This window comes from Macaca fascicularis, chromosome 6, assembly GCF_037993035.2.
Source record: "Macaca fascicularis isolate 582-1 chromosome 6, T2T-MFA8v1.1".
In the NCBI taxonomy this organism is placed as follows: domain Eukaryota; kingdom Metazoa; phylum Chordata; class Mammalia; order Primates; family Cercopithecidae; genus Macaca; species Macaca fascicularis.
In genome coordinates, this window is record NC_088380.1 from 178,212,943 (window position 1) to 178,282,781 (window position 69,839).

General features: G+C 53.0%; 1 protein-coding gene and 1 long non-coding RNA gene across 3 annotated transcripts in view; both read left to right on the forward strand.

Moving 5' to 3' along the window:
* The first annotated feature begins 528 nt into the window (after positions 1 to 528).
* FGF18 (fibroblast growth factor 18) lies at positions 529 to 38,658 on the forward strand. Of its 2 annotated transcripts, none has more exons than XM_005558515.5 (5): positions 529 to 1,113; positions 1,289 to 1,325; positions 16,844 to 17,024; positions 29,983 to 30,089; positions 38,014 to 38,658. In XM_005558515.5, exons 1-5 carry the CDS (start codon positions 1,082 to 1,084, stop codon positions 38,278 to 38,280), a joined length of 624 nt encoding a protein of 207 aa, XP_005558572.1. In that variant the 5' UTR covers positions 529 to 1,081; the 3' UTR covers positions 38,281 to 38,658. The 2 variants fall into 2 exon arrangements, with proteins under 2 accessions (XP_005558572.1, XP_073851309.1); XM_073995208.1 differs by having other exon boundaries at positions 29,988 to 30,089.
* A 27,924-nt stretch (positions 38,659 to 66,582) lies between these two features.
* The window catches only part of LOC135971162 (uncharacterized), a 6,041-nt gene continuing 2,784 nt past the window's right edge, over positions 66,583 to 69,839 (forward strand). The window contains exon 1 of the long non-coding RNA XR_010587241.2: positions 66,583 to 68,190. This is a non-coding gene — a long non-coding RNA (uncharacterized lncRNA). The remainder of the gene's footprint in view (positions 68,191 to 69,839) is intronic.

Here is a 69,839-nt window from a genome sequence, read left to right on the forward strand (position 1 = left end):
AGCCGCCCCGGGGCTGGGTCTGACCCGCCCCCTCTCGGCTCCCCACTCGAGCGCTGGTGAGTGCGACTAGCGAATGTGGGCAGGTGAGGACGCTCCGTACCTAACTGCTTTCTTGGGAAGCATCGCCTGCCCAGTTTGGGCAACGTTTGCGCGGAGGAGCGGGTCACTGCGTTCGGGCGCAGAGCTCCGACGGCTTCCAGCGCTCACCAGCTTCAGTTTCGTGGGTCCTGCCCCTTCGGAGCTGCCGGTTCCGTCGCCGAGAGTCTGAGCGCCTCCCCTCCAACCCCGAGCCGCCGGGAGAAGGAGGAGGAGGCAGCGAGAGGCCGCGGCAGGCAGGCGAGCAGGCAGGGCCGCCTTTGATGTGGGCTGGGCGCACCCAGGCGAGCTGAGCGCCCGTCCGGCCGCGCCCCGAGGGGGGAGCCCCCAGGCCCCGCATCCTCATTGTGCCGGCTCTGGCCCGGGCCCGCCCCCGGCCCCCCGCCCCCTCGCCGCCCGCGCGTAGAAAACGCCCCGGCCGCCGCCAGTGGTGGGAGGCGGCGATGCGCACGGCCGGAGAGACGCGGAGGAGGAGACATGAGCCGGCGGGCGCCCAGACGGAGCGGCCGTGACGCTTTCGTGCTGCAGCCGCGCGCCCCGACCCCGGAGCGCTGACCCCTGGCCTCACGCAGCTCCGCGCCCGGGCCGGAGAGTGCAACCCGGCTTCCAGCCCCGCCGCGCATGCTGTCCCCGAACTGAGCCGGGAAGCCAACCTCCCACGGACGCCCGGACGGCCGGCCGGCCAGCAGTAAGCAAGCTTCCCCGCACCAGCCAGGCGCCTCCTGCATAGCGGCTGCCGCCCCGCAGCCCCTGCGCCAGCCCGGAGGGCGCAGCGCTCGGGAGGAGCCGCGCGGGGCGCTGATGCCGCAGGGCGCGCCGCGGAGCGCCCCGGAGCAGCAGAGTCTGCAGCAGCAGCAGCCGGCGAGGAGGGAGCAGCAGCAGCGGCGGCGGCGGCGGCGGCGGCGGCGGAGGCGCCCGGTCCCGGCCGCGCGGAGCGGACATGTGCAGGCTGGGCTAGGAGCCGCCGCCTCCCTCCCGCCCAGCGATGTATTCAGCGCCCTCCGCCTGCACTTGCCTGTAAGCGCCCGCGCGCGGGGCTGCCCACCCTGCCTGGCCGTCTGTCCGTGTGCCTGTGCCCTGTGCCTCTGTCTACCCGCCCGTCCGTTCGCTTGACTGTTCAACCGAGTGTCTGTCTGTCCGTGCGCCCCCCTCCTCAGGTCCCACTGACCGCTTCTCCATCTGTTTCCCGCAGGTGTTTACACTTCCTGCTGCTGTGCTTCCAGGTACAGGTACGTGGGCTCCTGACTCTGACCTCCTCCCGCCCCTGCCTCGCGGTGCACGCCGACCCCCCTTCCCCGGCCGCGCCCCCTCCCTGTGCCCCACCCCTCCTGGGCGCCGAGCCCAGTGCACCTGTTCCCAGGGCGCGGAAGGGCGGCTCCGCGCGCGCCCTGCGCCGGCGGGGGACCGGCCAAGGGCAAGGGGCTCTGCCGCGGGGCCCGAGGCGGCGCTGGCTGTCGCGGCCCCTGTCGGCCTCGGCTGGAAGGAGATCCCGCAGACCCGGCGGGTTCAGCCGCAGCAATATACCCGGCTCTAAGACCCCTGCCCGCAGTCAGCGAGGGGTAGGACCTAGGGATTTTCTCTGCCAACCTTCCCTTAACATCACCGCTTCCAAACAAAAAGGCTTTCAGCCGAGTGGATTTCGAGTCCAGGGAGAAAGCTTCAGTTGTAAATTACTCTGTGGTTTTGAAGGCTCTTGCAGCACTGAGACACACATACAGACACACACACGCCCGGGACAAGGGGAACCTCGAGGGCGCCTAGGCCGAGTGGCCGTTGCCCGCGAGGCTGCTCCCGGACGGGCCACGCTCCGCACTCCCTCGCCTAAGGTGGTGCAGCCCTCGTTGGTTCCCCGCCTGCTCCCCGTTCGCTCGCTCTCCGTGAATCAGAAGAGGGCTTGGCGCTCAGCCTGGAAAGCACTTGCTAAAATCTGATCTGTTACTTCAGCAGCTTTCAGACTCGGGAAGGTCTTGGCACACAGACAGTTGGAACGCTCTGGCTTCCAAAGCCGTAGAAATGAAGGAAAAAGGGTTGGGGGGAGGGAGAGAGAAGAGCGAAAAAGGGAGCCGACTTCAGCCCCGATTAGAACCAGACCAGGGCTGCCTCTGCATGTTGGGGGTGGGGGGCGGCGGGCAAAGGGAATAGGAAGCGTCAGCTCCCCAAGCCCCCACCCACCTAGCGCTGCAAGGGGCCAGGCCAGGAGGAACTGGACACAGGCCAAAAGAAGGTTGTCTGACCCTTCCCCCTCGGTGGAAGGCAGGTGGCTTTCCGGGATTAGAGAAGAATCTTAGACCTTAGCCTTCTGGATTCAGGAGATCCCCAGAGCAAGTCTTAAGCACAGGAAATTGGTGGTTCTCCCGGTTTTCTGGCTCAAGGAGTGTTGTGTGCCTTGAGCACTGCTGGGACTCAGCAGCCTCTCGCCGTGTTTGGCGGTGGTGGGCCTGTTATCTTCCCTCCACACCCAGAAGAGGGTTGTTACCCTCCTGATAGGCACTGAGCTGGGGGCATCCAGTAGGGCTTGGGGACGGAAGGGTGGACGGACTGATGGGTTCTTTCCTCCTGTTGGCCAGGCTGGAGTCCCCAGTGACTCCTTGAATCAATATAACTGGAGTCAGTAACTTAAGACTGGCTGTTTGCCAAAGCAGATGTGACCCTGTGTGGTGATGGGGGCGGGGGTGGGGAACGGCTGGTGTCAAAGAGGGAGGCCAGTGCCAGGCATGGCCTGCCTGGTCTGCAGCTGAGTCCCCAAGCAGAGGGCAGGCCCCGGGGTCACTCCAGGGGGTCTGCTTGTCTGACCTGGGCAAGAGCTCTTTTCCAGAGTTCTGAGCCTGGGGGCAGGAGTGATGAAATGGGCATGGAGTAGCAGGGAGGCCTGCAGACGTGTGGCTCAAGCCTCTGGATGCCTGCTGCTCTTGGTTCTTCTTGAAGTGGGGCCCAGGAGGGGCTGCTGTGTGGTCTTTGTGTTCTCTGGGGGAGCTGGAGGGAGGGAGCGTGGACTCTGCATCCCACCTCCACCTCCTGGCCAGAGCTAGAGCCAGCATCTTGGGAAAGAGCTGGGTGGTCTGCCCTGGTTAGGTCAAACGGCAGCCTTAGAGCAGGTGAGGGAACCTCCTCTCCCCACCACCTCCACCTTCCCCCTTCCATCGCCCCTTTGTCCCCACCGGCCTTTCTGCATCCAAAGTGCCATAGGACTGATGTTTTTAACCCATGGTCCATGTACCCTTGGAGTGTCAAAGGATGGGATTGTGGGAGGGGGAGGCCCCTGAAACATTGCACAAAAATGGTGCTTAAATGTGCTGTGTCTGGAAGAGGGTTGTCTGCTCCCCACAGAGTTTCAAAACATCTATGACCCCTAAAGAGAAAGAAATGTTATCCTGGGAGTTATGGGCAAGGTTGTCAGGCTTATGTCCCCATTTACACTATAGGAACAAAAGTCGGGTGGCCTTAATGGTTGAAATGAGGGGTGGGAGCCACATGATGTTAACTGCCAGGAATCTGAGGCCTGTTCCCTGCTGAGGTTTGGGTAGGCTACACTTAGCGGGTAGCAGCTGAAGCTCCTTTAGGGTGAGCAGGGCCCAGGGAAGCCTCTCTGCGTGGAGGGAAGGGCTCAGGGCTTTGCGATCCAGTGGCCTAGGCCTGAACCCCAGCTCCAGCGCCATCTTTCCCTCTCTGTGGATCCCCAGAATCTTCGCCGCATCATTTGTGAAATGGTTGGTCATGGAGTTAAACTGGTATATGATAGGGGTGGGGAAGTTTTGCCAGTTCTCATCCTCCCAGGAAGGCACACTGTGGCTGCTGGGAAATGGATGTGCCTACACCCTTCCCTCCCCCACCTCAGTGTTTTCCAGGACAGGTCCAGTCTCAGCAGTGGAGTTTCTGGGCCCCTCCTTTCCTCCTGTCCATCGCTACCAGGCTCAGAATGGGTCCCTGCCCCCAGCTACGTTTCCATGAGCACATTCAATGCCAGACACCGTCCTGCCCACCCCCGAAGTGGTGAGCCCCGCCCTCACCCGCTGGCCACCCTAGGAAGTAGGAAGCTGGGAATTTAATAAAATCCCTTCATCCCTTCTCCACACGACTCGGGACACCGTAGATAGCTCAAATTGGAAGAATTTTAAAAATTTCCGTGGGGAGCAAGCGGCGTGACCAGTAAATTGCTTTTCTGCACTTGGCTGAGCTCTGACAATGACACCGGGCTGGGCCTTTCCCGCAGCTCGGCCGGCACCTGCCTGACATTGTTCCTGCCGCCAGGCTCAGCTAGGTCCTGGCCTTCCCCAGACAGACCAGGCATGACGCAGGCCAGGCCGGGCGGGGTGCGGGGGGGCATCCCCGGCCTCTTGTCCCTCCTGCCAGCCCCTTAGCCCCTTGTCCCTCCTGCAGCGCCACTTCCTCTCTCACCACAAGAAGTGTTCAAGTTTGGAAGTTTCCTTCCATGCCCCCTCTTGGCGTGACCACCCCCACACCCAGCCTCCTCAGTGAGGTTTAGACCCTTTCTTTAAGCTGGCTAGGATGGGGAAGCTGGAGACAGTGTCCTTTGGGACAAAAAGAGGATGCGATGCTCTGTTAGTGGATGGCACTTTTTTTTTTTTTTTTTTGAGCTCTGTCACCCAGGCTGGAGTGCAGTGGCGTGATCTCGGCTTACCACAACCTCTGTCTTCTGGGTTCAAGTGACTCTCCTCAGCCTCCCAAGTAGCTGGGATTATAGGTACACACCACCATGCTGGGCTAATTTTTGTATTTTTAGTAGAGACAGGGTTTCACCACGTTGGCCAGGCTGGTCTCAAACTCCTGACCTCAGGTGATCTGCCTGCCTTGGCCTCCCAAAGTGCTGAGATTACAGGTGTGAGCCACCCACCTGGCCTTTTAATTTCTTAAAGCAACATCGTCCATCCATCCACAGTCAGGTATTCATTCAGCACATGCTTGCTGGGAGCCTGCTTCTTGCTGCCTTGGGAATAAGGTCTGGTCAGTCCCTGGCCTCTAAGTTTAAAGGGAGAAAGTGCCAGATGAGCAGAGTCTTGTCTATTCTGCTCCCTCCTCTCCCAGCACTGTGGAGTGGAGTGAGGCAGGCACGTACATCTTCCTTCCGTTTAGCAGGGGAAGAAACTGAGTCCAAGGAGCAGTGATTTGCGTGAAGGAAAAAGAAGGTGCTTGTAGAAATTCTAAAGTGTCCCTTACATTGGGAAGCTGGTTCAGTTCTTTCAACCATTCTACAGGGAGGGCAAGGTAAGAGAGGGTAACAATTCTGTTTCACAGACGGAGAAACCGAGGCACAGAATGAGGAAGGGATTTGTTCAGGGTCATAGCTAAGACCCAACATGCTGGATTCAAGATCTTGTATTCTTTCTGCCATAGCAGATGGACTGTCTTCTCAAAGGATCCTGAAATTATTCAGAAATAACATTGGTGTGCCCGTGGAGTCCTTAGGGACATGCTAGGGCTCTGTAGTGAGATTCTCTTTGGATTCTGGTGTAGGGGGGGATGTTGAGAGCCCAGGTAGGCGTCTCTGGGCTTGAGGGTGTCTGACTTGGAGTCTGCAGGTCCTGATCCTCCTGGAATGTGTTGATCTGAGAGGGTCCCAGAGTTAGAGGGGGATACTTGGGGGCTGGGGCCTGGAGAATTCAGCAGTCCTCTTCCAGCCTTTCCCCAGCAGAGGAGGTGGGGGAGGGGGACGGGGCGGGGCTCCCCACCAGCATTCCTGAAGCTCGGGAGTGTCACCCGCTCTGAGATAAGGAGGTGGATTTTTAGAATTTCTTGTGATTGGCACGGCCAGTGTCAGCAGGCTTGGGGCAACCCATCAGGGTCACAGATGCAGCCTCTACTCTGCCCTGGGCAGCTCCAAGGACACACTGGACCCCCAAAGGGAGACTAGAGGGGGATCGGGAAGAGATTTCCATTTTCTGCAGGGCCTTTTGGTTCTGACCTAGTCCTCTAGCAGGAGACTTGTGGGTGTGGAAAATTGGGGTGCAGGCACATCAAGCCACCAAAAACAACAACAGTATTCATGGTGGCCACCAGGTATAGTGCGCTCACTACAGACCAAGTGCTTTTTTTGTTATTGTTGTTGAGATGGAGTCTTGCTCTATTGCCCAGGCTGGAGTGCAATGGTGCAATCTCGGCTTACTGCAACCTCTGCCTCCCAGGTTCAAGCAATCCTTCTGCCTCAGCCTGCATGCCACCACGTCTGGGTAATTTTTGTGTTTTTGGTGGAGATGGAGTTTAACCATGTTGGCCAGGCTGGTCTTGAACTCTTGACCTCAGGTGATCCACCTGCCTCGGCCTCCCAAAGTGCTGGGATTATAGGCGTGAGCCACCGCACCCGGCTGCCGTGTGCTTTTTTGTTTTGTTTTGTTTTGTTTTTTGAGACGGAGTCTCACTCTGTCGCCCAGGTTGGAGTGCAGTGGCGCGATCTCGGCTCACTGCAAACTCCGCCTCCTGGGTTCACATCATCTCTTGCTTCAGCCTCCCAAGTAGCTGGGACTATAGGCGCCCGCCACCACGCCCGGCTAATTTTTTGTATTTTTAGTAGAGACGGGGTTTCACTGTGTTAGCCAGGATGGTCTTGATCTCCTGACCTCGTGATCTGCCTGCTTCAGCCTCCCAAAGTGCTGGGATTACAGGCGTGAGCCACCACGCCCGGCCCGCCATGTGATTTTGCACATTATCCAGGTCAAGCCTCACAACCAGCCTGGAACTAGGGAGTTCTACAGAGGAAGAAAAAGAGAGGCACCGGGGCATGAAGTAACCTGCTTTTGGTCACATAGCAAGAGAGAGGCAGAGCTGGATTCAGCTCTGGGTCTGCCCGACTCTAGGACTCAAGCTTACTTGTCTGAGGGCTCTGGAGTGTGGCTTTGCCTTCTCTTTGCTGTGTGACCTTGGGCAAGTTACTTAACCTTCCTGGGTCTCAGCTTCTGCATGTGTACAATGGGAAAAAGCAACCAAGGAAACCGTCCCTACTGCCTCAGATAGTTGTGGAGGGACAGTGCATGATCCAAACTCTTGTTTGTAGTCCGGACCACGCTCCTATGCCTCTTACTCTAGGAGGGTTCCCTTGCCCCCTGCCCGCCCCCAGCAGGTATAGTGAGTCCTTCCCCAGGGCTGCTGTCTTGTCGTCACTGTGGGAGGGGAGGTGTTGATTTCTCCTTTCTGTGGGTGAGGGCTGCTCTGAGGAACCTCTGTATGCTCCTAGCTTTTGCTGTGTCAGCTCTTCTCTAATGCATAAGACCCCGTGGCAGTGCATGGAGGGGAGGGCTGGCCTTAGAAGGGGCTTGGGCCAGCCGGGCACGGTGGCTCAAGCCTGTAATCCCAGCACTTTGGGAGGCTGAGACGGGCGGATCATGAGGTCAGGAGATCGAGACCATCCTGGCTAACACAGTGAAACCCCGTCTCTACTAAAAAATACAAAAAACTAGCCGGGTGAGATGGCGGGCGCCTGTAGTCCCAGCTACCCGGGAGGCTGAGGCAGGAGAATGGTGTAAACCCAGGAGGCGGAGCTTGCAGTGAGCTGGGATCGGGCCACTGTACTCCAGCCTGGGTGACAGAGGGAGACTCTGTCTCAAAAAAAAAAAAAAAAAAAAGAAGGGGCTTGGGCCTGTCAGCACTTTGGGCCTGAGCATGGGGATTTGTTCTGAAACCCCAGCAGGTCAGTAGGCCCCTTGGGCTTCGGTCCGGCTTGCTAGCAGTGTGTTTGCTCTGACATCTCAGTGGCAAAAGGCCTCAGGCCATTCAAAATGCTGTTGTGCCAAGGATGGGGCCAAAGACAACCCCACGTGGGCCACAGAGAAGAATCCCTGAATACCTGGGTTCCAGTCCTGGCTCTGGCCTAGGCTCACTGACCTCTCTCTCTGAGCTTTGATTTACACACCTGGGTATCAGTGAGGTGAGGTCAGTGGCTTCTGTAATGCTTGAATGCATAGGCTTTGGCGTAGGGGAAACCTAGGTTGCATCCTGGCTGTGCTTCTTGGCAGCTGCTCAGCAAATATTCCTTAACCTTCAATTTTCTACACCTCAGTGTCCCCATCTGTAAAATAGGATCATGAGAAATACCTGTTTCTGGCCGGGTGCAGTAGCTCACGCCTATAATCCCAGCACTTTGGGAGGCCAAGATGGGCGGATCACTTGAGGTCAGGAGTTCGAGACCAGCCTGGCCAACATGGTGAAACCCCATGCCTACTAAAAATACCAAAAATTAGCCGGGCTTAATGGGTGCCTGTGATCCCAGCTACTCAGGAGGCTGAGACAGGAGAATCGCTTGAACTTGGGAGGCGGAGGTTGCAGTGAGCCAAGATCACGCCACTGCACTCCAGCCTGGACAACAAGAGCGAAACTCCATCTGAAAAAAAAAAAAACAGAGAGAAATACCTACTTCTTAAGGGTTATTGTGAGAACTAAGTGGGATATTGCACACAGAGTAGCTAGCACAATGGCAAAACACTCCATGAATAATTGAGTAAAAGTAGTTGTTCAATCAATGATATTGTCTGTGTTAGGTACATAACATGCTATGGGGTGCTAGAGAAAGCTAGAAAGGACGTGTTCCTTGGCTCAGTGGCATCAGGCCTCCTCCAGTCTGAGTTGGGAGCACAGGCTTTGGACTTAGTCTGGACTTAATTGCCACTCTACCACTCAAGACTGTGTGGCCTTGGGCAAGGCCCTTAACCTCTCTGAGTCTCCTCTTCCTCACCATGGGCAAATTAAGGATACTAATCCCACTCCCCTGGCCTGTTGGTAGGAGTAATTGATGACCAGACATGTAGTAGGCACTTAAATATAGTGCTGCTCATCATCAACAATCCACCAACATTTACGGGACACTTGCTGCATACCTGGGCCTGGACTGGTTTTGAGGGGAATGAAGAAGGTACCCAAGGCTCTTCTTCCATGAAGAGATGGCACATACTTTGGGCAGCTCTTGTTTCCCCCAATCCCCATCCCACCTTCTGCCTTGGAATCGCATAGCACTTGGCCACTGTCTTTGATCCAGGGCACTCTGCGGGGCTCACGGGGATGGATGGGTTCCAGGCCCAGCACGCTTCAGTTGGCCATGTGATTGAGTGATTGACTGGCCTCTCTGTGACTTATCATTCCTGTAGGCATTAGGACAGAACCTCCCTCCCGGGGTTGCTGGAAGGGTGAGTTCCCCCTGCCCGGGGGATGCACTTGGCATAGCGCCTGGCTCATGATAAGTGTTGAGTAAACGCGAGCTGTGTATCTGCATTCAACTCTGGGGTGTCTCAAGGCCAGCTTGTCCACCAGCCCACGGGTTCTTGGAAGTCAAAGGGAGGTCTGACCTGTGCTGCAGGCACCATGGCACCTGGCACAGACCTGGCATGCTGGAGGAATGTTGGGTCAGTGAGTGGAGGTTTGGCGGAGAGGTTCTCTGGGGGTGGGGACCCAGACTGACTCCCCCCACCCACTCATCTGTGCCAGGGGCTGGGGCACAGCAAGGGCCAGCACCTATCCTAGCCCTTAGAGACTTGAGAAGAACGGGGGTATGTGCTGGAGAGCAAGAGCTCAAGGGTGCAGTGGGGACTCTGATGACAGGCACGGAACCAGACTCTGGGGCAAGAGGGTCTGGCCTGGGTCGATGCTTCATGCAGATCTTCAAATAAGAGCAAACTGGGTGAAGAGGACACTGTGAGCCTCCGCGTGACTGGGGTGGCTGGCGCATCCATTCCCAGGAATGGGGGTGATGGAAAAGACTGTAGTGGGTTTTGAATGCTGGAATAAAGGGCTTGTTTGTTATCTCATGGGCATGGATGGCTACTCTCCCTACCCGGGGGCTTTAGAGAGCTGGAATTGAAACAGGGATCGGTGGGAAGAGGAAAGGGAGGGAGAGAACAGGGCATCGTCTTTATGGCTCCAGGGTTGACTGCCTGCAGCAGCGGGGCCCATATTGACGATCTGTACCATGAAGGCTGATGTATGGGGAGAGGAAGCCAACCCTCAGGCCCAGCCCCCTATCCTGCAGCGCCCCCTCCCCTGCTGATGGCTCAGCCCCGGCAATCAATACATTGATAGCCCTGGGAGCTTAATGGACAGGCTGGGGGGTGGGGAAGGGCCCTTTGCGGCATCACTGTCTGTCCTGGCTGAGTTGGTGTGCGGAGTGTGACAGGCAAGAGGCCAGAAGCCTGGGGTTGAGGACGTGGGGGCACCCATTGGAGCCACACTCAGATTCAGGGTGGGCCCAGCCTTCCTCCTCCCCTTTCCGTCCATGGGAAACTCATGGGCTTCAGATCCAGAGATGGGTTCAGATTGTGGCTCTGTCAGTTTCTGTTCAATTTGGGCCAGTCTCATGGCCTCTCTGTGTCTTCCTTTGTCACCTGGAACACAGAGATAGTAATAGTTTCGGCTGCTTAGGTTGTGTGAGGAGTGGACATGGGCCTGCCATGGGGGCAGGTGCCCAGCCAGTGGGAGCCAATGTGAGCTTCACTCTCAATTACAGTAATCCAGAGAGTGCCCCTTGGGCCAGAGTCCAGGAAGAGTTAGGGGAGCTGCATTTTCAGGTGGAGAGAGTGGATTTTCTCTCCAGAGTGGAGACTGCATTTTCGCTGGAGAGGAGTGAAGGTCTCCAGTTTGAATCCAGAGTTTGCAGAAGATCTGAAAGCCTTGGCTGGCCCGATGCTGCTGCTGCTGCTGCTGGAGGAGGCAGGTGGTGTGGAATGTGGCTGAAAGTCTGGGGGCTGCCCCTCCTGGGACCAGGGAAACCTTCCCTTTCTGGGCAGGTTGCCTGGAGACAGGAGCATGGGTTACATGAAGCCTCAAGGATCAGAGGATGGGGACCTGGGCGGGAGAGGCTGTGGGGCCCCATCCCTCTCTCTTGAGTGGCAGCAGAAGGCTTAAGGGCTTCAGCTTTTTTGTGGACAATATTCCAACCTCCTTGCCCCCAAACTGTGGCCTGTGGCCTGAACCAGTTGTCATCCTGGAAAAGTAGAAAGGAGGTGGGTGAGGAAGAGGAGGGAGAACAGTGGCAGGTGAGGGCAAAGCAGGAGAGAGCCTGGGCTGGATTTGAATCTTAGTTTCTCACCAATTCTGTGACATAAAAGTGTTGTAACCTCTCTGAGCCTCAGTTTCCCTCTCTGTAAAATGGGGATATAATCGTACCAGGTTGGACGCAGTGGCTCACGCCTGTAATCCCAGCACTTTGGGAGGCCGAGACGGGTGGATCATGAGGTCAGGAGTTCAAGACCAGCCTGGCCAAGATGGTGAAACCCCGTCTCTACTAAAAACTACAAAAATTCACCAGGCATGGTGGCAGGCGCCTGTAATCCCAGCTACTCCAGAGACTGAGGCGGGAGACTCGCTTGAACCTGGGTGGCAGAGATTGCAGCGAGCCGAGATCACACCATTGCACTCCAGCCTGGGCAACAGAGTAAGACTGTGTCTCAAAAAAAAATCGTAGCAAGTCATAGGGTTGTTCTGGGCATTACATACGAAGATGTCCCTCAAGAGATTCTTAGCACAGAGGAAGTGCTCAACACACAGTGGCTGTTTAAGAAACAAAACAAAACTAAAGGAAAAAGAGTCATGATTGTTACTAATATAATCTCTTTCTGAGATACGTATTGTAAACAGTTCCCATTTTGCTGATGGGAAAACTGAGAGCTAAAGAAGTCAAATAAGTTGCTTGACTGAGGGTGAAGCCAGGTGACAGCTAAGGTCAGTCAGTGCTGGTTGCCGTGTTAGTGTTGCCTGTGTGGTGTGTGTACATAGCTGATGTGTGATGTGATGCACATTTGTGGGAGGTGGAAAGGGGGGCCAGGAAGAAAGAGGAAAATCCCAAACATGCTTTTCAGCCACGAGTGGGCTGGAGAGGCTGAGGTCTTCAGGCCAGAGGGAGTGATGGAGGCTGTTGGATGCCCTGGTGTGAGATGGTACCTTGGTTGATCCCTGAAGCTGGCACTAGGCTGGGGGCTCACCTCAACCTCTTTTCACCCCGTGGAAGGTTCTTACCAAGGTGCCTAAGAGGGGAAGCTTGCAAGGTAGACGGGGCTTGATTGTAAGGATGACACTTGGCTGTTGTCCTGGGTAATAGGGAGCCCGGGCAGGGACATGGCATCACGTTTTGTGTTAAGACCTGCACTGGGAGAGGATGGAACCAAAGGCAGAAGGTGGGTGGGCTCTGTGCCACTGAGCCCCATGATTGTCCCCAGGGCCGGGGGACCTTGGCAGGCTTGGGGGAGGGATTTGAGCCTCTTGGGGCCTCCTTGCCTCTGTGCGTTTGCTGCATTGGAAGAGTGAAGATTTCTACCAGGACGGAAGCCCTCGAGGCAGGGGAAGCAGGGGCTGGGGACAACTGGAATCTTAGGCTGAAGAGGACCCTAGGCCCAAAAGATAATCCATGTGCATGGCGTGGCAGGCAAGGTAGAATGACAAAAGGCACCTTGTCTCCGTCGAAGACTTGCTTTATGCACCAACCCTTCTCTCCTTTTGAGAGTTGCAGCAGGCTGGGTATGGTGGCTCACACCTGTAATCCCAGCACTTTGGGAGGCCGAGGCGGGCAGATCACCTGAGGTCAGGAGTTCAAGACCAGCCTGGCCAATATGGTGAAACCCCATCTCTACCAAAAATACAAAAATTAGCCGGTGTGGTGGTGGGCACCTGTAATCCCAGCTACTTGGGGAGGCTGAGGCACGAGAATCAGGGAGGTGAGGTGAACCTGGGAGGTGGAGGTTGCAGTGAGCCGAGATTGTGCCACTTCATTCCAGTCTGGGCGACAGAGTGAGACTCAGTCTCAAAAAAGAAAAAAAGAGTTTCAACAATTTGATTTTGTTCAAACCGCAGCTTTTCAACACCCCTGATCATTGTATGCCTGGAGGGGTGTTAGCCAGGCCGACAGCAACACTGACTGTAGTGGGAAGACCTTGAAGATAGGTCCCCCTTGCAGGGCACCGAGCCAAGTGATCTGCCACCCGGCTAGTAGCACAGGAGAAGTGGATGTTCCCAAGGCAGCCCCACTATGCATGTACTCTGGCTGCAGACCTTGAAATGGGCTTTAACTGGTGCTCACCTCCACGGGTCATTGAGGTGCCATGTCTAGGGGTCATTTTCTTCTTCTTCTTATTTTTAAAATTTTATTTATTTATTTATTTATTTATTTATTTATATTTATTTCAGACAGATTCTCACTCTGTCACCCAGGCTGGAGTGCAGTGGTGTGATCTCTGCTCACAGCAACCTCTGCCTCCCGGGTTCAAGTGATTTTCCGGCCTCAGTCTCTTGGGTAGCTGGGATTACAGGCGTGCACCACCACACCTGGCTAATTTTTGTATTTTCAGTAGAGACAGGGTTTCAGTATGTTAAGATGGTGTTGAACTCCTCAAGCTGGTCTTGAACTCCTGGCCTCAAGCGATCCGCCCACCTCGGCCTCCCAAAGTGCTGAGCCACCGTGACTGGCCTAGGGGTCTTCTTAGCAGCGTGTCTGGAACAGAGGAATGCTGAGCAGTCAGTTGCCTTAACACATCCCTCTGTGGGGCACTCTGGCTGGTGAGTGGGAGGGCTGATGTTGGCCTCCAGGTTTCCCTCGCTTTTGGCCTCAGCCTTTTGGCATGCGTTTGCTGGTTGCCTTCTGAGGGCAGAACTGAGATTCAGGGATGAACCAGTCACACTGGACTTGGGACAATAAGCCATTGCAGTAGAGTGTTTGGGGGCCCTCACCCAGCCTGGGAGGTGGGGCTAGGAAAGGCTTTGGGGTGGGGGGTGTCACACCCTCCAGAGGTCTTGCCTGGGAAGCCTGGGGTGCCTCCTGCCTTTCCAGGAGAACGGACCTTGTTTCCAAACCAGAGGCCACCCCCCGCCGCCTCCCTGGGAGTTGATCTGGCCACAGAGTGGGGCTTCAATGGTGAGAGCTGGGCAAGATGGATTGTTCCCTCCCACATCCTGGGGAAGTGCCACCCGATAGCCCCTGCTGACCCTGGGTCACCCACGCTGCCTCTGTCCAGTGGGCCAGGGAGAAAATCATTAATGGGAGGCCGGCTTCTGGGGCAGGGCAGCTCCCCTCGGGGACCCGGGGGAAGGAGATTGGTTTGACCTCTGGTCGATAAGGTCTCCTGTGAGCAGGAGGAGAGTTGGAGGACAGGGAGGGGACGCCAGAGGCCTGCCCTTGGGGGAGGGGACAGGGCTAGCCACCTCTGGAAGTCATTCCAGGAAGGTCAAAGGCCACGGGTGGGGCATCTTCCGGACAAATGCCCACCAGGTGTGGGCCTCAGGGGCACTGGAGTTCTTCTGTCCCTGAGCAGCAGGATGTGGAAGGAGGTGGGCCCCAGGTATCAGACCCGGGCTGCCAGTGGTGGAGTGGTGATGTGTGTGGCCACTGAGGGGAGGGGGAAGTGAAGAGGGGGCACACTTGGTGGGCCAGCAGGCCAGGCCCTGCCTCACTGGGCTGTGTGGTTTGGAGCAATGGACTTAACTTTTCTGGGCCATAGTGTCTGCATCCGTTCAGTGCGGGTGAAAAGCGTTCTCATGGTGCATGGTTGTCAGGACTATGAAAAGCAATAGCATCTTCCCACATGCTAATCTGGTTTGCAGGGCTTCACCTAGAGCCCCGTGAAAAACTCCTTTGTGTTCTCCCACTAGTTACCCCTAGTGAGCCAGGCACGGCTCTGAGCGCTTAATATATGGCTTTATATATTTAATCTTTTCAGCCACTCACGAGGAGGGTGCTGTTATCATCACCCTATTTTATAGGCGAGGAAACAGGCACTAGAGTTTAATAACTTGCATAAGGTTCCTTAGCTGGAGAGTGGCACACCCTGGGTTTTGAACCCAGGGCCAGCTCCTGATGGCACTGGTGGGGCAGGCAGGGCCCTGCAAGGCAGTGGCCTGGGGCTGCCTGCAGGGGTGGGGCACAGGAAACACAGTCTTTGGGGTCACAAGGCCTGGGGTTAATTCTGCGTTACTGCTCAGTTTCCTCATCCGTAATGTGGGATGATGCTTCCGCCCTGAGGACGATCGTGAAGCTTCAACAATGTGGTCCTGCCGACATACCTGCGGGCCCAGTCCAGGATCAGGAGATACATGCAGGTCTGCTTGGGGACAGAGATCCTACTGTAGCAAATGAAGGAAACACAGGCCTGCCCTTGGCAGCTCACAGCTGAGAGGTGAGACAGATGTTTTGGCAGCCAGGGTCCTAAGAGCTCTGCCATGGGCTGAGTGGGGCTGTGCCAGCGTGGGAATGGGGGTCCCTTGTGCCTAGCATCGTGATAGACTTTGTGGGCACGCAGGGGACAAACCCAGCATGCTGTCTGGGCTTCAGGAATGGCTCAGCCTTATGGCTGACATGGGATAGGACATGCATACAACCAGAAGGGTACAGGGGACCCTGCCCCAATGCTAAATGGCACAACAGGACTCCAGGCCTTTTCAACATTTGTTCATGCATCCATTCGAGAAGGGTTTGAGTTTCTACCGTGTTAGGTGCTGCGGATATAGTGGCAAATGAGAGACACTGCTCCAGCTTTCTCTTTCTCTCTCTCTCTCTCTTTTTTTTTTTGATGGTGCTACCAGTCTACTGGGGCCAAAAGACAGAACCCAGATAAGTGCTGGAAAGAAGCACAAAGCATGGTGGGGGGAGGGAGAGTGTCAGAGCTGGAGGTGGCTTCAGAAAGGGGTCCAGGAAGGCCTGCATGAGGAGGTGACATTTGAGCAGAGACCCGAGTGAGCTCAAGGGGTTAGAATGTAAGGATCTGAGAAAGAGCATCAAAGCAGAGGGAAGAACAAGTACAAAGGCCCTGGGGCAGGAGTGTGCTTTGATTTTGGAATGCCCAGAGTCATGCCAAGGTGGCCAGTGGCCAGCGTGGCTGGTGGGGAGGGAGTGGTGGGAGAGGAAAGTGGAAAAGCATTCAGGGGCTCGCCTTGCAGGGCCTTGAGGCCTTGGAGGAGTCCTTCACCACAGTGTGATGGGAGGCCCCGGAGAGTATGAAGAGGGGATTGGGTTTGGTAAAGAGAGACTACCAGAAGGCGAGAGTGAAAGCAGAAGGCCAGTGAGGAGGCAGGTGCAAGTCGTCCCAATGAGAGGGGAAGGAAGATGAGCACGGTGTGTGTTGGTGTAACCAGAGAAGGCTTCCTGAAGGATGTGCACAGGCACAAGCTAAGCCTCAAGGGAGCTGGAATTTTGGTGGCAGACGCAAAACAAAGGCTTCACCAGAGGAGTTAAGGATGTGGGCAAATGGTGTGGGAGCGAGCATGAGGACCCTTAGGGTGTGGGGAGGAGACCCCAGCATCAGCTGCAGGGGGCGAAGTCACAGAGGACTTGGCCTGTTGGTTCCCTGGATGAGGCTCTCCAGGCCTTCCTCTTTCCCCATGGATGCAGCGTTCCGTCCCCTCTCGTTCCTCACCCGTCTCCATATGGATTTGAGTACTTTTCTTCCCATTTGCTCACTTAGTCCTCACAGCTACCCCGGGATGGAATCAGGGTAGGGGCTCTGCCCCACCACTTTACCGAGAATTGTTCTTGCTTTAACTGGGGGCTGTGGTGGAAAGAGAAGCTTTGTTGTCACATAGACCTAGGCCTGATTCTTAGCTTTGCCACTTTCTGGCTGGACCACCTTGGGCAACTTGCCTCACCTCTCAGAGCCCCCATTGCCTTGTCTTTGAATGGGGGTAGTGAGGGGGTGGTTATCAGTGTGTGCCACGGCCTGGCTCAGAGCCGGTGTAGACATGCCCTTGGTCTTTGTGGTGAGCGTGGCTGGCTCCTGCATGCAGTGGGTCTGGGACATCTGGGGTGGCTCATTATGTCCCTTTCCCTGCCCAGGTGCTGGTTGCCGAGGAGAACGTGGACTTCCGCATCCACGTGGAGAACCAGACGCGGGCTCGGGACGATGTGAGCCGTAAGCAGCTGCGGCTGTACCAGCTCTACAGCCGGACCAGTGGGAAACACATCCAGGTCCTGGGCCGCAGGATCAGTGCCCGCGGCGAGGATGGGGACAAGTATGGTATGTGCCAACCCTCTTCTCCTACCCCGTATACATGTCCTTCCTGGCCTCAGAGACCTCAAGTGCAAATGCCAGCTCTGCTGGTCCTGGCTCTGTGATCTTGGACCTGGCACTGATCCTTTCTGGGTCTGTTTCCTGATCTGTAAAATGGAAAATGGGGATGCAATAGTGAATCCTTGAGAGCATTGTCAGGCGTACTTACTGAAGATGTGAATGAGAAGATCTTTGGCTGGTAAATGCCCCCTAAGTGGCATTTGCTGTGGTATCAGTGGCTTGCCTGGGATGGCCTAAAGCAGGTGGCTGCTCCCATGCCACCACTCACCAGCCCCAGGTTTGGCCACTTCAAGGGGCAGGAGCCTCTAGGTGATGCTTTGTGGAAGCTGCTGGTGGTGGAAATCAGCCTAGTGTGTGTGTTATGTGCACGTGTGCATATGGGCGCTTTGAGCTTGAGCCTGTGCACCTGTGATACGTGGCATGCGTAACACCTTGGGCCATGGTCCTGTTGACCTGCCCTTGACCCTGGAACTGCCCAACCCTCCTGGAGTACTTGGGAGCTCTCCCCACTCCCCTGCCTGTGCTGCCTCTGCAATGGCTGGGAGGAGTGAGACATCTCAAGGCCCTGGTCCACAAAGGTGCTCAGCAGTGAGCGAAACAGGCAGCGCTCCGCCTTCCCAGAGCTTGGAGGGCATCTGGCCTAGACAGACACTGAGCAAATACCACACAGATTATTTATTTAAAATTGCCAGGCAGGAAAAGCGGAGACTGCTGCGAGGCCTCCTGGTCCTTGCCACTCACTGGGAAAGCACCTGCCCCCACCCATTCCTGCCTTCTCAGGCCCAGGTTCTGGGGATCTGGGGCTGTGGTCCTGTGTGTGGGGCCAAACCTGCCAGCCTGAGTGTTTTGGGGGTGATGCCCCGCCTGCCTGCCAGCCCTGCCCGTTGCAGTCAGGACATGACAACAAGACAAATAATTTCTTGGACCTTTTATCTTGGACACCATTTATTTTCCCTCAGCCCCGGGGCAGGACTGACCTCATAGTAGGGCCCAAGTGTGGCAGCTGCACCGTCACTGGGGGCTGGGCCAGGCCAGGCCAGGCTGGGTAGGGCTGGGCCACACTGGGCTTGTGCACCTCCGGACCAGCTGCCTCCCTTCTCCCCGACATCACTCTTCACCGCCTCTGCTCCCTTTCCACTCTCTTTCCCCTTCTTCCTTTCCCGGCTCTTCCCCGTTCCCTGTTTTGTTTCTGTCCACCTCTCTGTCCCCCTCCCCACCAGCTCTGCCTCCCTTCTTCGGACCACAGCTTCCCTCCTCCCCACCTCTCCCAGGCCCTCTGCTGGCCGCCTCTATGGGGCCTCCCATCCCTCGTGCCCCCCTCCACAGACGCCTGGCTGTGCTGGGCTGACCCAGGTGGTGGTTTTCCCTGGGATCTGCTGTCCAGTTGCTGCCAGAAGGGGCAGCTGGCTGGCCGTGGCGGGAGGAGGTGCCCTTCTGGGGAGTCCCCAGAGCTCTCATTGGCCCCTCCAGGCTGGGAGAGTACAGGGGGGTCAGACTCTGGTCTGAACCATCTGTCCACACCCTGAGACAGGAGGCGGGAGCTCGAGAGGGAGGGGAGCCCGGAAATGGCCGGCCCCTCACCCCAGAAGCACCTCGCCCTCTCATTCCCTCTGCCTGAACTGGGAACTCAGAGAATCTTTCCTGCTGTGTGACTTCAGACAAGCCCTTTGCCTTCTCTGGGCCTTGGTTTCTCTTCTGCATGATGCAATGGTTGGGCTAAAGCAGTGCTTCTTCTTCTTCTCTCTTTTTTTTTTTTGAGACAGACTCTTGCTGTGTTGCCCAGGCTGGAGAGTGTAGTGGCACGATCTCAGCGCACTGCAACTTCTGCCTCCCGGGTTCAAGCGATTCTCCTGCCTCAGCCTCCCGAGAAGCTGGGACTACAGGCATCCGCCACCATGCCCAGCTAATTTTTGTAGTTTTAATAGAGACGGGGTTTCGCTGTGTTGGCCAGGGTGGTCTCGAACTCTTGACCTCAGGTGACCCACCCGCCTTGACCTCCCAAAGTGCTGGGATTACAGGCATGATCCGCTGCGCCCCGCCATGCTTCTTAAGTGTAACATGCGTGTGACCACAAAGGGATCCTGTCCAAATGCCCGTGTTGGTTCAGTGGGTCTCGGGGGCGGGGCCCAAGTTGCTGCATCTGACAAGCGCCTGGGTGGGGCCAGTGGGCGGCAGTTCCAGGACCTAGGGACTAGGCCTTCTTGGCTTCTCTGCCAGCACCACACTTTCTAAGATTTTATGATCCTCTCTCAAGGAATATGTTTCTGTACTCCTCCCACCCCCCGACACCCAGGGCAGTGCAGGGCCTTGCTGCTGCTGCTCCATTTAAATGCCACATTAGAGACACAGATGAGGCCAAGGGACCCCAGCTGTGAGCCCGGGGAGAGGAAGTGAGACAATGGAGCCAACTGAGGCTTCCAATCTAGATCATCAATACAAATATTATTGGGAGGGTGATTTATGTGGCCAAGCCGGGGCAGGAGGGTGGGGCTGCCCTGCATTAGGGGCCCGCCTTGTCTCAGGGGGAGGGCGGCCAGGGCGCCCAGGACAGTTCTGTTGAGGAACCTGCTCCCACTGAGAATGATGCAGTCTGAGATGTACCACACACTTTGTCAGAATCGTGTGATTTGATAACATGCAGTCTCAGAGTCTCAGCAAACACCACGGATACATCCCTGTAAACACCTGGAATCTGGAATCACACGGACACTCAGAAACTCAGATTTGCCTCTGTAAAGGCCAGAATCCTGAGGTGCCGGCTCTGTGGGTGGGCACGAGGGTCTGGGTGCCCTGCTCAGGGGCTCTTGGCCTGCTGCACAGCAGTGGGTGGTCCTTCAGTGAAATCTGCTTAGATGTCAGTGGGGCTTCCGCACCTTGGTATTCTGCAAGAGGGTCTCCCTGTGGCCCCCTAAAGCTTTCCCAGTACCGAAAAGCTTGAGGGGCTCAGAGAGTGGGCTGCTCCAGGAACAAGGGACTTTCTCAGCCTTGCTTTGGGTTCTGGAGGGAGAGCACAGCTGGCCAGAGGGCTGGAGACTTAGGTAGTTGAATATCTGGCAGGTGGGAGGTTGTGGGGCAGGGACATCCTGCCCACCTGGGATAATATCAGCCCCCCCTCTTCTTGCCCTTGGTGCTGGACACTCTGTCCTGCAGGCAGTTGCCAGTCAAAGAACACCACTGGAATGAGAAGCAGGACACTGAGTTCCAGCCGCAGCTCTGCCGCTGAGCATCCTGCAGAGCTGGGGAAGAGCCTCCATGTCTGGGCTTAATTTCTTTATCTGCCAAGTGGGGAGGAGAAGGCCCCCTCCACCTGCCCTCAAGGTGGATGTTCCTAAGCCTGGGATGTGACCAGAGGGGGAGGCACCAACTCCTCAGAAGGAGGAGCCAGCTGAGCCCACACGCAGGGAGACTCCAGCATCGGGGAGTTTCTGGGGCAACTCTGCTTTTAAAGTTTATGAAACCTTATGATTGGATATTCCTGCCTGATTTTATTTGAAAAAAGATTTCTCTGAGAAAAAAAATGATTGAAAAAACCCCATTTTGCCGTCGGCCAGCCTCCAGACTGACGTCGCCCAGAATAACCCTGGGCAGGCCAGCACAGGGGCCCTGCTAGCCAGGGAGATGGTATTTGGAGGACTGAGCTTGTCAACTCGGGAATCCAATGGGATTTGAATCTTGGCTCCACCACTTTCGAGTGGGAGACCGTGGATCTGAGTTAGCCTTTCTGATCCTGTTTCCTCTTCTACAAACAGGGAAATTGAAATGGGAGAATCTTTTGCTCAAAGATTATGTGATCATTAAACCAGTATTAATAATCACCACCTGACCTCCTTACTGTGGGTGTGTGGGGCGGTGGTGCTGTCGTGGGCTCGGGTGAGGAGCTGCCATCAGGTACTGGCTCCAGAGGCTTCCAGAAAGGACCTGAGGGAAGAAGCAGCGGTGCTCCTGTTTGCTGTCAGCGGGACCCTGGCAGGTTAGATGCAGGTAGAGGAGGCGTCCTCCAGTGACTCCCAGCAGCAAGGTCTGCCCCATGAGGGAGGAGGGCCTTTGGCTCCCCTGATTGGGTGTGTCTCCCCTCACTCACTTATTCATTCAACATAAATTACCAAGCACAAGCACCAGGGGAGGCGGCTGCCGTGGTGAGTGACATGCCTCGTCCCAGTCATCAAGGAGCCTTCAGTCTAGGGCCCCCTGTTCCTTACTAGAGGCTGACTTTGAGTAGGAAGAACCTAGGCTATGAACTTTCCACATGACTGTGAGCCCACCCGTTCTCTCCCTGAGCCTCAGTTTCCCCACCTGTAATGTGGGTGGGGTAAAGGGTATGCAGCTGGTACTCTGCAGCTTCCTCCAGCTCAGGCATGGGGTGAGTCTGTGATTCCAGCTTCGCAGGGAGTCAGCGGCCCCCGTGCAGATGCTTCCCTGAGCCCCCGGGCTGGGTGCAGAGCCCCGGAGCCCCTGTGCTCGCCCTTGTCCCAACAAGGGTCCTGCTGCGGTGGAACCATCTGTTGACATGGCTGGTGCCCTGTGAGAGTGTGAGCTCCTTGGAGGGAGTGACCTTGTCTTGTTCTTTGCCATGTCGCCATGTCCATCACAAGGCCTGGCAGAGAGCAGGGCCCCTTTAAAGGCGGCCGGAAGGATGCATAAAATATGTACGGGCAATTCAAAGTGGAACCGGGGGCTGCCCTCAGTGGCTCACACAGGGAGGAAGGTGGGGGCTTCAGGGCTATTGCTGAGTTGGTGGTGGAGCTGGGAGGAGGTCCTCTCCTCCCTATTTCCCTCGTTCCGGTAGTTGCCAGAGGTCCTTTGGACTGGTTGGGTGGCTGACGTAGCAGGGACCCCTAGTCTCAGAGTTGAGCCCCCACGGTCCATTTTCCACGCACATCCCAAAATGTGAGCGAGTTCCTCCACAGCGCAGAGGTGCTCGTCTCACTTCGAGTAACACTCATGTCCTTGAGTCAGCTTGCAGGCCTGGTGTGCCTGGCTCCTGATCCTGTGGCAGCCTCAGGCTCTGCCTCAGCTCCTTGCTCACGTGGCCGCAGCCACAGCAGCCTTCCGGGCATCCTGTAAACGCCCTAGCGCTGTCCATCTGAGGGCCTCTGTATTTGCTGTCCTGAGAATGCTCTTCTCCCAGATATCCCCCTGGCCTGCTCCCTCACCCACTCAGGCTTCTGTACTATTGTCGCCTTATCAGAGAGTTCCCAGCTCTGTCCCCACTTCCTAGCACTTGTCACTATCTGACCTTCTGTTATATATTTAGTTACCCACTATCTGTCTCCCGTGTTTAGAGTGTAAACTCCTGGAGGGTGGAGGTTTTGTCTGTCTTGTTCACTCCTGCATCCCCAGTACACAGGGCCAACCACGAAGACGCTCTCAGTGTATGCTTGAGCAAGTGAATGTACGGTTGACGTCTGTGTGTGTCGGGGTGCGTGGCAGATATCATTTCCCCTGGCGCATTGGGGCAAAGGGGCTTCTTTCTGTTTGGCACAGATCTCAGTGCACAGTAGGTACTTGGCAAATCAGTGCTCCCTCCCTCCTTTCCCACCACTCTTCCTTTCTATCCAGCCAACCTTGCACTGTGCAATGGGGATAGGGCGATCATCAGACCCAGCTTTCTTCAGGAGCTCTCCCAGCTGGGAATGGAACTTCCTATCTCCACCTAAACCCCTGCCCCTCTGAGCTCATGTCCCACAACTTCTATCCCCAGGGAGGACCATCCACACCTCACCAACCCCCTGACTGACATGGCGGCACTAGAGCTACAGCTAGGGTTAAATAGAGCTCCCGATGAACCCTACTGATTTTTCCCCCCGACTTTCTGGTGTGTCCATATGGAGAAAGAGAACTGTGGGCACCTTTGAGAAAAGACCATATACAGCAGTCTGTGTGTGTGTGCATGGGTGTGTGTGTTACAGTGGACGGGGAAGCGACTCCAGCAAGGATACCTTCTCCTCCAACTCCGCCTCTCTCTCCCTCTCTCAAGACCTGGTCTGCCTTCAGTGGGGAAGGAGGGAGGGCTGACTCAGGGTGACCCCTCAGTGCTGTCTGTAGTGAGGATGGTTCTTCACTGGGGGAAGACGCCTGGAGAGCAGCCAGCAGCTGTGTCAGCACTGGGATCTTTGCAGTTGGTCAGCTACCGTCCAGCCCTCGCAGGGCCCCGGACCGGGGGCCCAGCCCCTCACTGGCTCCCAGCTCCCCTGCTGCTCTTGCGGGTCTCGGGGACTTTACCCCAGGCTTGGGGAAAACAAACTCACCCTCCAGCTTTGTTCCTTGGGTTCCGCCTCTTTGGGTCTTGTCCCCTGTGTCTGTGGGATTCAGCTCTGTCTCTGTGCTGTGTCTCTCTCCAGGCCTCTGGCTGCCTCTCTGAGTCTTTCCCTGCTGTTTCCCACCCTTCAAACCCAAAGTCTTCACAGCAAGGCCCCGGATCACCCTCTGGGAAACCCGGCTGGGGAAGCACACTGGGATTAGTCAAGCAATCAATCAATCAGTCAATGCCACTTCCCCTTTCTGTCATCACCAGCCTGCGTAATGTCTGTTCCCACTGCCTGCGTCCCTCAGTCGGAATCTCCATCTGTCTCAAACTGGCTCTGGCCTTGCTCTGCCTGCTTTCAAATCGGGTCCTTTTAACTTATCTGCATAACTGACTTAATTTCTTCATCTGTAAAATGGAGTAATGGTTCCTATCTCATAGGGCTGTTGTGACGATCAAATGAAATTTTTTTTTTTTTTTTTGAGACGGAGTCTCGCTGTGTCTCCCAGGCTGGAGTGCAGTGGCGTGATCTCGGCTCACTGCAAGCTCCGCCTCCCGGGTTCATGCCATTCTCCCGCCTCAGCCTCCCAAGTAGCTGAGACTACAGGCGCCCGCCACCACGCCCGGCTAGTTTTTTGTATTTTTAGTAGAGACGGGGTTTCACCATGTTAGCCAGGATAGTCTCAATCTCCTGACCTCGTGATCCACCCGCCTCGGCCTCCCAAAGTGCTGGGATTACAGGCTTGAGCCACCGCGCCCGGCCTCAAATGAAATATTCCACATTCACACTCTTTTTTTTTTTTTTTTTTTTTTTTAAAGATGTAGTCTTGCCCTATAGCCCAGGCTGGAGTGTAGTGGTGCAATCTCGGCTCACTGCAACCTCCGCCTCCCAGGTTCAGGTGATTCTCCTGCCTTAGCCTCCCGAGTAGCTGGGATTACAGGCACACGCCACCACACCCAGCTAATTTTTGTATTTTTATTAGAGACAGGGTTTCACCACGTTGGTCAGGCTGGTCTCGAACTCCTGACCTCAGGTGATCTGCCTGCCTTGGCCTCCCAAAGTCCTGGGGTTTCAGGCTTGAGCCACCACCCCACATTCACACTTAACATTGCCTGACACATGGTAGATGCTCAGATAACTAGTCACTGTTACCATCATTATTTAGTCATTTTTGCTGCAGGTATTAAAGTGGGAAGAGACAACGTGAGTTTTTTGTAGAAAGTTTTCTCTCCAGCTCCCTTCCTGCGCTCTTTCCCCTTTGCTGCTCTCCTCTCTGGATGCTGGAGAAGGGAGCAGAGCCTTTGAGCCCTTTTTCTTTACACCACTCTCCTTGGCCCCAGCCCTGGTTGGCCTCTGGGCTCCTGCTCTGTGTGGAGCCCTGGGGAGACAGGCTCTGTGGGCCCTCCTTCTCGGGCAGCTGTGGCCCGGGGTTTCCCTTTTTGTATTCCTCTTGTTTCATGCAGCCTTTTCTCCTCTTGATCAGCTCTGAAACCTGCCTTGCCTCTCTCTGGCTGTGGTCGCATCCCAGCCCTGGGTGGTCCTGAGGGCTTCCCCCTCTCCCGATATCAAAGGTATCTTTCTCAGGGTGACCCTAGGGGCTCCCTCCTTCCTCAAAGTCATTTGGAAGTGGAGCTGAGGGAAGGTGGACATCCCCGTCCACTAACTGCTGCCCAAAGAAAGTGGGGCCAAAGAGAAGATCCTCCTGCCTCCTTCACTGTTCACTCACTCGCTCCTCAGGAAAGGGGCTGGGGCCTCTGAGAAGTGAGGGCTGGGGTAGACAGGCAAAGCCCAAGACTTCTGGGTCGGACTGCCTGGGCTGGGATCTCAGCTCTATCACTGTGTGACTGTGGGACTTGGTTTTCTCACCTGTAAATTGGGGATAATAACAATAGTTCAAACCTTCTAGGATGGTGGTAAGAATTAAATGAGATAATGCATGTAAGGTAGTTAGGACAATGCCCGGCGCATCATAAACTCTAAAGAAATGTCAGTTACTGATACTTTCCAGTGGGGCAGAACTGAAAGAGGCCTCAGAGGTTACCTAGATCTGGCCCAGAGAGGGAAAAGGTTTTCTGCTGTGTCCCTGAGGCTGGGGATGGGTGGGTGGGAACCCATGGTTCCTGCAAGTGGCACCGAGAGTCACACCAGGAAGGTGCACAGTAGTGAAGCGCATTGACTGTGAAATCAGACACTGGACTCAGACCTTACCCTGCTCTTCCCAGCCATGTGAGTCAGGCAAGCCACTTCACCTCCCTGAATTTCGTTTTCATTAGCCAGTGAATGGTGTTAGTCATCTCCACACCACAAGGCTGCTGATGAGCTTATTAAAACTGGCTTGCCGGTCAGTCACTCTGAGCCAGGCGTGGGATAGGCATTGGAAGTCAGAGTGGTGATAAGACACACAGGTTCTTGTCCTTGTGGAGCTTACTTTCTGCTGGGTGGAGACCGACAATAAAAATAAGAGTTTCGGACAAGAGCTCTCAGGAAAATGGAGCAGGGGGATGGGGTAGGGCTGGGCTGGGGAGGGTGGTGCCAGCATTAGACATCATGGTCTGGGAAGGCCTCTCTGAGGGGCAATATTTGTGCCACAACCTAGGAGATGAGGAGCCACTCTGGAAGCTCTGGGCAAAGCAGCCCCCAGGCAGAGGAACGGCATGTGCAGGGGCCCTGTGGCAGGAGCATGCTTGGTGTGCTAGAGGGGAGCAACAAGGCAGGGAGGCGGGGCTGGCCCACAGGGGCCAGGCTGTGTGCCCTTTGTGGGTCCCAGTGAAGAGTTTACATGTTCTTCTATGTGGCTTGGGGATCCCTAGGAGGTCTTTAGCAGAGAAGGGACAAAATTAAATTGATATATTTTTTATTTTATTTTTTGAGGTGGAGTCTCACTCTGTCGCCCAGGCTGGAGTGCAATGGCATGATCTCTGCTCACTGCAATCTCTGCCTCCTGGGTTCAAGTGATTCTCCTGCCTCAGCCTCCCGAGTAGCTGGGACTACAGGTGTGCACCACCAAGACCGGCTAATTTTTGTATTTTTTTTTTTTTTGGTAGAGATGGGGTTTCATCATGTTGGCCAGGCTGGGTTTGAACTTCTGACCTCAGGTGATCCACCCGCCTCGGCCTCCCAAAGTGCTAGGATTACAGGCATGAGCCACAGCGCCTGGCAAATTTATATTTTGAAAGGATTCCTCTGGCTGTGGTGTGGAGGAGAGGTGGATGGGGGTGAGAATGGCAAGGGGAGGGGGCTGTTGAATCGTGCAGGCTGGAGGGGACAGTGGCCCGGCCAGGGCCATGAGGAAGTCTGATGAGCAGGGTGAGATAATGTCATCAGCTCCTCTGCCTGGCCTGGTGCAGGCCTCTCGAATGGAGCTGTGCCTGAGCCCGGATGAGGTTTACAGCTCTTGAGAGCAGCATCCTGGGGGCTTGGGTCATGGGAGTGGGTGCGTGATGCTGAGGACCTGGCCTGGGTGGTGTCTCTCTTCTCCTTCTCCTGTCTCTCTCTCTGTCTCGTTTCCTCTCTCCCTCTCTCTCTCTCTCTCTGAGAACTGCTGCTGCTATTACTCCCCAAAGACTTTACATAATTCTGGCCCGGCTCCCTCCTCATGATGTCATGTGCTGAGTGGAGTCTAGGTCACTCCATCGCATGCTGCGGTCGGGGAGAGAACAGACTTCTGGCTCCCCTGGCGTGACGGCCAGGCGCAGACCCTCCCCATGCTGGGGTGGGGTGGTGAGGCTCGTGGCGGGGTGGAGGTGCAACCTCTGCCCCAGGCCCTTTGGACAGCTCAGGCAAAGGCCAAGACCAGGGCTTCCTTCCTTTGGTGGTGCTGGCTGGTGAGGAGTGGGGGTTGCGCTGGGAGGCCTGTCCCTCCAGAGCTGGGGGCCTCTCCCCTGGAGCCCAGGCCCCAGTAGAAAGAGGCAGGCAGTCCTGAGGTCAGCCCCTGTTACCGGGCTGATGCTCTGAATCTAAGTTTCCTACACTGTAGAATGGGGACAAAGACACCCAATCTCATAGGGTTGGATGTTTCAGTGCGCTCTAAGGGGAGCATAGCAGGAACTGTTGCGAGGACAGAGGCCCAGGCATGTGCTGGGTAGGGCCGAGAGGGAGTCTCCCCCTTGGGCCTACTTGGGGTTATCTGGGCCCCAGCTCAGTGGCTTTACCTACTTCCTGCATCTCCCATCCCTGCCCCTCTGCTAGACCCCACTTCCTAATCTTACCAAGGAGAAGGAGAATAGGGTCGAGCCCCTCCCCCTTGCACAGGTAGGGAAACTGAGGCTCAGAGTGGGGTATGACTTGCTCAAGGTCACACAGCCTAGGATGGCAATGCCAGAAGGAAACTAGACCCGGTGAGCCCCAGCCCCAGGCATTTTCTGATGCATTGTACAGTGTGGGACGCCTGCAGCCCTGAAGGATGCTGGGAAGGTCAGGTCATAACTCAAGACCTGGGGAGGGAAGCTCTGCTGCTCCTCCACCCTTGCAGACACCTCCGATTTCCTTCCACTATATTTTCGTTTTTCTTTTCTTTTGGGAAAACAGTTTGGTTTTGCAGTTTGTAGGAAAATTAACATTTATTGAGTTTTCTCTCCCTGACCTCTGAGAACACAGTGCTAAGCTCTTCACAGCGTCATTTTGTATAATCCTCACAATAACTATGGAAGATTATGCCCCCATTTTACAGGAGAAGAAACTGAGGCCCAGGGTCATACGGTTGGGGCCATGGATTCATATCCAGATTTGTGCACCCTAAAGCTCTCACCTTTCCCCCTCATCAGAAGCGCCTGAAATTGTCCTGATGCCCCCATAACTCCTCACCCGCTGTGGGGCCTGAGCTTTGCGAAGAGATGGAGAAAGCAAGTTTCAGAGCTGCAGTGATGTTTGGCCCTGGGGAGGGAGTTCACAGACGAAATGACAGGGAGTTTGACTTAAGGGGAACAGGGAGGATGAGTGGCTTGTACCCACCGCCATCTCAGCGTTGGTAAATATCCCTGACTCAGTGTTGACTAGGGCTAGGGGGAGGTGGAGGGAAGAATGTGCCTCCCCTTGTTTCTAGAGTTACTAAATTCTTGTTAGATCTTTAAATTTTATGTAAATTCTTCTTTTTTTCCCTCTTGGAAAGGTGGGTATCGTATTTTAATTAGTAGTGGTGTCAAAGGAGGGCTAGATTAATTATTGGAAATCTCAAGTTCCAGATGGTTTTAATTTTCACAGCAGGGCACCAGGGTCTATATTTGTAATTTTTTTTATTGAAATCATACCTAGTGTATTTTAGGGGCACTGAGGTATACTCTTTGTGGCTCCAAGGATACTGTACTCAGGAATTTGGGGCTATGATTTTTGTTATGGAGAAGCAAGTCCCTTGTCACTGAAATTAAACTTTTGTGGGTGAGGGAGGGGCAGGGGCTAGGAAGCAAGGGGTCAGGAGAAAGAGTGCATGAATTGGGAGGGGGGCGGTCACAGGCAAAGAAAGCAGGTGGTACTGGGGAGTCAGGCACAGGGGTTTAAGATCAGAGAGGAGAGAGAGCTAAGAGAGGGCGCGTGGCCTACCCAAAGTCACACAGCAGCCTACTGGGGAGAAAAATGTGGACTGGCAGAGGGAGAGGAAAATTCGATTTGGATATAGCACACCTAATCAAGGGACAGTCACTCTTTGCCTGCTTGATGTCCTTGTTCAGGCAGGGCTTTGGGGGATCAGCTCTGGACCCCTCATCCTGAGGGAGGCTCTGTGGAGCATGGATGATGTAGCATGGGGTCTCCCACCCTGGGGGGATCGCAGGGGGAATTGGGTCCTGATTGGAATTTCTGGGCTCCTGGGAGTTAATTACCCTTCAGCTTTGGTGGCCTCCATGGAAGGCAGTGGAATATCCTGCATACCCTTTCTCAGGGAGCTCGCATCTCACTCCCTGTGCCCTTCCTGCTATGAATAGCCAGGGTAAAGGTGCCAGGGGGCACTAGCAGGGGCTCCAGATGTTTGCTTTGCAGGAGGGGGCCATAGACCTAACTTTTGGAGGAAATAGCTTGACGTCCTGAAAGGCAGGGGAGGTGTGTGTGCACGTGCCTGCATCTGTGTCTATCTGTCCCCTTGGTCCCCTTAGCTACTTCTCTGTGGTTATTTGTATGGCATCTGTCCTGATTTGGGGAATGGGGTTATTTTTATGATTGTCTGTCTTGCTTTGGGTTTGGGGGATGGAGTTATTTGCACTGCCGCCTGTCCTGCTTGGGATAATGGCCTTTTTGTATGGCTGTCTGTCCTGCTTTGGGAAATGGGTTTTTTGCACGGCTCTCTGTCCTGTTTGGTGCAGTAGAGTTGAGGGGCTAGGGAAGGTGGGTGACGATGGGGAGAAGGGCACACTGGTGTTTAGCCACAAGGGCAGAACTCCCTTCTGGCTGGAGCCATCTGGATCCCAAGCGGAGCCAAGAGAGGCTGGAGGGAAGGGAACAGGTGATCTGCAGCTTCCATCTCCCCGCCTGAGGGGCAGGGACTGCTACTTCTCTGACTTCTCTGTGGTTATTTAGGCATCTGTCCTGTGGGACTTGTTAGGCCTCCCCATGCCTGATTTTGGGGGAGTGAGGGACCAAAGATAGGATCAGGGACCATGTCACTGAGCCTTTAGACCAAGCCATTGCCCCTGGTAATAAAATGTGTCTTGTTCTCCTTCTGCCTTTCGAAGCCCAGCTCCTAGTGGAGACAGACACCTTCGGTAGTCAAGTCCGGATCAAGGGCAAGGAGACGGAATTCTACCTGTGCATGAACCGCAAAGGCAAGCTGGTGGGGAAGGTGAGTGATGGTTTGGGATTCCTGGGAACGTGGGCTTCCCCTCTGGCAGCTCTGGGAGCTAGAACAATGTGTCCATGGCACTGTCAGCCCCAAATGGAAAACAGGCCGTGTGTGTGTGTGTGTGTGTGTGTGTGTGTGTGTGTGTGTGTGTGTGTGTGTGTGAGAGAGAGAGAGAGAGAGAGAGAGAGAGAGACTGTAATCTCTTTCTTTCACCCCACCCCATCCCCCACTTCTCTGCCTGGGCACTTGAGCTCACCAGGCTGAGGTATCCATGGCTATGACTTACGGTGCACACAGGGCCCTGGTTTCTGCTGCTGGGTGTGGAGCTCTGGCTTGCTTGGTAGTGGGAGGATCCTTGAGGGGCTCTGGGGCACCCCGGCTACCTGTCCCTGACTCTGGGAGCAAGGAACCAGCAGGCCAAGGGCTGTGACTGCAGCGATCGTGTTAACAATCGCCAGGGGCTTACAGCGCAGTCCTGCAGCAGTGGAACCTGGCCGCCTTGTCAGCGCTGGGCCTCATGGTTCTAGCATTTCAGGAAGATTTTATTACTTTGAAACTGGCAAGAGAGCTGCATGTAACAAATTAGGGCGGAGGCAGGGGAGGGTGCAGGTCGGGGGGACCCTCAGGTTGGGGAGACGCACGTGTATGGGGATCTGAGTCTCCAATGATGCTGCTTCTCAGTACCCCTGTTCATTTCCTGGATGCGCTTGTTTGCAGAGGTCAGGAACTGGCTTCCTCTGGGTGTTCGAATGGAAGGTGTTATCCACAGGAGCTCTATGGTAGGGTCAGGTTTTCTGTCCTCTTCTCTCTGCAGGGACTGACTCCCATATCCAGCTTGTGTAACCAGGATTGAGGGGGTTCTGCCTGGATAGGTGGAGTGGGGTGGAGGGTAGGCCTGGATTCCAAGGGGGATGGGCTTGTGCTTGGGGGCAATGCCCTGGCTGATTATTTGCGGTTCATTACATCTTGTTGGGGATGGGGGAGATGACTTCAGTCTTGCTGAAGCTATGTTTTTGATTTTTTGAATTCTCCAAGTCTTATCCCTCCCCCCTCCCCCATACCCAAGAGGCTGGGGAGGATGTAACAGGCCAGGAATCTCAGTCAGGGCATTGTCGCATTATTTTGTTAATAATTACAGTCATAATAGCCTCCGCTAATTGAGCACCGACTTTCTGCCTGGCACTGAACTGAAACGCTCCCGGTGAATCCCAGGAGGCTGCCGCGGCTACCATCCCCATTCCACAGATGAGGAAGCCGAGGCTCGGCCACGCCCGGGCACTTGTCCCAGGTCCCACACTAGAGCTCGGCGGGATTGAAAGCCTGGTTTGGAAGGAAAAGATTCCAGCCGCACTGCCCACACCAACTGAGGCTTCTCAAACAGCAAAATAATAGTAATCCGCAGAGCGCGGCTCCGGGATGCCGAGGAGTGGTTTTAATTAGTGATTCACTTTCCGCCGTTGCAAGGCCGGCCGGCCGGCGAGGGGGGTCGGGGCCGGGGCCGCGGACTGGGGCGCGGGCGCCGGGTCCCCCTGGCCTGGCCGGTCCCCCTGGCCTGGCCGGTCGTTTCCTGTGGCGGCGCGGCCCAGCCCCGCGTCAGGCGCTTTGTTCTCCTGCCCGCCTGGGCCGCCTCCCAGGCCCAACCTGCTTTGAGTTTTCGGCTCGTTTTTCTTTCTCCCCCAGGAGGGGCCAGCGGCACCAGCCAGTGCCCGTGCCCACGCCGCGGCCCGCCCTCGCCGTCTGCGCGCGGTTCCCGGCATCCTGACCCCAGGAGGGCCGCGCGGGGGTCAAAAGAGCAGCCCCGTCCCCTCGGGCCGCCCCCCCACCCCGCCGCCGGCCGCCTCCCGCCCGCGGGCTAGCCGCTGAGTCACCGCTTCCACAGGAGCCGGCTCCGATTTCCTGCCCCCTCGCCCTCTCTCCCGTCATTAATATTGGTGACGGTTCAGCTGGCGCGGCGCGCCCTGGCGCAGCGGAGGGAGGCCCGGCCCCGGCACCCGGCGCCTCCCCCGCTCCTGCCCCGGCCTCCACGCCCGCCCCCATCCCTTGCCAGCCTTCTGTCTTCTGGGCCCACCCGGGGGACTCGAGGACGCCCCCAAATCCACCTGTCCAGGCTTGACCTCTGACCCGCCCAGCGCCCCCTCACTCTCTGGCCCCCAAGGTGGGAATCTGGCTCCTGGGCTGCGGTCCTCGCCACAGCCTCCCTGCCCAGTCGGGCCTCAGGTCCTGGGAGTCCCCTCCTGTCCTAACCCCTGCCACGGCCTCTGTTCTGGCCTCCTACCATCCCGGAAATCGTTGCCCCAGCCGCCTGGTGTGTGGCTTCTGCACCTCCAGGCCTTTCCCTGCTGTCCACCTTCGGCTTTCTAGAGCACATACGGCATTGGAGGGCAGCACATGGCCTGCCCTCCACCCCCACCCAGCTCCAAACCCATCCACAGGTCCTCCCACCTTGCTATGGGACACCAAAGGCCCCAGGGAGCCTCCCTGGGCACATGGATTCCTTATGCTCCAGATGCGTGGCACTGAGCACCACTGTTCCATGGACCGGGTCTTTGGGCCCTCTGCGGGCCTGCCTTTCCCTCTGTCCACTTGCCCTGAGTCCTGGCTGGTCATTCCCGGACCCCTCCGTCAGCCCACCCACCCCGGAGCCCCACAGGCCCTCGCGCAGCCCTGTGCTGCCTGTCTGCTGACCTGGGTTATCACTGTTTGTCTTCCTGCCTGCATCCTCTGTCACACTGGGAGCTCCCTGAGGGCCTATTCTGCATCCATTCATTTGAGATCTGTGTACCTGGCCAAAGGGCTCTGAGGGCACCAAAGAATTAGAAACATGTTTCCTGCTGTCTGTGGATTGACTCTTAAGCTACAGCCTGAATTATCCACATCAACCCAAGGGAGTGTAAGCCCCCTGGCCTTGCTGAGCCTCAGCGTCCTCATCTGTAAAATGGGAATGATAATCCAGACACTTAGTAGGCGAGTAGGCACTTGCTAAGTGTTAGTCCCTTTCCCCTTTGGAGCCGGGTCACCAGGTCACTTCTTCACCTGTGGGAATGCCTGGTCTCAGCTCCAGTGCCGACTCCTTTGGAGTGGCTCAGTGGGGCAGCTTCCTTGGGCCATCTGTGTGCCAACCCTGCACATCTCTGGCCACAACAAGGGTCCCTGCATCAAGCCCTTGACAGAGCTTTCCAGAGGTTGCAGGCCCTTGCTGGAGTTGCTCTTTCTGCTGCATTGTACTAATCAGATGCCAGCTTTGTCCCAGCCCCTGCATGCTCAGGCGGCCCCCCTTCTCCTTGCTACCCCTCTGGAACCCATGTCACCTGGCCCAGGAGGTGGCGCTTCCTTTCATTTTGTAAACAGTGGTTGAGTGTCTAGCATGATGTGCTAGGCATTTTTTTTTCCCATCTCTGGAGATGCAACCCAGGTTGTATTTTTCTCATCTGCCACCACCTGTTGCAATCACTGATGAGTCCTTTTTGGGGCAACATAGAGCCACAGACCTTTTCAGGTCAGGGGAGTGCTCTGCCCACCAGCACACCTTCCTTAAGATGACTTTGGCTGCAAATGGCTGAAACTTAATCTAAAATGCCTTAAGCAAAAAGGGAATACGGGGCTTATATAGCAAACAACAACAACAACAACAATAACAACAAACAGCAGTCCAGGGGGTAGTTCTAGTTTCAGGTAAGATTGGATCTAGGGGCCAGAGGAGGTCATCAGGATTCCATCTTCAGATCAAATCAAAGGACAAGGGCTGCAGTTTGGGAAGCGAGAGGTGGGAGGTGGTAGTAGGAAAGAGATCAAGTTCTGCTACATCATCAGGGTTCTGGGATGGAATATTCACTTATTCTCTACACACTGATGCTTCTGCCTTGCCTGAACTAATCGTGTCAGAGTTTCTGGGGGCCAGGCCCAAGCATAGGTGTTTTTGGAATCTGCTGTGGTGAGCAGGGTCATAGCCATGTGGTAGCCAGGGGCAGAGGCAAGTGTCAAGCCCAGGTATAGCGCGCTGTTAGGTGCTTATCCATTTTTGCCTGAGGTCATGGAGGGGAGCTTGTGATCATGATAGCCCCAGGCTGGTTCCCAAGATTTGTGAATTTCAGCCAAAGCCATTCAACCCTTTTAAGTGAACCCAGGCATGCACTGAGCCTGTGTGTCTGGCACTGGGTAGCTCCTTGTACATCCAAAACCTCGCTTTGTGCCAATGGTGGCTATGTAGGCCTGGGGGAGGTGAGATGTTTTGATGGGCAGCACCTGCTCCTCCCCACCCTTTCCCCTTGCGGACCTCTCCGGAACTGGGCAGAGGAGAAGTGAGCTGCAGTGGCTAGGGCAAGTTCAAATCCCAGCTCTGCCACTTACAAGCTCCATGACCTTGGGCAAACCAATTTGCTTCTGAGCTCTGCTTTCTTCTACCAAGCAGAGTCGAAGAAGAGGATGAAATGCAGTAATGGAAGTAGCAATGTTTGGCCTGTAGTTGGCAATCAATAAATGGTTAATGAATGAGTAGGGAGACCAAGTGGGCTAGACAATTTCTAGGGCTCAGCTTGCTTTGTCTCCCTAATCAGTGTGTCCCAGGAGGGACCTCTCATAGCTTATGATTGTCTGTGGGACATTTATAACAGATCCAGGAGGGAGAGTCTATCTTCTTCAGAAGGAAACCCCTTTCATGTATCATCCCACGGTTTCCATCCTCATGAAAATGCGTTCAACCCCAAATGCTCGGGGCACCTCTGTCTTGAGCTAAGGCCTGTGCTCAGCAACAGGGGAACTGAGAAGCAGCCCTGACCTCAGCAGGCACTTGGGCTAATGCGGAGGCGGGCAGATATGGAATTTCTCTGTTGGGCTGTGGGGAGAAGGAATAGGGTTCAGAAGATGGAGTACGTGAGCCCAGTAAGACTTGACACTTGAATGGAGTCTTGAATGAGGAAGAGGAATTGCCCAGGGAGATAAAGGGCAGTCCTAGAAGGCTTCCCAGAGGAGGCAGTTTTTGAGCTGAGCCTGGAGGGATGAAAGCCATTTTCCAGGCAGTGGCAGGTATTCTAGGATGGGGAAACATCATGGTGTAGCCTTTGGTCTGTTTGTTCCTACTGTTTGGTTGAGACCAGGCAAAGAACCTGGATTCAGGTTGGACAGGCAGCATCCAGAATTTTCCATGGGGTACCCATAGCCCAGGGACTACTCCTCTCCACCTGCCTTGCACGCTTACCCTGGCTTTCCTCACAATAGATCTTTGCTGCTCACGCCACCCATACTGTCCTCTGGGTTCCACGTTTGTGTCCCAGGCCTGCCCCTGCCTGTTCTGCAGCCTCCTCGAAAGATCTCATCCTCCAGAGTGTTTTCTTACCCTGCCTGTCCCTTCTGCAAAGTTCAGCACTTTGTCTGGAGGGCCCAAGCTTGCCCTCTGCTCAAAGGTGAACGTTCCTGGAAGCTCCAGCCTGTTTTCCACTTCAAACAAAAGGCTGGAACTTGCACCTCAGTCTCCACACACAGCCAGACCGCTGGGCTTCCAGCTTGGCTGGGCATCCGTCCGTAACGAGGAGTGGGCCCGGCCTAAATTTGGAGATGTTAGTTGGAAACTCGAGTGCTGCTAATTCAGGCCTTCCAACTTTGTGTGTTTCCCACTCTTCCCCATCGAACAATTCGGCTGCCTCAGAGAGGAGACTAAAACCCTGCCTCCCCACCACCCCCTGTCCAGATCAGATCCAAGAGCGCCCTGTCAGGAGCAGCTGCCCTTCAGGAATAATCTAGCAAGCTACTACTGTGTGTCAGATTCATTTATAAGCATCACTCCTACAGGGTCTCTATGATGCAGAAGTCATTGTTCCCATTAGGTAGGTGAGGAATTTGAGGTTTACAGAGTGGGACTGACTGGCCTGAGGTTACACAAGGGAAGTGTTAGAGGTCATTTGTTTTCTGACTCCAGATCTAGTGCTCCTTGCCCAGCATACCCAGGCTCCCAAGGGATTTCACACATCAGCCCAGGAGCCTGAGATCCCACAACCGATGGCACAGTTTGGAGTTTGACCATGTGAAATCTCTTGTTATTGGAGGCCCCCACCTTACTTCATACCAACTATTAAGATGCACCACATCCCACATGACGTGTAATTTATATTTAACTAGATCACAGTGGAGCTGAGTTACAGCTGAGTTGCTGATTTAATGTCGGGTTTTATGCAAATCTATCAGGACTCATTTCTGTTGTACGCGATAGAACACAGTATCATCACCTGGTTTAAAGGAAATGAGCCATTATTGGCTCACATAACCGTGAGGTAACTTGAGCTTCAGACGTGGCTGGATCTAGAGCCCAAATGATATGACCAGTATGTAGTTTCTCTCCTTCTCCCCTCCTTGGCTTTGCTTTATCTGTGCTGGCTTCACTGTCAGACAGGATCTCCCCCCATGGTGATAAAATGGCTGCCTCTGCTTCAGCCTTACAAACTCCTCCAGCTTAAATCCACCTGTGTTTGGGGTTGCCTAGAAAAGGTCTCAAGGAACACTCTGACTGGATGGCTTGGGTCACTTGCTCACCTATGAGCCAATCACTGAGGCCAAAGGGAAAATAGTGTCTGGATATATTGCTCTGGTAGGGATGAGGTGGAGCCCCTGGGCTATGAGGGTGGAGAGTGGGGAAGAAGGAATAGATTTCTTTCTTTCTTTTTTTTTTTTTTGGAGATGGAGTTTCACTCTTATTGCCTAGGCTGGAGTGCAGTGGCGCGATCTCAGCTCACCACAACCTCCGCCTCCCGGGTTCAAGAGATTCTCCTGCCTCAGCCTCCCGAGTAGCTGGGATTACAGGCATGCACCACCACGCCCAGCTAATTTTTGTATTTTTAGTAGAGACAGGATTTCTTCATGTTGGTCAGGCTGGTCTCAAACTCCCGACCTCAGGTGATCCACCCACCTTGGCCTCCCAAAGTGCTGGGATTACAGGCGTGAGCCACCGCGCCCAGCCAGGAATAGATTTCTGAATGACAGTGGGAGTCTGTTACCTAATTGGAGGGTGGGGGAAAGATGCAGGAGTCAGTAACAAAAGTTTACTCCACACATCCAGGAAGTGAAGGCTGTCTGTCCTGTGCTGCCCCAGCCACAGCCTCCTGCCCATGCCCCTTGTACCTACTGTCCCCTTTCTCTCCTCCTAACAAAGAGTCTTCACTTGGCCAAACTAGAGTCAGGCTCTTGAACCTTCTCTTAGGCCCATCTGTGCACTTCTTTGTAAAATCCAGTTTTAGCAAGAGCCCTGATAAGTCATTTTAGCAAGAACCCCTCACTCTTGATATATGATCAGGGTCCTCATCCTCCTCCATCACCCAGGTGATGTCTGGTCACCCTGGCCTGTCCTCAGCAAAAACCCTGTTAGGTGGCTTTAGCCAGAATCCCCCACACCCTCGATGTTTTCTCTTAATCATTTTCTTTCTTTTTTTTTTTTTTTGAGACAGAGTCTTGCTCTGTCGCCCAGGCTGGGGTGCAGTGGCCGGATCTCAGCTCACTGCAAGCTCCGCCTCCCGGGTTTAGACCATTCTCCTGCCTCAGCCTCCCGAGTAGCTGGGACTACAGGTGCCCGCCACCTCGCCTGGCTAGTTTTTTGTATTTTTTTAGTAGAGACGGGGTTTCACCGGGTTAGCCAGGATGGTCTCGATCTCCTGACCTCGTGATCCGCCAGTCTCGGCCTCCCAAAGTGCTGGGATTACAGGCTTGAGCCACCGTTCCCGGCCTCTCTTAGTCATTTTCTACTCTGCTCCTTGGTTATAAACCCCCACCTGCCTGTGCTGTATTCAGAGTTGAGCTCAATCTCTCTCCCCCTCTGCAAAACCTCCTTACAGTTGTCCCTACAACGATCGCAATGGTCCTGAAAAAAACCTTGCTCACTGTGCTTTAGCGAGCATCACTGAGTCATTTTTTTTCTTGAATACTCCCCCTCTCTCCCCTGCAGCCCGATGGCACCAGCAAGGAGTGTGTGTTCATCGAGAAGGTTCTGGAGAACAACTACACGGCCCTGATGTCGGCGAAGTACTCCGGCTGGTACGTGGGCTTCACCAAGAAGGGGCGGCCGCGGAAGGGTCCCAAGACCCGGGAGAACCAGCAGGACGTGCATTTCATGAAGCGCTACCCCAAGGGGCAGCCGGAGCTTCAGAAGCCCTTCAAGTACACGACGGTGACCAAGAGGTCCCGTCGGATCCGGCCCACACACCCCGCCTAGGCCACCCCGCCGCGGCCCCTCAGGTCGCCCTGGCCACACTCACACTCCCAGAGAACTGCATCAGAGGAATATTTTTACATGAAAAATAAGGAAGAAGCTCTATTTTTGTACATTGTGTTTAAAAGAAGACAAAAACTGAACCAAAACTCTTGGGGGGAGGGGTGATAAGGATTTTATTGTTGACTTGAAACCCCCCGATGACAAAAGACTCATGCAAAGGGACTGTAGTCAACCCACAGGTGCTTGTCTCTCTCTAGGAACAGACAACTCTAAACTCGTCCCCAGAGGAGGACTTGAATGAGGAAACCGACACTTCGAGAAACCAAAGTCCTTTTTCCCAAAGGTTCTGAAAGGAAAAAAAACAAAAAGAAAAACAAAGAGAAAGTAGTACTCTGCCCACCAACAAACTCCCCCGAACTTTCCCAATCCTCTATCCCTGCCCCAAACTCCAACAAAAATCGCTCTCTGGTTTGCAGTCATTTATTTATTGTCCGCTGCAAGCTGCCCCAGACACCGCGCAGGGAAGGCGTGCCCCTGGGAATTCTCCGCGCCTCGACCTCCCGACGACAGACGCCTCGTCCAATCATGGTGACCCTGCCTTGCTCGCAGTTCTGGAGGATGCTGCTATCGACCTTCCGTGACTCACGTGACCTAGTACACCAATGATAAGGGAATATTTTAAAACCAGCTATATTATATATATTATATATATATAAGCTATTTATTTCACCTCTCTGTATATTGCAGTTTCATGAACCAAGTATTACTGCCTCAACAATTAAAAACAACAGACAAATTATTTAAAAAACCATGAGGCGAGTGGTGGCTGGTGGCAGGGCGGGGGCAGGGTGGCCTCTGTGTCTCATGCTTTCTGATCGATCTGTGGTCTTTGCACGGAGAGCTAGGGCCTTGCACATTCATTCATTCATTCATTCTTTGAATTCAACATTACTCTACACCAGGCACGGAGAAGGCAGCCTTAGAACAGATGGGAATCCTTGCTTTCAGGAAGATTCCATTCTAATGGGTCATTGATTCAGTGGCCGCTTCAGTCATTTGTTCATATGCATTTACTCATACCTCTCATGTGCCAAGGCTCGATTCCAGACCCTGGGGATTTATCAAAGAACATGGAAAAAAATCCCGGCCCTCAGGGAACTTCACTTCTAGTAATTCATTGATTCATTGCTTCATTCACTCATTTATTGATGGATTCATCCATTCAATATATATTTCTTAGACACTTAGTAAGTGCCGGGCACTCTTCTAGGTACTGGAAATTCATCAAAGAATAAAACAGACAAGAAATCATGCCTCTCAGAGCTCGAGTCTAGGGATTAATTGATTGAATCACTTGTGTCTTCCCCATCAGTGTTTTGCCAGGCACAGGTCGAACAAGGGAATATGGTGGGAGGATCTAGGTCAGTTTGGGACCTGGCGTGTCTCTCCTCAAACTCCCAGGGGCTGGAGTTTGAGGAATCTGGTGATGTTACCTTCCAAGAACCCATCCTTCAAGGTCTTATTTCCCAGGGCCTGTCCCAGGATGTCAGGGAGAGGCCAGGTTAGTCTCGGGATTGAGGCAGATTGGTTAGTGAGTCCTCTGCCCTGAGATTGGGGCTGTGTGAGCAGTCAGGCTTAGAGTGGGGGGACTGTTTCTGTTTTTCCCCTCTCCATGGCCTCCAACCTAAGTGTCTTCGTAGGGGAAACCATATATTCCTGGTGGGGCAGGAGATAGCCTGAGGCAGAAGGCACCTCTGCTGCTGGGGTCCTGTGGCTGTCACCTGCCTGCCTTGAAAACTCCCCCTCCAGGGCTGGTCGGGAGAGGTCCCCCTGAGACCCTGAGGAGAGGTGGGGGCAGAGGCAGTGGGAAGGGGTAGGAGTGTCTGCTCTGCAGGTTCCTAGCCGGGGTTGGCATTCCACTTCTTCCGAGCATAGCTTTTGATCTTGCCTCGCTCTCTGCATCATGAAGCCTTATCCCTTCACCCTGGGCCCTGTCCTGCATGTCTGTGGCTCGCCCTCCTGCCCGTCGTCACAGCACATTTCTGTAGAGTTTTGTGAAGCTCTTTAGCTGCACATCTCATGGTGTTCTCAGGATGCCATTATTATCCCCATTTTATAGATGAGGAGAACTGAGGCTCAATAACATTACGCCACTTCTCCAAGATCACAGAATGAGAAAGCGGAAGCGGGTGGGCCTGTGTCCAAATCTTAACCTCTCTGGGATGGTGACGGCTGCCACTTGGAAAGTGTCTAACATCATCGGAACCTCTGCTGGGGGCTTCAGTAGGTGCGCTGCCTGGGTATCCATCAGACAACTCCGTGTAGGAGGTGGGTATCCCTGCATGAGAGGTGGGCACCCCTGCTTCCACACTGGACAGAGACTCCAAGAGAGTATCAGCCTGCCACAGGCCTCACAGTGAACAGGCGACAGCCTGAGACTCTGGCTGATAATCACAGTGATTCACGTTGTCGTCGATGGAGCACCTGTTACATGTCAGCTGCGTTCACTCTTCCTGTATCATTTTATTTAATGGAAACAATAATCCTAAGAGATGGGTGTTTGCTAGAAAATTGTGGAGCCAGAATGCAAGCAGTCATCTGCTCATTCATCCAAAAAATATTTATTGGCTTTACGCTGTGCCTGACACCGTCCCAGGGGCTGGAGATACAGCAGTGAACTGCACAGAGCCCTCCCTGGTCCTCATGGGGCTTCCATCCTATTAGGGAAGGTCAATAATAAAACAAATAGATACAAAATATAACGCCAGGGAGTGGCAAATCGTAAGAAAAAATAAAACGTGGTGAGGGCAAAGAGGATGCTGTTTTAGATGGGGTAGTCAGGGAGGCTTCTGGAGTGGGGATATTTGAGCAGGAAGGAAGCGAGGGAAGCGTGTTCCACAGACAGTACCCCAGCCTGGAGGGCTGTCTCGCGATGAAGAGGGGCCAGAACGGCTGGCGCAGAGTGGGTGGGGTTGAGGGGAGGGGGCAGATCACGATCATGACTTGAGTTTCTACTTGGAGATGAGGAGCCACACGTGATGTGCCTTACACCTAAAGGGATTGCTCTGGCTATCGTGTGGAGGAGGCTGGGCAGCACCTGGCCCGGCTGGCTGCGCAGCGCCATAGCCTGGGCTCTCACTCTGACCCGACGCTGCCTCCTGCCACTGGCTTTGACGCACCCCTGCCCCCAGCACAGCCCAGGCCTCTGTCCTGGGTCTGCAGGCTGCTCGCACCTCCTGCACCAAAGACCTTGCCTTTGCTCCATCCCTGGGGGCAGTGGGACCAGCGTTCTTTCCTTGTCCTGCCTTTTAGCATCCCTGCCATTGGAAGATGTGGGCCCAGCTTTTGTTTCCTCTAGACAGAACTTTCTGGACATTTCCTGAGCTATGAGTATGTTGATGATAAGCACAGTGGTCTGGGGGCACGTTTCCCAGCCACGGATGCTGTCTCCTTAGGCACGGTTGCTTGAGGCAGGAGGCTGGCGAGGGTTGCCATAGTCCAGCTGGGTAGGAACACCAGGGATAACAGCTATGACTTTTGGAACATCTACTGTGTACCAAGCACAATCCTACTGGGCCCACCCCACCAACCTTTGAGGTGGGCATTTTTAACCCCACTTTATAGAGCAGGCTCAGAGAGGTAGAGTCACTTGCTTGAAGTCACACAGCTAATAAACAGAGGAGCTGGGGTTTAAACCCAGGCCCTTCTGTCTCTAGAGCTCTAACTTGATCCAAGTCCAGATGCTTGGAGCTCTTGGCATCTGTCCAGATTCCAGTCTTTTTCCCTTGACCCCCTGATTCTGCCTTGGCATCCATCATTTCCCAACCCACCAGAGGGTGGAGGCAGGCATAGACCACATGCCCAGGTGCCGACGGCAGCCCTTCTCCCACCCTCCACACCCTCCCCAGGATGTTTCTGTCATGGGGACCACAGAGATATGGGACCTGGAGTGCTTCAGTTTGCCTTTGACGTGGCCACTTTGCCAGCTGTGTGACCTTGGGCAAGGCACGTCTTTTCTGTGAGTGGCGTCTCTCATCATCCCAGTCGATTCTACCTTGTGGGGCTAATGTAATGCTCCAGAGAGAGCAGAGCAAACACCTGGGGACGATTCCTGCCCCAGAAGAGGGGAGAGGACCCAGGCAGGGAGCTTTATCCTCTCAGGCTTCTCTCTCCATCTCATTGCTTTAGAGAGGAGGGAGCCGAGACCCACAGAGAGGAAGCGACTTCCTCCAGGTCCCCCAGTGAGTCAATGACAGAGCCCATTAGATGACCAGTTCATAGGAATGATAGTGGGTGGGGTGAGTCGGGGGCCCCTTCAGTGGCCAGCCAGGCCCTTCTCACCCTTCCCAAATTTGCAGCAGAGGGCAGTGGGGAGAGGCCCTCACCATCCACCCCGCCAGCCCTATAATGGTGCAGGAGGTGAGTGAAGATTGAACCTTGCCCTAGCATTTCAAGGGGCAGGCAGGCAAGTATGTTGGCGAAGGGCCCCTGAATCTGGGACAGAAGTGGATTTGGGGACAAGGGCACTCTCCCCACCTCCCCGACCCTATGCGTTGTTTGGACCCAGAGTCCTCTCCCTATGGCCACCCCTTGCCCTCCTGCTGTATAGCCCCCTTGATGTGCACACATCCAGCTTCTAGTGGACGGTTCCTGGGGCAGAGGAAGCTCTTTGCTCTCTTTTCTTTTCTTTTTTTTTTTTTTTGAGACGTAGTCTCGCTCTGTAGCCCAGGCTGGAGTGCAGTGGTGTGATCTTGGCTCACTGCAACCTCCACCTCCTGGGTTCAAGCGATTCTCCTGCTTCAGTCTACCAAGTAGCTGGGACTATAGGCGCATGCCACCACGCCCAGCTAATTTTTGTATTTTTAGTACAGACAGGGTTTCACCATGTTGGCCAGGATGGCCTCCATCTCTTGACCTCGTGATCTGCCCGCCTCGGCCTCCGAAAGTGCTGGGATTACAGGCGTGAGCCACCGTGCTTGATCAGCTGTTGCTCTCTTAGTTGTTACTCTGATCTCATTTGATTGACACAAGAACCTGGCAAGATAGATGTTAGGATGTAAATTTTGGAGATGGGAAAACTGAGGCCCTTAGAGAATGTAATTGGCCCAGGTTCCATGGTAGAAAGTGACTGAGCTGAGATTTGAACCCAGACCTCCCTGTTTCCATTTTTCACCTTCCCAGCGTTCTTCTCCATCCCTGCCTTTGCTGGGGGTTGAGTGGGGGAATAAAGCTCCAAAACTGAGGGCCAGAGAAGCAAGTGGCCCTACCAGGGTGGGTGGGGAGGCCTTTCCCATGACGAGTGGGAGAGGCTGTGTTTTGGGAGTATACTGCCAGTGCCAGCCAGGTGAGTTACAGGTGTGGGAAGGCACAGCCCCAGGCTGTCTGCGGGACATTGAGGGGATGCCCTCCTGCCTGCCTGCCCAGCTGGAGCCTAACAAGGCCAGGCTGGGATGGCCCCGGGCTTGAAAGCCCCATAAATGGGGCAGAACCCTCCCTCCACAGCAGCAGGATTGGGGCTCCCAAAGAACAATAGTGAATTAGGTGCTAAAGATGTGAAGGCTGCTCCCCGACCATGCAATTAGCTTGCAGGTCTGTTACAAACATTAGGCAGTCGAATTGGGGACCAGATGGCGGCAAGGCTCACCCTTGCTGTCCCAAGACGGCCTGGCTTCCTGGCTGAGGTTTCCAGCTCTGGCAAGGAGGGAAGGCGGCAGGTAGCCCCGGTGTGTGACCCCCTGCAGAGCAAGCAGCCATTAATCAGGCATCCCCTCCCATCCCCAGGGCAGCTTCACGACCCAATTAGCACTTGCTAGAATTTCTGCGCTGCTCTTCAGTCTCCCAGGCTGACCGCTGCAGCTGCAGGCCCCGTGTCATCCACCCTCTGGGGTGGGTTGGAGGTGCAGCTGATTTAAAAAGACTGTCACAGACCCTCAGTCTCTTTCCAGTACCAGCTTGGCGGGGGCCTTCCCCCAATTCTCTCACTTAATTCCCACCACAATCCTCCTGGATACTTATTTTTAATCTGCTTCCTACCGATGAGGAAACCGGCAAACAGAAGGGAGGTCACTTGCTCAAGGCCATCTGTGTGACTCCCGATATCCCGCGGGTGACTATTATGACATGGAACAGCGCCCCACCAATCGCCACACCAGGAGCTGGTGTGACTCCTGTCTTGCATAAGGACGGAAGATCCGAGAGGCAAGGTGACTTGCTCAAAGTCACAGTTATTAAGTGGTGAAGCCATGTCTACCAGGTTCCAGAACCTGCTTCTTCTCCCCTTCTGCACCTTCACTCCTGTTCCTCTGCTATTCAGGATTCTTTTGGCTGCAGGCTGCAAGTGACAGAAACACATGAAAACCGACTTAAACCAATAAGGACATGTATTGGCTTATGGAACAGAAAAGTGCACAGTCCTCTGGCTTCAGGCAAAGCTGGATCCAGGTGCTCACTCTCCTCTCCTTGCTTTCTGCTGTATTGGCTTTATCCTCAGGAAGGCTTTCCCTGCTGTTCTAGGCTCACTAATAACTTCAGCAGAAAGAGAACATATCTTTCCCAGAGGCTCCAGTAAAAGTCCCCGGGTGGACTCTGATTGGTTTAACCCGCTCTCTTGAGTACTCTTACGTCAGTCACTGGGATGAGGGAGACAGAACAGTTTAATTGTCCAGGCCTAGGACATGGGCCAGTCCCTGGAGCCGGGCTGGGGAAGGGATAAGCCAATTTTACCCAACTCTAAGGTCTGAAAGTGGGAGCGGGTGGCTTCCGCTAGGAATATGGAAGTGTCGTTACCGGAAGAAGGGGTGATCACAAAAGCAAGAGAGGTCTATACCAGAGGTTCTCACTCGAATGTGCATCAGTCCCCAGGAGAGCTCGAGAACACACAGATTGCGGGGGCCCACCCCTACAACTTCTGCTTAAATATCTAAGGTAGACCCGAGAATTTGCATTTCTAGCAAGTTCTCGAAAGATCCTGATGTTGCTGGTCTGGGATCACCTTTTGAGAACCACTGTTCTGCGCCCTTCTTTTACACGCATGCTCCCGCCTTCTTTGTACAGTATCGCCATACAAGGGTGTGTTCTAGTCCCAGGCCAAGAGGCACATGGATACTGTCATCTTAGGGAATCCGTGTACATATTCCAAGAGCTCCTTCCTAACCCATCTGCTGCAGAACGCCCCTCTGACTGGATATGTTTCCTCTTCCACCCACTTTGCACAATACTCTGCTGCATTTTACAATGGAAAGGTATGCCTCTTACTGGCCCCGCATTTCACTGTGTGTGTTCCCTGAGGGGCAGAAAACTCCAGACTATGGAATACAGGGCCCATCTCAGTGTGGGGAGCTCCCTTGAATCCTGGTGCCACGCATTCATGGTAAGGGCTCAGGGCAAAATGCAGCCCCTGTTTTGGCCCATGTTGAGCTCCTCTGAATTCAGGTATATTGTACAGTCAGATGGGGGGAATATTGACAGTTTTTCTTGAGTTACCGTGTGTCTTTCATTCCCCAAATATTGTCCTGGAATGCATTCAGTATTCACTACTAAGGGAGGGTCTTATGATAGCAAGAGAAATATTGGCAGTAGGAGTAACTCATTCAGGGACACAAACTCATGGCTACATACCATGCTCTCTCTCTCTCTCTCTCTCTCTGACTTTCTCATCCATCCATCCATCCATCAATCTATCTGTCCATCCACCTACCTACCTACCTACCTGCTGACCAACAAAATCATCTCAGAATCACAATGTTTAAGATTTGGAGACAGCATGCTGGGAACGAGGAATGCCTGGAGCATTTTCTTATCCATCCCTTCCTTGCTTTATATCTCTGTAAAGTATTTTGTCCAATTCTAAAGAGAAGGAGGTAAAATCTTTCAAACTTGCTGTCTACTGGTCATTGTTGAGTAAATGATCCTGTCTTGGAGGGAAGTTTGTGGTTTTTGTATTTTTTTTGACGGAGCCTTGCTCTGTCGCCCAGGCTGGAGTGCAATGGTGCCATGGTGCAATCTCTGTTCATTGCATCTTCTGCCTCCCGGGTTCAAGCGAGTCCCCCTCCTCAGCTTCTCAAGTAGCTGGGTTTACAGGCATGCATCAGCACACTCGGCTAATTTTTGTATTTTTAATGCAGGCAGGGTTTTGCCATGTTGGTCAGTTTGGTCTCAAACTCCTGACCTCGGGTGACCTGCTGCCTCAACCTCCCAAAGTGCTGGGATCACAGACGTGAGCCACCGCGCCTAGCTGAAGTTTGTGTTTTGTAAATTCTTGAACATTTATTCTGATATGTGAGGGGAATATTTTCACTTAACTTGTGCAAAAAGATTACTGGCTACTATAAATCCACACTCACTTTTTAAAAACTTGGGTGTAAATCTTATTTTCTCTCACTCATCACTGCTCATATATTCATTCTCAGTGAATATTTATTTGATTTAGATGAACTTAATTGAGTATGAGATGGATTCTACTAAAATACACAGTTTTCAAAATTATTTAAGGGAGTTCATGAGTAAAAAATGTGAAGAGCCCACTCTAGTCAAATCCATGCTTCGATGGTCTACATGCACACATAGATGCACAGCATCAACCTAGAAAACATTCTCCTGGGCCCTGGGAGCACAGAGGTGCCTCAGCACAGTCCCTTGTGGGTGTGTCAAGAGGTAGTCCTTGGGGAGCTCACAGCTGAGTGCTGGAAACAGGTGGACTTTGAGGCAGCAAGAGAGGAAGGTGGAGAGGCAGAACCTAAAGCTTTGGATGCACAGAGGAGGTGATGACTAGCTGGGAAGCAGATGAGAGCTGGGGGTCAGGAGACTTGGGGAGGCTGAATAGAGCTTTAACTGTAAAGAGAAAGCGGGAAGAGCAGCCCAGGCTGAAGGAACAGCACATGCAGAGGTGGAGAGAAGTAAAGCCGTATGAAGGTTTACAGAAATGTGGCATGACAGGAGCGTGGAGCAAGTGGAACGATGGGAGCTGGAGGCAGGAAGGGAAGGAGATCAGATGGTCAAGGCTGTTGTGTTCCTAGTTCTCATTTGTGCACTCACACTCTGACGATCATCCAGATGCTTATAGCTTACACCAACTCGGGCCTCCCCTCTTCCCTCCTTCCTTCCTACTTCCAACATTTTCTTTCTTTCTTTTTCTTTTCTTTTTTTTTTTTTTGAGACAGAGTCTTGCTCTGTTGCCCAGGCTGGAGTGCAGTGGTGTGATCTTGGCTCACTGCAACCTCTATCTCCTGGGTTCAAGCATTTCTCCTGCCTCAGCCTCCCAAGTAGCTGTGATTACAGGCATGCACGACCATATCCAGGTCATTTTTGTATTTTTAGTAGAGACAGGGTTTCACCATGTTGGCCAGGCTGGTCTCGAACTCCTGACCTCAGGTCATCCACCCACCTCGGCCTCCCAAAGTGTTGGGATTACAGGCGTGAGTCACTGTGCCTGGCCTACGTGAACATTTTCTAAGTGCCTATTCTACACTGGTTTCCTTGGAGATTAAAAAAAAAAAATGAATCTGGTACAGTCTCTGCTCCTACAAGTCTTGTTGAGGAGACAGACAGTTAGCAATGACCACAACTTGGGACAAGAGCAACAATGGGCAAGGATAGTACAAAACAGGAGTCAGAGAAGGCTTCCTGGAGGAAGAGACATCGAAGACCTGAAGAATGAGGAGGCATTGGCAGGAATAAAATGGGGATGAGGCATTCTAGGGAGTAGCAGCAACGTGTGCAAACACGTGGTTAAGAGAGAACATAACCTGTGGGAAATAAACAGAAAAGGAGCTGGGGAGGACTTATCATTTCCATACAGGAGTGGCAACTCTGTTAGAAAAAAATGAAGGGTTGGGGAAATGTCACTGGGGAATTTGCGTTGAGTTTCTGGTCTACTGGGGATGCTTGGGCCAGGGCTGATGATGTGTGGTGGTGGGTACCACAGCCTCCTTGAGCATCTCATGGGCTGCCTCAGACTCACGTGTGGCTTGGTTCCACAGCACCTTGGCTCCAATGATCCGTGCAGCCATTGAGGACTGTGGCCTGGATCAGTGGTTCTCACCTGGGGTGATTTTGTTCTCCAGGGACATTTCAGCAGTGCGTGGAGACACCATTGGTTGTCTCCAACTCCCCAGTTGTCACAACTGGGGGCTGGGGGACTGCCACTGGCATCTAGCGGAGAGAGTCCAGGGACGCTGCCGAACATCCTGCAGTGCACAGCACAGCCTCAACCACAAGGAACTGTCTGGCCCCAGATACCAACTGTGCCAAGGCTGAAAAACTTTGGCCTAAATTCATTATTACAGGAGGATGGCAAAATGACAATTTTCAAATTCTATGATCTCTTCACTGTCTACTGACTGGGATTTTCCTAAAAACAAGAACTTTCTTTCCATCAACTATTCAGTTACCCCAAGATACAATTCATACAGGAAATATAGGACAAGTGCCTGATTCTTTCTCTTTATTTACCAGTTTTCAGAACATTCGTTAACTAGCACTCTCCAAAGATGAGGAGTGCATTGTTTAAGTCTCACTATGAACTTCTGGATTTTAAAATTATTTATTTATTTGTTTATTTAGGGACTGAATCTTGCTCTACAGCCCATGGCGTGATCTCCGCTCACTGAAACTTCCGCCTCCTGGGTTCAAGCGATTCTTGTGCCTCAGCCCCCCGAGTAGCCGGGATACAGGCGCCTGCCACTGTGGTCAGCTAATTTTTGTATTTTTAGTAGAGACGGGGTTTCATCATGTTGGCCAGGCTGGTCATGAACTCCTAACCTCAAGTGATCCACCCGTCTCGGCCTCCCAAAGTGCTGGGATTACAGGCGTGAGCCACTGCGTCCGGCCGGATTTTAAAATTTATTTAATGGGTTTCAATCCACAGTAGTCACTGTTCTTTTTGAAGGTCAAATTTTTCAATTTTTGGCCAGTGAGGACTCCTGCAAGTGGCTCTTGTGTCTTTTTGTCATCATGGCCTTTGTGCTTTGACGGCTTCTTTGCTTTCTGGTGTGGAAAGACGTCCCATGTGGTCTCAATGTGTTGTGCGTTTCCCAACCCTGACCTGGGATCAGCTCTTTTTCCTAGGGCCCTGGTTTAATTTAGCGGAGAGTGTCAGGACTTAGTGGGGATTAAACAGAGACACAAAGAAACCCACAAAGCTGGAACCTGGCTTTGCACAGTGCCTGGAACATCATGTGGGCCGGGTGCGGGGGCTCATGCCTGTCATCCCAGCATTTTGGGAGGCCGAGGCGGGCGGTTCATGAGGTCAGGGGTTTGAGATCAGCCTGGCCAACATAGTGAAACTCTGTCTCTACTACAAATACAAAATTAGCTGGGTGTGGTGGTGGGCGCCTGTAATCCCAGCTACTTGGGAGGCTGAGGCAGGAGAATCACTTGAACCCGGGAGGCGGAGGTTGCAGTGAGCCAAGATCGCGCCGCTGCACTCCAGCCCGGGCGATAGTGTGAGACTCTGTCTCAAAAGAAAGAAAAAAAAGAAAAAGAAAGAAAGAACATAGCGCTTGTGTAATATTGTGATTGAGGACAGAAGTCAACTCATCCAAGTTGCTTCAATTCCCTTCTTGTTGCCAACCTCTAATGCATTAAGACACTTGCTTTCTGTACCTCCAGACAGTCTGAGGAGGGGCCCAAGTGGAATGTGGGTTTGGGTTAGCAAGGAGACAGGTGGAAATAGTGGTTTGCTGGGCAGGGGGACCTGCCAGCCCACAGAGCGCGTCTATTAGAAATGAAGCCAGGGCAAAGCCAGCAGAGGAGAGGAGCAATTAGCTAATTCAGGAGTCGAGGCCCTGCTTTTATTTTCACTGACAATTTCAGTCCTGTAATAACCTTTGACCTAAGCCCTGGGGCAATTAGTGCCTGCCAGTGAAGTGGTGGTGGGTTTGAACTTCTGCCTTCCCCCCCAGGCTGAGTCAATACTTCTGTATTCTATTACATGTAATTGAGGTAAAAGGGTTTATTTAAGCTAACAAATGATTATTTCCCACAATAGAATCTCCATCCCGGTTAATGAATTGGCTCTTCCAGGCATCCCCTGTTTTGTCTGCAGCCAAAGCCTGTATTTTATTGACTGCCTTGTCCTCTTCTCTCTTTCCTCCTGGCTTCCCTCTCCCTCTTCCTCCTCCCCCTCTCCCTTGGCCTCACAATTCATTTCAGCAAATTCAATAGAACTAGCATTTCCCCCGGCACCTACCTTGGGCCAGGTTCTTAGATCTAAGTACAATTCTGGCCTATCTGGAAGGATCTCACAGCCTAGCGACAAAGACAGACTAGTAAGCGATCATTTATAAATTACACTGTGCCGGCCGGGCGCGGTGGCTCAAGCCTGTAATCCCAGCACTTTGGGAGGCCAAGACGGGCGGATCACAAGGTCAGGAGATCGAGACCATCCTGGCTAACACGGTGAAACCCCGTCTCTACTAAAAACACAAAAAATTAGCCGGGCGAGGTGGCGGCGCCTGTGGTCCCAGCTACTCGGGAGGCTGAGGCAGGAGAATGGCGGGAACCCAGGAGGCGGAGCTTGCAGTGAGCTGAGATCTGGCCACTGCACTCCATTCTGGGCGACAGAGCGAGACTCCGTCTCAAAAAAAAAAAAAAAAAAAAAAAAAAAAAAAAAAAAAAAAAAAAAAAAATTACACTGTGCTATGATAAGTGCAAAGTCAGTCAACAAGTCTAGACAAAAGATGGCGGGGAGTGGTCTTTACGCAGAGGAGTCTAGAAAGGGGGACAAGACTGGAGACATTTTAATCCATCAGACACGAGGCTCCCATGGACCAAAGAGGGATTTTATCCAAGTGGCCTGAGGGGTGGGTATTTAGAGAAGTATTGAAAAGAATGTGGTCGGCTTCTCACTGCAGAACTGGGCCTGGCTCGGGTTCTGTGCTCCCCTCTGGGGTCAGGTACTTCAGAGAAACTTTGCCCCCCTACCCTCGTCATGCTCAAAGGGTGAGTCTTTTTTTGTTTTTTTATTTTCTTCTTTTTTGAAACAGGGTCTCTCTCTGTCACCTAGGCTGGGGTGCAGTGGCGCAATCATGGCTCACTGCAACCTTGAACTCCTAGGCTCAAGAGATCCTCTTGCCTCAGCCTCCCGAGTAACTGGGACTACAGGTGTGTTTCGCCATGCTCGACTAAGTTTTAAAAAATTTTTTGTAGATACAGCATCTTGCTTTGTTGCCCAGGCTGGTCTCGAACCCTGGGCTCACAGGCTCCTCCTGCCTCAGCCTCCCAAACAAGGTGTGAGTCTTGATTCATTAGAGCCCATCACGCTAACTGCAGCCCCTGTGCCAATAACTGGCTTCAGACAGGGGGGGGTGTGATCATGTTTTGGTCAACAAACTACTAGGGTCTGAGGGGTGGTGGTGGAGGTGGGGCATGTTTCTAGAGAAGTTTTATGATTCTTTTTTTTTTTTTTTTTTTGAGACAGGGTCTCACTTTGTCACCCAGGCTGGAATGCAGTGGCGTGATCTCAGCTCACTGCATCCTCAACCTCCTGGGCTCAAGCACACCATGCTTGGCTAATTTTTTTGTATTTGTTGTAGAGATGGAGTTTTGCCATGTTACCCAGGCTGGTCTTTCACTACTGAGCTCAAGCGATTCGCCTGCCTCAGCCTCTCAAAGTGCTGGGATTACAGGCATGAGCCACAATGTCTGGCTTCATGATTCTTAAAAACAGACACAAGGAAGTCATGATTCCTTTTTTGAGTCTGCATTTTGGTGAGGATGTGAGGGCTGGAACTGTTGTAGCTATCTTGAGACCATGAGGAAAGCTAGATGCTACACTGAGGATGGCTGAGCAAAGTGATGGAACGAGCTTGAGTTCTTGATGATATTGTTCTACTGCTGAATTAAGTCATATGGGGCCTTCTCATTGTCTCAGATAACAAAACTTTTTTTGTAGTTAAGTCTCTTGCAGCTGGGTTTTTTGTTATGTGTTGCTAAAAAGCTTCCCAACTGATACAGAAGAGGAGGTAGTATTTGAAGAATGAGTCTTGAAGGGAAAAGAGGGAGCTTTTTAGGAAGTAGGTACAGTCCAGATGAAGATGTTGAGGAATCAGGAAAAGTACACAGGAGGGCAGTAGGTCTGTGGCAGGTGTAGTTCTAAGAAGAGGTCAGATAGGATTCAGCCCATTAGGCACACCCCCTTTCCATTCCCTCTTTGCCTCTCTCTATCCCTTCATTCCTCCTTTTTTTTGACGAGGATCTCTGTTGCCCAGGCTGGAGTGCAATGGTGCAATCATGGCTCACTGCAGCCTCACCCTCCTGGGCTCAAGTAATCCTTCCACCTTAGCCTCCCAAGTAGCTGTGACTACAGGTGAACACCACCAGCTCAGTTAATTTTTAATTTTTATTTTTGTAGAAACGGCAGTCTCACTGTGTTGCCCAAGCCAGTCTCAAACTTCTGGACTCAAGCGATCCTCCCGCCTAGGCCTCCCAAAGTGCCAGGATTACAGGCATGAGCTACCTCACCCGGCCCCTTCATTCCTCTTGAGGGGCTCCTCTTCAACCAGTGTCCTCTCCAATATACATAAGAGGAAGATGCAGGTGGCAGAAACCTGAGCTTAAATATAAAATGTTTATTGCACGCTCATATGTGCCAGTCCTGCGCTGGGCTGCAGTGAATGAGAGATGGTTCCTTGGAACAGAGCTCCCAGTTCAGAGACAGAGACTAAAACATAAACCTATGTTTCTAAACATATGGCCAATTTCAGGCGAAAGGATTTCAGATGGCTTCTGGACTAACATTTGCTTTTTATTTTAACGTTACAAGTTTATTTTGATGATCAATTTCTACATATGATAGAAATATAAATTTTCCTTTTACATACATTTAAGCAAAAAAATAAAGACTTAATTTAAGAAAAACTAGATGGTAGTGTTACAGGTGGTATGTGGATATAGTAAAACTTGTGCAATGAGAATTAAATAAATATGTGCGTGTGTGTGCACGTGTGTGTGTGTATGTGTGAATGAGTGACATGTTTGTCTGCTCAGTCTTTTTTCCAGGCATATGAGAGCAGGCTTCTGTTCTTTTAGGAACTGGTGTTCCTGAATTTTATGTATTTTCACTAGGAGACACCCTGTATACACACAAGATCCCCCACTCCCACTATAGTTGATTTGGTCCCGGATTTTTCTTTTTTTTTTTCTTTTTTTTTTGAGACGGAGTCTCGCTCTGTCGCCCAGGCTGGAGTGCAGTGGCCGGATCTCAGCTCACTGCAAGCTCTGCCTCCCGGGTTTACGCCATTCTCTCGCCTCAGCCTCCCGAGTAGCTGGGACTGCAGGCGCCCGCCACCTTGCCCGGCTAGTTTTTTGTATTTTTTAGTAGAGACGGGGTTTCACCGTGTTAGCCAGGACGGTCTCGATCTCCTGACCTCGTGATCCACCCGTCTCGGCCTCCCAAAGTGCTGGGATTACAGGCTTGAGCCACCGCGCCAGCTGGTCCTGGATTTTTCAAACATGAAAAGCCCCTCTCTGGTGGCAGAGGCTATGAGGCACCCCTGTTGGCGACCTGTTCCTTGCCCTGCCGCGGACACTGAGTTGGAGAGAGGGAAGCAGGCCAAGAGAAGGAGAAACAGGAGATACAGTTGACTGTCATTTCTGGTGGTAGTTATGTTCTGTAGAGTTGCCACAAATGAAACTAGTGAACACCAACCTACTGCTCCCAGAGGAACCACAGGGTTAGGTTCCCGTGAACTTCTGGTCACAGCGTTTTCATCCATGGATCAACATACACCTCATTGTATGTGTGTTTCTGTTTAAACACTTTATTTAATATATATTATGGATTCATTGACACTGAACACATGGTCAGCAGCACTGTAACTCCTGGATGAAGCTTCTCCAGATAAAAATGTGGCACTAAATGGACCTTGAAAAGGATGCTTGTTTATAAAATGAGAGCTGAACAAGAAGCAGAGCATTGCCTTGTTTGACCTTAGCTGGAAACATGTGCATCATATGACTCAAAAAATTATCACAGGTGGGTGCAGTGGCTCACGCCTGTAAACCCAGCACTTTGGGAGGCTGAGGAGGGTGGATCACCTGAGGTCAGGAGTTCAAGACCAGCCTGGCCAACATGGCAAACCCCTTCTCTACTAAAAATACAAAAATTAGCTGGGCGTACTGGCAGGCGCCTGTAGTCCCAGCTACTTGGGAGGCTGAGGCCGGACAATTGCTTGAACCCAGGAGGCAGAAGCTGTAGTGAGCCAAGATTGCACCATTGCACTCCAGCCTGGGCAACAGAGTGAGACTCTGTCTCAGAAAAAAAAAAAAAAAAAATTATCACCACTCCATGCATGCCCATGAACAACCATGAAAGTGCCATGAATATTTACTTGGGAGTTGCAAATACGTTTTGGCAAGTAGGTGAATTCACAAATATGGAATCTGTGACTAGTGAGAATCAAATGTAGATAGATAGATAGATAGACAGACAGATAGATAGATAGATGATAGATAGATGATAGATAGATAGATAGATAGATAGATAGATAGATAGATAGATAGATGTTATGTTAAGGTGGGGAGGCCCTCAGCTCTGGTGCGGATTGAGTCACTGGCCCTAGCTATCTCCTGGTCCTTCTTATAGTTCGACTATTCAATTTTTGTTTGATCATATGAAATATTTCAGGGGCCTTTTCACATCCACCCTTTTTCGTTTTCTCCTAAGCTGATTCAGTTGGAGTTCTGTTGCTTACAACCAAAAGAGTTCTGACTTAGCATACAAAGCCCTGGAACATAGTAGGTCCTCAGTGAATGTGAGTCCCTTCCTTTCATCACTGAATACAGGGTTGGCTAAAGGTAACCCTAGACTGTATGTCATAGGGAGAGGCAGAGGTGAGGAGAAGAAAGGCTTTATAATTTAAAAACACAGGGAGACAACAGATTTCCAACTCTTCATTTACCCTGAGCCGCAGCAGCAGTCATTTCTTGCCACGTTCCAGTACAGATGGAAAAGTCACTGAATTACAAACCTAGCTGCAAGCTATTTTTGGTGGAGTTGTATGTGGTGGTGGTGGGGGGTGTGTGTGTGTGTAATGTACGCATTGGGTTTCTTGGCCACCGCCTCTGTTTGTATCAGCTGTCAGCAAATCAGAGGCGCCATCCACGTTTGTCATAATTCATTACATTAATTAACCACTTTTGAGAACTGGGCGCGGGCCAGAGGGGATGCGGGGGAGGGAAGCCTCCATATTGTTGTGTCTCAACATCCTGGGTCAGAATTTCCACGGTTTGATGGGCTGCCATCGCCTGCACATGTGTCCCCTAACGCGCGGACCTTGATGAAATCATCATGTTTACATCTTTGAATATTCTCTGCAGATGATGCCTATGGCGGGAAGCCAGAGGCAAAGAGCATCCCAGAACTTGGCTCTGGAGGCCCAACTCTGTACCCAAAAGAGTTTGGAATTACCCTGACGTCTGATACCAAACTGGGCGTCCTTCTCCAGCCTGCCCCTCTCTGGCCAGTTCCCTGGGCCAGCTGCCTGGCCTAGGCTTTCTGCAGGACAAATGGCACCAGCTCAAGACCCAGCAAGGTGAAACCATCCTTTTTCCATGCCCCCCATTTCAGTGAGTGGTGCCATTGCCCACCCAGCTGCCAGGCTTGGACCTTGCTGGTCATTCTTGGCTCTTGGCCCATCCCATCTCCATATCCTGTTGATCTCTTTTTAGTCACATTTCTCAAGACCTCTCCAGCTCTACGTGACCATGATCTGTGCCTCCATCATCACTCACCTGGATCACAGTGGCAAACTCATCTCTAGTCTTCTTTTGCCCTGTCCTGCCTTCCATCTTTCCAGCAGGTTGCAGCCAGAGATTTTTATTTATTTTTATTTATTATTTATTTATTTAATTAATCAATTAATTTTTTTTGAGATTGAGTTTTGCTCTTGTTGCCCAGAGCTGGAGTGTAATGGTGCGATCTTGGCTCACAGCAGCCTCTGCCTCCCAGGTGATTCTCCTGCCTCAGCCTCCTGAGTAGTTGGGATTACAGGCATGCACCACCACGCCTGGCTAAATTTTTATTTTTAGTAGAGATAGGGTTTCACCATGTTGGTCAGACCTGTCTCGAACTCCCAACCTCAGGTGATCCACCCACCTTGGCCTCCCAAAGTGCTGGGATTACAGGTATGAGCCACCAAGCGCGGTCACAGAGAGATTTTTTTTTTTTTTCCAGATGGAGTCTTGCTGTGTTGCCCAGGCTAGAGTGCAGTGGCGATCTTGGCTTACTGCAAGCTCCGCCTCCTGGGTTCCCACCATTCTCCTGCTTCAGCCTCCCTAGTAGCTAGGACTATAGGCGCCCGCCACCACACCTGGCTATTTTTGGTTTTTGTTTTTTTTGTATTTTTAGTAGAGATGGGGTTTCACTGCGTTAGCCAGGATGGTCTCGATCTCCTGACCTCGTGATCTGCCCACCTCGGCCTCCCAAAGTGCTGGGATTACAAGCATGAGCCACCGCGCCCGGCCAAGATTTTTTAAAAACACGAATGGAAGCATGCCACCCTCCTGCTTAAATCTCCCCATGCTTTTCATTGACCCCGGGACTCTACAATGCTTTACAAGGTCCTTCCAGACCTGGCTGGCCCTGCCAATCACTGATTCCTGTCCATTTCCAAGCCTTATTCTCCAACCTCCCTGTCACTTCTTCCAATACATTTCCTTATGTTTCTTTCTGTTTCATGCAACCAAAGTTCCTGATTCCTGACTCATCAAAAGTTTTTATTGGTTCTGCATATCACATTAAGGGCAATTTGGCTTATCTTTTTTGAACAAAAATGTCCTAGGTTCTAACTGTGTGCTCAGCAATGGAGCCACCAATTAATGTTTGGCTACTGAATCTTTGGTGCTTAGCAACTAGGTCTTTGGTGACATCACTTAAGCTATCAGATCACACCTTACCTGAAGTTAGTGCCAAAATTTTCTGTCCTGAGTCAACAGATTCTTCTTGTTGACTAAGCTAGTTTGAATTAAGTTTCAACACAGACATTGAATCACAAGCTGTTTTTGGACAAACACAACATCTGCTTCATCCTCACTCAATTATCTGCTAGGGTGGGCTTGTTATTGGTATTATTCAGGCCTATTATCAACCTCTTTCCTATCTTGGTGATGAGAGTAATTGCCCTCTGAACATCACTTGGACAGTCTACAAAGCCCTGCACATCCACTATCTCATTTAAACCTGTCGACAATCCTGGGAGGAGTGTGGAATTGTATCCATTTTATACATGAGAGAACTGAGGCTCGGAGAGGTAACAGGCTTGTCCAAGGTCACATGGCTAGTGAGAAGCAGAGCTAATCTTAAACCTTGTCCTCTGATTCAGAACTTATATGCTTTCTTAATATTCATTAAATTATTCATTCATTTAAGAACAGCAAAGATTATTGAATGCTTGCCACATGCAGACAGCTTGCTAAACTTTGTTGATTCATCGGTGAATAAGACAAGGTCTCGGTCCTTAAGGAACTTACTGTCTAACAGGAGACACAGACAGTGGCAATGTTGTGTGGAAACACCTATGATGAGGGGGTCACCTCTTCACCCTGAGCCTAGACAGCTGGGCACCAAGACTCGACAATTTTCCAGTCTCCCTGTGTCTCTGCTTTAAGACTCAACTTCCAGTTTTGGGTGGGGTCGGGGCAGATTGGAACATATGCAACAAACTGTGTGCTGTGGGGAACAGGCAGCTCCTCAGGAGGAAATTGGGACATTTCTAGGAAGGGGAAGTAGCAACAACAAATGTCTACTTTAATTTAGGATACTGCAGCCAGTTACTGGAGTCCAGGGTTATAGTGCCTGAATGATGGTTAAGGAGTTACTGTTGCTGTAGGGTCTACATTAGAGCTTTTATTAAGTGCTTTCACTTCATTTTAGGTTTATTGACAGTTAGGTTTTTGTCCCCTAAGTCCTTTTGACTTATTTTGGAACCATCTTCTATGAATGTTGCTAAACCTTTTAAGGAGAAGGTAGAAGTTGGTGAGGAGGATTGATGCATTTTCTCGTCATCTACTGAGCAATGTAAATACATACTGTCTACTTTCCCCAAGCTACCCATAGCAGACATGACTAATCGATTCTGGTATTCTTTCCCACTGAGCCCAGACCAAGTCTCAGAAATCTTATCAGTGTGCTCCAGGCAGCCACAACCAATTGATCAGAGTTGGCACATGGGGTGAAACATATTTGTGATTTCTGTTTTTGGACTGTGGGGCCTTGGGGAAAAATTCCTTCTTTTCCCTGGACCTCAGTTTTTCCATCTGTTAAATAATGACCCAAATGACCTGTAAGGTGTCTTCCAGTTCTGACAGTTTGGGACAGGAAAGTCTTTAAGTCATTGGGTGGAAAGTTATGTCCTGGGGCAGGTTTTTCGCCTCTAGATGGAGTTTTCTGTCCCACTCCCTTGGAGCCTTCAGGGCTGCGAAGTGATAGGAATCAGATCATATGCTGGGGAATAGACTAAATATTTTCTTCACAATCTGTCTAGGTAACACTGTTAGAGAACACCCAAGGGCTAAGTAGTGTGGATTCAGCAAGCCTCAGTAGACAACAGCAAGGATAGTTGGCATCTATCAAGTGCTGCTCTGTGTGCCTGGTTCCGACCCCAATCTCCAAGTTAATCTTCTAATTACCATTTTACAGATGAGGACACTGAACTCAGATGGTTGCTTGCCTGTCCAGTTAGAGGAGAGCCAGGATTGCAGCTCAGATTCCCAGTCCATAGCTCTTTCCCTATTCCACCTGTCTCCAGTTAAGAGAGGACCTAAGGGGAGGGTCTTTGTTACATATTGTGATTTGCCAAGCCAAGCCCCACTTCAGGGTCACTGCTCTCTTTGATCAAACCTAGTTTGATCTTTACTTCCTGGAAGCATCTCTGCTCAACCCAAATAGGGATGTGTTCTCTTTGTCTCCCTCCCCTAGGGTGGCAGACACCTGCTAGATGCTCACCAACACTATCTCCTCAATTCCCAGCCTCCCTTGCAGTTAAGTGGGGCAGTGTGACTGGTTCCAGCCAGTGGAATATGGACAAGTGAGGTATGCGATTTCTGGGCCAGCCCATAAAATGTTCCACGCAGTCCTCCATGACGTCTTTCTCTTGCTTGTTGGCCAACATCCAGCAGGGGATTCCAGCAGAAGACTCCAAGGAGGCCTGGATCTCATAATGACTGCATGGAGCAGAAGCTCCTGCTTATGCACTGTACCATGTGATGTCTTGTTAAGTCATTGAGATGCTGGGATTATTTGTTAAAGCAGCTTGCATTAAATAGCCTGACAAATACACCCAGCATCTTGTAATTCATCTACTGAAACAACAACCACACTGCATTGTAATTGGTTATTTATCTGTCTTACCCACTGGGTTGGAAGCTCCTTGAGGGCAGATACAAGATTCATCTCTCTATGTCCTGTGCCCAGCACAAGAAGACGTTCTTCATTTGTTCAATGAATGCACAAAAACACCTTGAGATGCAGCAAAACTGTGAAGTCTGCAGGCTCTGGAGTTGGGGTGGGTGGGCTGGAATCTTTATTTTTTCCCTCGTTGCTTGGATCACCTTGGGCAAGGTACTTAGCCTCTCTGAGCTTAGTTTCCTAATCTGTAAAGTGGAATCTCATAGAATTGTCATGAGGCTTAAATGAGGTTGTGTGTTTAGCCTATATCTGGCAAGCAGTAAGCACTCAATAAATAGGACTCCTGCTGTTATCACAGCTATTATTGTCCACATTTACACTGAGATCCAGAGAGGCTGCTTGACTGATCCAAGATCCCTCAATAAAGGAGAGAGATGGTGTTTGGATTCAGCTCTTCTTCTTTCTGCTGTGCTTGAGGGAGCTTGTCGGCCATCTTGGTCTTTTTTCCTGGAGTTCTGGGTGGCAGCCAGCATCCCCAGTGGGAGTGGTGACCTGGGAGTTTTTAACACCTTCAGGTGCTAAGTGGCCTTCAGGTGCTAAGCTGAGGCAAAGGGCAGTGAGTTGCTTCCCTGGGGATCATCACACACTTGCCTGAAAGACCTTTCAGGGTGGAAATATGGTCTGGGAACCAGTGTCCCTGCGGAGCCAGGCTGTACCCTGGGGACACCCCTGGAACTCCCAGGGACCCCGCCTGAGAGCCCTTGCTGCCAGGGCAGCCGTTGGGCTTGAAGAGCCACAGGAGCTCCAATGTGGGGCCAGCTTCACTCTTTTCCAGGCTCTCTGTTTTTCTCCTCTTCTACCTCTCCTCCTCCTCCTTCTTCTGAAAAATACTCAGCAGTTTTCGAGCTGCTTTGGCAATCTCTGGGCTTGAATTTCAAGACCGGCAGCCTTTGAGGACAGGAGCCCAGAGGAAGGTTTTCAGATCTGTGGCCGGGACGGCGGGAAGTGCTGGGGTTTCCTGCGGGGTGGGAGAGCTAGGGCCATGCTGGGGCTTCCCCAGGCAGGATGGGAGGGGTCCCACAGTAGTCTAACTTCAGTCCCCTGGGAAATTTAGGGAAAAGGCCCACAGTGAGTGCTGGGGAATTTTAGGGCATCCTGGCCCAGTGCAGTGGTGACAGCCCACAACAGTCCTGGGGTCCCCTGCCATGTGCCCAGGGCTGGCCTTCTGTGGGTGCTAAGCTCCACCCCTTCCCTGGCCTTCTTGCACCCTTCTAAAACACACTGCACACTTGCCCACCTCTGTGCCATTCTCCTGTACGGCCTCCCCTCTCCCTTTACCAGCTGGTGCCCCACACTCACCGCTTCTGGGGAGGGTCCCCTGGCCTCTTACAGCCTCAGGCATGCTCCTTCTCAGGGGCTGTCCTGTACTAACCAGAGAATGCCTTGAAGGCAGGGCCCTTGACTGTTCACTTTTGAGCCAGTGCCTCAGTGAGAGAATGAATGAACCAGGGAGGGAATGAATGAAAGAGGGAAAGAATGAGCAGAACAGTGACTGCCTGTGTGAATGAGTGAATGAGTCAGGGAGTGCATGAAGGAATGAATGAACGAACCCAAGTGGGAGTGATAGGGGAGCTGGGGCTTCTGGGTGGCCCCGGGGCAGCAGCGGCAGCAGGAAAGGGGGCACTAGCTGGTGGGGGAAGACCAGCCTGAGGGGTCTCTCCACCGTCTGCAGCGCTGCGCCCCTCTCCTGGCTCCTGTGTCCCCTCAGACTCCCATCCCTGGCCACACTCAGAGAAAGCCCCGGCCCCCACTTAGGGTTTTCTTGGCTGGATCCTCCTTGGAAGCTGTTTCTCTTGGATGGAGCCTTCCCCGACCCCTCCTCCCCTCCCCAAGTCCCCATAAAATGTTCAAAGTATTTTCTTTTACTCAATAAAGCAAACAAAGGCAAGGGCAGCCTTGAGGCTGAATTTGCATCCCCTTGGCTCTGCTCAGCCTAGGCTAACAAGCTCCTTCAGCGGCAGAAGTCTCTGGGAGCTTTCCTGCACGCTCCACACCACAGATGGGAAAACAGGGCTCAGAGGGGTCAAGGCCATTCTGCTAAGGAGCGGGAGACACAAACTTGACCTGGGCCTTCAGACATGGATCTGAGGAGATCCATCCCCTTCTCAGTGGCCCCTCTCGACCTCACTTTGATTCCAGTAGGTGACAGCGCAGGGGTGCCCTGGGGAGGGTCCCTTGGAGCCTTGGTGGTGAACGTCTGCAGGTCTTTCTGCAGGAGTCTACAATATGGCTGTGTGCATCTTCTGCTGAACAGCTGCAGTACATAGGCAGGAGGATGGCAGAGCCAAGGGGAGGGCCTTCCCCACTGCTGAGGAGGGACGGACACCCCACCTGGGGCTCCACCAGGATGGAAGAGACTCGGGTGGGGGTGCAGGGCCGGCAGAACCATAGAAAGGAGCACGCACTGCCTGAGCATTCATTGCAACAGCTCCCTAGGTGGGAACTATTATTACCATCTTTTTTTTTTTTTTGAGACGGAGTTTCCCTCTTGTTGCCCAGGCTGGAGTGCAATGGCACCATCTCGGCTCACCACAACCTCCACCTCCCAGGTTCAAGCGATTCTCCTGCCTCAGCCTCCTGAGTAGCTGGGATTACAGGCATGCGCCACCACGCCTGGCTAATTTGTTTCTGTATTTTTAGTAGAGATGGGGTTTCACCGTATTGACCAGGCTGGTCTCGAACTCCTGACCTCAGGTGACCGACCTGCCTCGGCCTCCCAAAGTGCTGGGATTACAGGTGTGAGCCACTGTGCCCAGCCTATCACCATCTTACAGATGATGAAATTAAGGCCCAGAGAGGTGACATGACTTGTCCAAGGTCACACGGGTGGTAAATGGTGGGGCCAGGATTCACTTGCAGCATCTGTCAAGACTCCCAAGCCCAGGTTCTTACTCTTTCTGCTAGTTGGGTGAGGACCTGAGTGGGAAGGCTGCAAGTCCGGGCGTGAGCTGGCATCAGACCTGTGGGGTGTCTTAGCAGGGTGCCAGGTGCAGAGTGGGTGTCCCTCTGGATGCATGGTTGCCTGCCTTCCTCTGACTGAAGGCCAAGACTCCCAGGAAGATGGGACTTCCTGTTCTTGCAGGGGTCTGGATCCTCCTTGGTTAATCAGTTCTTCCGGAAGCCTAACCACTTACTTCAGTCTTCTGTGCAGATAGATGCTCTCCAGCACTCACTTTGGGCTGGTCCCCCTTTCTGCCTGCCCTCATCCCACATCCCTGTGGTGGGTGGATCTGGCTCCTTGGAAAAAGGGGTTCCCTTTAGACAGCCCTGCCCTCCACCTCCCTTTCCACTCACTGGCCTCGGCCAGCCCCCTGGGCCCAGCTCGAGAACAGACACTCACCCCTCTGCCAAGCACGGAGTGGGAAGGGAAGGGCTCTGCAGCCCCAGCCAGGAGTCCCAGCCAGGGAACAGATCAAGAGCGGATGGATGGGATGATGGGGGCCACTGAGGGTCTGGGACCGCGGCATGAAGGCATGGGGACTTCGGGCTGGGGTGGGTTGAGGGGTGGCCAGGAGGTCGAGGGAGGAGCAGGGGGCTGCCTATCCCCGGCTCAGCCTGGGTGTGAAAGCCAGGAGTCTTCTAGTTGCAACTGGAGGGGCCACACAGTGGGAAATGGCCTCGCTCCATTGCTCCTTAAAGGGGCCAGTCAGGCTTCTTAAAGGAGCAGCTCCTGGGCAGGGAGGGGCCCCAGGAGAGCTCAGCCTTTCAGCCCTGGGAGCAGAGCTTCCTTTCCGTCAGGTAGTGAGTCCACCTACCATAGAGATGGCGCTGGTTTCCTGCCTCCTCACCATCACGGCATCTAGCGAGGCCTCCTTCCACTTGAGGGGGCTATGGCGTTGTGCCCCTCATCTGCCTTCGCCTGCGTGTCCAGTCCCGGGCCTGGCCCAGAAGACAGCCTCAGTGACTACTGAGAAGTCGATGATTTGATGAAGGGACCGGGCTGGAGCTGTGAGCTGAGACTCCAGAGTACAACCGGAGCTCTTCCCAGACCCAGGGTATGAGCTTGGTCCAAATGGATCCTGGCAGACAGGCACTCCCTGGCCAATCTGTTTCTGAACCTTGCCATCTCCACTCCTCCCAAACTTTCCAGCCCCACAGCACATCTGATATCGCTGATGTGCTTTTCCTGTGTGATAAATGGACACCGTAGCTTAGTATTTAGGGACCAGACAAGCTGAGTTCAAATCCCTCCTCTGCCTATTCCTGGATGTTTCTGTTTCCTCTCTGCAAATGGAGCTATGAGTAATAACATATCACGGCATTGTTGAAAGGCTTAGATCATCTAATGCAGCTACAGTGATTAGAACAGGACCTAATCTCAAAGGGTGCAATAAACAGTAGCTCTTATTTTTACTACGAACGGCAAGTGCAGAGGATACTATGCTTTTCTGTCAGCTCAGGAAACTGGGTAGCTGAGATGTAAATGACACGTCCAAGGTCACCCAGAAAACACACAGCAGAGCCAGGATTTGAACTCAGGCCCAGCTGAGCCAAAGCCTACTTTCTTTGTGTCACCATGCACCACCTCCTTCCACATCTAGCCCTGGGAGTGTGTGATCGCTGGGGCTGGGGGCTGCTGAGTGCTGGGATAGGGGATAGCATTTTACCAGGGTCCTGGGGGCTAGTGGCTGACCAGATCCATGCCCTCCTTTCCCTAGCCTAATGCTGCAGATCTCAAGATGTCAAAAGGGGTGATGTCAGACAGTCATGCTGGGTGGGAATGGCTCTGAAAGCCTGCAGCCCCTTCCCTTCCCCGCATGGAGCCTCAGCTTCCTCGCCTGTAGGTTGGGATGATCCGACAGAGGCGTTGTGAGTCTCAGCTGAGCTATAACTCGTGAGAAAGCTTTTTGGACACATAGAAGGCGAGGCCTCCCAGGTTGGAGGACAGGAAAGGAGCCCGTCTGAGTGGGGAAGGGAGCTGGCCGTGTCCACAGCTTCCAGCCCTCGGCCTCAGCCCCCGCCCACAGCTGGGCCTGGACTCCTGCTCGTGGCCGCCCCTCTCACGAGTCTGCGGGGATTTCTCTGCTCCAGGCTGACCCCTTCCTTGTGGAGGAGGCTTCTGTTGCCGGTTCGCTCTGCTGGGCCCGGGCTCTTCTCTGTGTTTGTGTGTGCGGGGGTTGGGGATAGGTAGGGGTCCCGTTGGATTCCGTAATGGAGGGAATCCTGGCGCCCCTGTGGAGTCAGCCTGGGCCGCCGCCGGCTCAGCCGTCCTTCCCAGAGCCTCTGCAGCCCTTCTGGCTGCCGTTGCCTGCAGATTCCCGGCGAATGGTGCTCCTGAGACCGCTATGGGCCCAGGCTGCGTCATTCCCACTCTCCCTGAGCTCTGGGACCAGCTGGGCAGGGCTCCAGCCCTGGGAACTCCGCCTGCTGCTTTTTTCCCCTTCTTCTTCGAAATTTCACTGTATGATTCAATGAAATGTCCTCTGCTTCCCATTGCCTGGCGTGGCCAAGCTGACCTTGTAGTGTGGAGCAGAGAGCACTGGACCTGGAGCTTAGGTGCCGGCCTGCATTCTGCCTTGGATGTCCTGTGTGACCGCAGGAGAGCGCCTTTACCTCTGTGGGCCTCGGTTTTTCCATCTGTAAAATGGACTGGGAGGATGGTAGTGAGGGTGAGCGACAGAAGAGGGGAGAATGAGAACTGCCTCGGCACCCTCTCATGCCTGTCTTCTCGCTCTATGGTGGCCACTGTGTCTTCCTTCTTTGCAGAGATGTTTACCCAGCGGTCTAAGCCAGAACTTCCTTCTCTGCCCTCCCTGCCAAGCCAGCTTACAGATCACTGGTCCCAGGGCCAGCTGTGGTAACCTTAGGTTGGAACTCACCCTTGGTTCCAAGAAGATCACCGTCTAAGATGTGGGTCCACAGGTCCTTCCTTCACTACCCTCCCCACCCAGGCTAAAGGCTAAGGCACCCCCCACCAGGTGGGGCTTCACCACTAGAGGGCGCCCACCCCCCCAACATGATTAAAAAAATAAAACCCAAATTACCTACCCCAACTAAATTTAATCATTACAGCAATCATTGAGCATTTATTATGTGTCAGGTGCTGTACTAATCCCTACAACACCCCTAGAAGGTATATAGTGACATCATTCCCACTTAACAGATGACAAGACCGAGATCTGGAGAAGTAAAATGACTCACCCAAGACCACCCAGCTGGTCAGTGACAGAGCTGGGACCACCATCCAGGTCTAAGCATGGGGGTCCCAGGCCCAGTGCAGAGGCCCCATGGCATCCAGAGTCAGCCCCTGCGGTGGGGAGGATGGCTGGGATGGGAACTAAAGGTGGGGGCTGGGATTGATGAGATCAGAGACCACCAAAGCAAAAGTCTGTAAACCTTCACAAAATTTGGCAGCTTTTCAAAATAATGATAATGGTAGGTTACATCCACAGGGTGAGCACTCACCGTGTGGCAGACACAATACCAAGAGTTCTATGTACACAATCTCCCCTAATACTAGGAACAACCCACACGGGCGTGTGTTCCAGTATTGTTTCCATTTTACAGATGGGGAGACTGAGGATCAATGAGGTGAACTGTCTTGCCTGAGCTTACTCATTTGAACCCAGGTCTCTTTGCCTCTGGAGCTTGTGACTTAACTTCTGCGTTCTGCTGCTTTTCTTCCTTTGGAAGAATCTTATCCAGAATCTCAACATTTAAGAGATGAAAGTGGGTGGAAGCAGAGGAGGTGGGGATACAGGAGCCTGAAACTTTCCAGGCCACAGTTTGAAAAGCCCTGATCGAATGCCCCCCTCTCCAGGCCCCGGAGGGGAGCATGGACTTGCCCACGGGCCCAGAGCTGGTTAGGGGTAGAGCCCCCAGACCACCACTTGCTCCCTCTATGGGTGCTGCCTTGACTTTGAGATAAGGTCCAGGCCTTGGGTGATACGGGTAGATGCTTTAATCCTTGGCCTCAGCAACTGGGCAGAGAACCTCATATCCCTGATGAAGAGACTTTCGCCCTGACTGGAGACTCTAGGACATGTGGGCTGTCATAGGCAGTGGCAGCCAAGGGGTGGCTTAGGGGATGGATATGTGGGTCCCCTAAATCTCCATCAGTCCTTCCCCCGAGCCATAGTAAACAAGAGGCCCCTTTCTCACTTCTGAGCAGTCCCAAACCCTCTCCCGGGTAGGATCCTGGGTCCTGGAGCCGCCTGTGGTCATGTGAGTTGAATCAATGGCCCCCTGGCTATGTGTCCAGCCTGGGAGCACTGAGGGGGGATTTGGTCCCTGTACCACTCGAAGTCCTGTTTCTGTGTAATGGAGTGAATTCCTACCCAGGTCCCACCTGAGATTCACCTTGTTCTTTTGTAGGAGTTGAATCTCTGCAATTGTCTGGCTTCTGCAGTGATGCTGGGGGAATTAAATATAGCTGCAGTATGTACAAGACATACCCTGCAGTGGGGGAACACCATCAGGTGGGTCCCGCTGGGGCTGGGGACATGGGAACCAATAATGTGTGTGGAACACTTAGTGGGGGCCAAGCCCAGGGCTCAGCATGATCACACTGAATCCGTACAGCAGCCCCGCCAGGCAGGCACTCTGGAGCTTGTGACTTAACTTCCGCATTCTGCTGCTTCTCTTTAGAAGAATCGTATCTAGAATCTCAATATTTAAGAGATAAAAGTGGGTAGAAGCTGAGGAGGAGGGGGCTACAGGAGCCTGAGAGTCCCCAAGGCCACAGTGCTTTCACCCCTCTATGAGGATGCATAAACAGAGCTAAGTGGCATGTTCAGGGTCGTCCAGCTGCCAAGTGTTGCAGCTGGGATTTGAACCCTGGTTGACTGACTCAAAGGTCCCACATTGTTCTGCTCTGCCCTGCTGGAGCACCTGTGTAGACTGTTAGATTGGTCCAGTGAAGCATGCCTGCTATTCACACCCTTGCGTCGTCCCTTTTGGGGTGACTTGTTCTGTAGCAGCGATAGATCTTTACAACGGCTCCTGGGAGGAGTCACTGAACAAGGCTGGGAGTGAGATTAGGACACTGTTTTTTAGCTTCTTGCTCTTGAAAGATCAAGTCCCTGTGAGTCTGGAGCACTTCTGCAGGATTCCTCCCCAGCAGAAATGAAGGAGAAGGAGGGCTTGGCAGCGAGAGCTCAGTGTTCATGTGTCTCTGCGTTTTCCACCCCTCCTGGTCACATGGCTCCATTGCTATTCCCTTTCTTCTTTCCAATTGGGTGTGGCCATGTGCGTGATTTCTAGGTTGTGGAGTGTGGTGGAAGTGATTCATGCCACTTTGGGTCTGGCCCAAAAATCCCTCCAATGAGCCCCCTTCTCTTTTCTTGCCCCTTGGCTGAGAGGAGAGGACTCTGAGGGCCTGGAAGAGGATGGAAGCACAGGATGGAAGAGGCTTGGACCCTGAGTGACTGAATGGAGGCTGCCTGGCCAGGAGTAACTGCATTGGACTGTGATGCGAAGGAGAAACGAGATTTCACTGTGTAAAAGCCACTCGCTGAGGAGCCGGGACTACCTGTGCGGGGCCGAGTTTTCCCTCACTAATCCAGAGGGTAAGGAGAGGCCTTGCTGAGAACATGGGATGTGGGCCTTCCAGTGTCCAAGGGGAACTTGGATCAAGAGGGAGAGCAATGGCCCCACTGTCCCTGGGTGCCGTAGATACTGGGTCCTGGCCTCCTGGGGGAAGAGGGGCCTTGAGGTGTTTTCTTGACAAAGCATTTTTTGAGCACCAGCTCTGAGCCAGTGTCTGTCTCAGCGTAGAGAGGCAGACATGGCGAAGCTTTGCTCTCAAAGTGCTCACAGTGTGTTAGAGAGAAAATGGCAGGTCAGGGGCAGGGGATGCCAACCTTGCAGGAGCCACAAGCTCCCCTAATACAGGGCAGGTGGGGAGGGTAAATTAGTGAGGGGACCAAGTGTGAGGCAATAGGGAATGGTGGGGATTGCGGTGAACTTCAGAGACACACCTGGCGGTGGTGGCAGCTTCCATCAGCTGCAGTCTCTTGTTGCCACGTGGGTCCATATTCCCACACTGGGTTCATGGGAAAATGGACCCTGTGTGGACAGAGCCTCTAGCTTTTTAAGTCAAATCAGAAATTTTGATACTTATGTGAATTCTCCTATTTTTCAAAACTTGAAAATTGACTTAAAACTAGTGTTAAAAATCTGAAAAAAAAAGCATCGACAGAAAAGTTAAAAATTAAAACAAAACAAAACAAAACAAAGTTGGCTGGGTGCGATGGCTCACGCTTGTAATCCCAACACTTTGGGAGGCTGAGGCAGGCTGATCACTTGAGGTTAGGAGTTCGAGACCAGCCTGGCCAACATGGCGAAACCTCATCTCTACTAAAAATGAAAAAATTAGCTGGGTGTGGTGCTGGGCACCTGTAATCCCAACTACTTGGGAGGCTGAGACAGGAGAATCACTTGAACGTGAGAGGCGGAGGTTGCAGTGAGCCGAGATTGTGCCACTGCACTCCAGCCTGGGTGACAAGAGTAAACCAACCAAAATCCCCCCGGGGTTTTGGCTTATGACCTCTGTTATGATATGTTGTAAGGGGCTTGTGGAATGCTTGAGGCTGGGACTCTAACTCATCCTGGGAGGCTCTGCAGAAAGGGGAAACCTTACCTGAGACGTGAAGGGTGAGGAGAGAGTAGGAAAGAGAAGAGGCAGAGGAGGAAAGCTGAATCGGACAGCGGAACAGCTTGAGCAAAGGCGTGGAGGGCAGAGCTGCAGGCAACTTGCTTTTCTGAGTATCCCAGATGTATCATGGCACCTGTACTGCCCACACCCTCCTCATGGAAGCCATCTTAGGGGGCACCAAACTAGGAGTCTTGGGTTTTAGGGGTAAAGGTACAGAGAGAGAAGGGATTCCTGAGAAACATAAAGGAAAATCCTTTGTCGAGGTGAAGTGCTGACGAACTCTAGAGACGGATTATTTTCTCTCCAGCTTTAAGCTGAGTTTTGCTCTTTGCAGCACTATCCCTCTGTCATGGGCAAAAGCCCTGTTCTTGGGGTGCTTTGGGGAATGAAGAAGCGTGGGCTGTGTTCACACCTGGGACAAGCAGGGTGGAGCGGGGCCAGCAGCTGGTGGCCAAGGTGACCAAAGTGGCAGAAGCGACCAGGGAACAGCGAGCTGACAGTGGGCTTGAGGAGCAGGAGACAGAACACGGAGGGAAGGTGGCGCCGCTGGGGGATCTCCTG

Excerpts from the sequence above, each read along its gene's own strand:
- FGF18 (XM_005558515.5), top strand. The coding sequence starts at position 1,082 with ATGTATTCAGCGCCCTCCGCCTGCACTTGCCT. Across the intron at positions 1,326-16,843 it reads TGCTGTGCTTCCAGGTACAG|GTGCTGGTTGCCGAGGAGAA; the intron begins GTACGTGGGCTC and ends TTCCCTGCCCAG. Across the intron at positions 17,025-29,982 it reads CGAGGATGGGGACAAGTATG|CCCAGCTCCTAGTGGAGACA; the intron begins GTATGTGCCAAC and ends TGCCTTTCGAAG.